The sequence below is a fragment of the Tauraco erythrolophus genome, chromosome 2 (genome assembly GCF_009769465.1).
Source record: "Tauraco erythrolophus isolate bTauEry1 chromosome 2, bTauEry1.pri, whole genome shotgun sequence".
Lineage (NCBI taxonomy): Eukaryota > Metazoa > Chordata > Aves > Musophagiformes > Musophagidae > Tauraco > Tauraco erythrolophus.
This window is the reverse complement of record NC_141466.1, coordinates 68,002,033-68,074,121: the sequence shown is the minus strand read 5'-3', so window position 1 is coordinate 68,074,121 and position 72,089 is coordinate 68,002,033. Positions and strand designations below refer to the sequence as shown.

Here is a 72,089-nt window from a genome sequence, read left to right as displayed (position 1 = left end):
GAATTCTCTGGGAGTAGAAACTGAAACACAGAAAAAACCATTATGAAAACTCCGTGCAATAACGTGCACATCTAAAACATACAAGTGATATAAACCGACATTTGTAGATCATTAATTATATATGGACTCTTGTGAAACATGGTATTCCTCCTAGAACTAGGCTGAATGCTCCTCAGCCATGCAGAGGACATGCAGTGTTGTTATAGGATAGGTTTTTGGTGGGAGAGGAAATGTCTGAGAATGGTCACTTGGGTTTCAGGGGCTGAAGAAAATCCAGTTTTGTTGTTGTTGTCATTTTTGAGAATGGGAATTTTGGGGAATCATGAAGGAATTGTAAAACAATAAATAACTTGAGCACTGCCCTGCAGTCTCTACCAATTTCCCATACTCTTATACTGACAGAACAGCTCCTGGCATGGTTTTGTCTTGGAGTAACTACCAGTCTCCCAAGCATGGGGGAAAAAGGCATAGCACAAGTCAAAGACCTTTCTTGTTATGCAGTCTGGATAAAACCACCCCTTTTGAAGGGAAAAAGTCATGCTGTATCATTTTGCAAATTTCACATTTGTGTGGAGTACAAGAAGAAGTCCTACAGAACATGGGGCAAAAATATTGCCAATAAACAGATTTGCCTGGAATCAATCCTGGTGTTACTGAAGTCCATGGGGATTTGGTTATTGACTCAAGTAAAGGCTGAATAGGGTCATTGAGACAGCCCCAAGGTACTGAGTACTAGAAGTCAAGGATGTAGTGTGATATTGGAAAACAAAAGGGATTATGTGTATTTTGGGATATTCTGTAACTAGGTGAAAGCAAAAAACTAGGAGATTCCATTTGAACTGGCATTTAGAGGAGATAAAAAAAAAGCACATTGTTCTCCATTGTAAGTATTAGACACACTTTACGTAATTATCTTTAAATATTATTTGGTGAATCAGACTCTTCTTTCTCATCCCAAACATTATTAGAGTGCAACTAAAATTGTAAGAAATCTTTAGAATTTTGGAATATAAACTCATTGTCTGTAGTATAAAAAAAAAAAAAAAAAAAAAAAAAAAAAAAATATTATTATTATTATTATTTTGTTAAGCAGATAAGCTTGCTTTGCAATCATCATAATCACTTGAATAATATGCATGTTCAGTTTGTCTAGAAAGTGGGACTCCTACCTTGATCTTGAGGTCATTCAGCAGCTGCAGTAGATGCAGCCTTTCACATGAATACCTTGGAGCCTGGGTATGTTCATCCCACTGAGTTTTTCTTTGATCCTGGCAAGAATCCCTGAAGTATAAGGCTGACAAATATGACATAGGACCTACGGGAGATCCACATAATAATTCTGTGATGCTTATTTTAACATTAAAAAATAAAAAAGATATGTGTAGCTTACTTCAAAAACTAATGAGTTATTGTCTTCTTCTGGCTTTGGTTTTATAATTGGCCCTCTTACCATATGGTTTTCACTGATAGTTGCAGTGGCTCATTTGTCTGATCTAAATTATATGCAGATATTTCAGGGAAAGTTTTTAATGGTCTTCCCCAGGGCAATCAGTCTTTACTGTACTTTGCACAAAGTTTGAGATTATCTATGTGTCAAAAGTGACTGGTAGAAACATTTTATGTAATAAAATATAATTAACTACTCTAAAGCAGTAGACAAGTGGTAAGAAGCTACTTAAGAAAGCTGAGATCACACGCTCCTGAGTAAGGCTACCCAGAAGATACAGCAGCGGAAACTGGACAGCCAAAATCCATCTCTTACCATCCTAATTCAATGAGTACTCAATAGAATCCAGGTAGTTTTGGCAAGCAATTAAAAAAAAATGTGCACAGAGCTGCATATATGTGCACAAATAAATACAGGCTGCTACATTCACTGCTCCAAATACCGATTTTGTTGCTTGAAACAGCTGAATGGACATCTAGATCATCTGGTCCTGCTGCCTGTGTGTCTTGCAGAAAAGTATCCAGTGTTGCTATGAAGACATCATGTAACAGGGAACCCATCACTTCCTTGGTTCCTTGATGGAAACGCTTTTTCAGCACAGGTTAGGGACGATTCCCTGTTTGGTGTGTGGCTACTGGTTTGAATGTGGCTGTTGTATTTTTGAATCTTTGAAAGTTCAGTTGTTCAGTTATGGTCAAACCATGGCAGTTGGCCTTAGGACCAGAGAACTGTCCAAGCACTGTTTATCAGCACTAAGGAAAAAAGTCAACTAACCAACCAACCAATCAAAAAAAATAATCAGAACTTCATCTGGGATTGCTTGTTTTCCCACTGATGTAGTTTTTACATGAGCTTGCTGGTTGTTATGAGGGTTATACTTCACGTGCGGATTCTTGCATGTGTTTGTGCAACAGCCATTTTTGAAGTGATCTGAATCTTTTTTTTCTCAAGACAACAACCTTGAGTCTAGATAAGAAGGTTAATAACAGTCAAGAGTCTGGAGTAGAAACTTTAATATCTGCTAACTAACTGCTATTCAAAACATCATCCAGTCTGTTGGATGAATTTAACCTGTAAAGCTGGAGGACAGGGTGGACTACAGATAAGATTGTTACAACTCTTTCTTCAGGGACACCAATTCAATTCTGAGCTGAACTAACGGTCATTAAAAGTTTCTCTCATTAAATTTTAACCAAAGATGTGTTAAATATTTTTTCTTTCTACTTAAAAGTTAGGTATTTAGCCAATCCAGGCTTCTTCTACAGTCAGTGAAGATGCTCTAAACAACCAGTCTGCTCTAAACAAACAGATATCCAAGTTCTATGCCTAAAATTAGAGACCTGTGCAAAGCTGTGATTTTGACGAGGGGCTCAGTGAAAGGCAAATTAAAGACAGTTAAAAACTAATGCTGTGGTAACAGTGAAAAGTAGGTGAAGGTCAGTTGCATCTCTCTTCATTCTGCTCCAAAATCACAAGACTGGATGCACAGAACCTTCTTCTGCTACTGTGGTGTACTTTGCTCATTAAGCAGATATAAAAGATTTTTCCGTACTCAAAACACTTGGTGCCACCGCAAACATTATATTCTTCTGATGTAGTTTTCAAAAGTGGATTCATCACATAGCATTTCTACTTTCAGTTTTAATCAGTGGGAGTAAAGGGAGAGAAATTTTGTCCTAATCCCTTTCAATTGGAATCAAAATCATTACGTTGATTTTTAAACAGTTTTCCTGATATATCTTTCCCTAGTTCATTGTGCAACATTTTATTCTGTTGAATACAGGGTTGTTTTATTGTCTTTAATTTTAATTGAATTTTTATTTTCACATTATGGGCAATTTTCAAGGAAACATTTTCCCACTTTTCTCCCAGATCCAAATTTGAAAAAAAGAGGTGATAATATCTTGGCATACTTCCAGCAGTTTATTCACAGAGCATCCAATTCCACTAATATGCTCTCTACTGACCATTCCTAATTTGCTGTGTAGCTTTATTACTGGCTTCACACAGTATATTAATTGGCAAAGACTCAATGCTTTGATAACTCCTTAATTTAGCTGGCCATAATAATGGCCCAGAGTGGTTCATTAATATTTGTGTTAAATGCATTAATTAATAAAAAAAAAACATGGAAGAACTAGATGGCTCTGGGTGGTAATAGTAATAGGACTTACCGTCTTGCCATTATATGACCAGTCCAAGGATTTAGACACAGAAGTTGAGTTTCACAAGGTGATGAAGCTGTTTGTGTATATACCACCAGTACATTGGCTTGTATTGGCACAGGTACCAATACTTAACTAAAATAGATGCAAGGCAGCTGATCTTTTCACAGTTTCATGCATTTATGGACTAGCAGTATTTCATGCATTTATGTATCTAAGGAGTCAGAGTGAGGCAGGAAAATGTGATATATGTCTTCTTTGCAAAAGTGCATACAGACTGGGCAGGATACCTTATTTATCTTGAAAGCTGATTGGTCCTGTGTGTGGTCAACTGATCTGAGCCCAAAGGGTTCACAGAAGAGATGATGTTGGAAAGGGCACCTCAAGACCTTTTACTCCACCTGGCCTGTTCAAAGTAAGGTCAGCTTGAGCATGTTGCTCTCGGACGTATCCTGTCAGTCTCTGAGTATCTTCAAGGATGGAGACTCCACAACGTCTCTGGGCAACCAGGATGGAGACTCCACAACATCTCTGGGCAACCTAGTCCAGAGTTCAAATAAATTCACAGTAAAAAAGTTTTTCTTATGTTTTAATGGAGCTTCCTGTATTTCATTTTGTGCCCATCATCTCTTGTGCTGTCACTGGACACTACTGAGCAGAGTCTGGTTCTGTCTTGTTTACACCCCCTATCAGGTATTTATATACATTGCTAAGATGGATCCATAGGAATCGGTGGGAAGCCCATTCTCTTCTGGAGTGGCAGATGAACACCAAGCAGAGTACTCCTGGGCTGCTGAAATGTCAGAAGACGGCTATGTGTTTGCAACAGAACAATACTTTTTACAAGGGCGTGTAGTAATAAGACAAGGGGGAATGGCTTTAAACTGAAAGAGGGGAGATTTAGATTAGATCTGAGGAAGAAATTCTTCCCTCTGAGGGTGGTGAGGCACTGGAACAGGGTGTCCAGAGAAGTTGTGGATGTCCCATCCCTGGGAGAGTTCAAGGCCAGGTTGGATGAGGCTTTGAGCAACCTGATCTAGTGGAAGATGTCCCTGCCAATGCAGGGGGGTTGGAAGTAGATGATCTTGAAAGTCCATTGCAATCCAAACCATTCTGTGATTCTATGGTTCTATGAAAATGGTACTCTGTGTGTAGACTGTACTGTACATGTATGTTTGCTGGAAGATGATGCTTAGTACTATTTCAGGTGTCCTTGAGTATCTAAGATATGCTCAAGGGATTGACAGGTACAGTGAAGATGTGAGAGACCTTCTGGAGAAGCAGTAGGAGATCAGGTAGGATAGGCAAGGCTGTCTAAAAATCATAGAATCATAGAATGGTCTGGGTTGGAGGGGACCTCAACGATCATCTACTTCCAACCCCCCTGCCATGGGCAGGCACATCCTTCACTACACCAGGTTACTCAAAGCCTCATCCAACCTGGCCTTGAACACTTCCAGGGATGGGGCAGTCACAACTTCTCTGGGCAACCTGTTCCAGTGCCTCACCATCCTCAGAGGGAAGAATTTCTTCATTAGATCTAATCAAAATCTACCCTCTTTCAGTTTAAATCAATTACCCCTTGTCTCATCACTATATACCATTGTAAAAAATCCCTCTCTAGCTTTCTTGTAGCCCCTTTAGGTACTGGAAGACTGCTATAAGATCACCTCGGAGCCTTCTCTTCTCCAGGCTGAATGACTCCAACTCTCTCAGCCTGTCTTCATAGCAGAGGTGCTCCAGCCCTTGGATGATCTTCGTGGCCCTCCTCTGGACTCACTCCAACAGCTCCATGTCCTTCTTGTGTTGGGGACTCCAGAGCTGAACACAGCACTGCAGGAGGGGTCTCATAAGAGCAGAGTAGAGGGGCAGAATCACCTCCCTTGACCTGCTGGCCACGCTGCTTTGGATGCAGCTCTGGAAGTGTCACTTGATGCTTATGTGTGGGTGATTGAATCATGCCCTCAATGTGTCTGTTGGTATAAAATGACAGCAAAGTATATCTTGATTGTCTTTGCGTAGGTCTGCCTACTGTACTAGATCCTGAATGTGCAGAACTTTGTCCCATGCTGTGGTATAATCCTAGTAGTGCTTTCTCCAAAAGCTTGACATTTTGAGTTGCTTCAGAAACTGCATTTATATATCACCAATTCAAATATCTTTGCATTCAACATAAACCTTTGCCCAGATAAACAGAAATTTCTGTTAAGGCTTGAAGCTCCCATTAATTTTTTGTTCATGTCTTTTCTACAGGATGGTGAAACTAAATAGCAGTTAAAAGGCTAGACATTTTGTTAGATTTGACTTTTGATGCTTACCTAGAAACTAGACTGTATTTTCCGGCAAAGTATAAATAAACACCCAGCCTCTCTAAAGTAAGTGGGAGTTCTGTTGTTGAGCATGTGGACAAATATCACCATACATACTTCATCACTTCTGCTAATTCTGGGAGTTCAGGACACTCAGCATGTTACGGATTTTGTCCCTTTTTTGCCTGGTCAGTTACTTTGAATGCAAATTTGCACAAGCTCCCTGAATGCAGTTCGCGTATGAAGTCTAACAGAGGTGGATCTTTTTCCTATTTCTTTTTCCTTTTCATCTTTTTGCATGTTGCATACAAATTAGAGGCTAGTTGTGCATATTGACATGTATTTTGGCACTGCACTTCTGCAAATCTCAGCAGGTTTGTCCTCTCTTTGTTTTAATGGAAGGAGTAGAAAATTTGCACACCAAAGTGAAGAGAGATGGGAGAGGCAACCTCTCATGTGACTGTGTTTAAAACACTAATGAATTTGTTGCAGTTGTGTTTCCTCTGACTTTGGAGAAGAGCACATACAGAACTGATCAGAGGAATCTACCACAGCACCTGGGAAATTGTACTTCCCAGAAGATTAGAGAGGTAATATTAATTATTGAGAGTTCATTTGTTAGACAACAGAGGTGGAGGTTGAATAAACCAAGTTTAAATATGTGGGAACTGCCTTCCAAACCATGTCCTTTTTCACCTGAAGTCCTTCTGAAGTTTCTACCATTGCAGCTTTGCCCTTGGTGTGTCATTGTCTAGAATGACTCATAAAGTCATTTCTGCAGGCACTGAAACAGCACAATAAGAAAGGTTGTCATCAGGTTCCCAAACAGTTTTGAAACTGAGTATGTCCAGGAAATTGCTTTAACAAAAACCTTCTTTTTGAAAATTATTTTAGTAAAACTCTTCAGATCCATTTGTTTTGGAAAGTTCGGCTAAGCATCTAAGCTAGAGTTGCTTGAAGTTGTACCTGAAAGAGAATGCTATTTACATCTAAAGACTTTTTTTTTTTTTTTTTACTCTCATTGTTTCTGCCTGGAAAGAGTCAAACCTTGTGCCACAGAACTGGGATCAAAATCTGGAGTGGGAGCATTGGCACTTAACTCAGACCGTTGGCTGAAGTGGGACTTGAAAATGAGCTGCTTGCAGGGAGAATATTAAAGATTTGGTTTAAGACTGTGAAGATATGAATTTATTTGCCAGCATTGTCACAGCCTTTCTGTGCAATTGTGTGTAAAGCAGTTCTGAGGGCACACATCTTAATTTAGTCTGGTCATCTAAATATTAAGTGTTCAGGGTTAGTTTTTTAGGTTGCATCCATTGTCAACGGATAGGGACTAAGATTCCTGCCACGTTTTCCCTGTGGTCAACTGAGAGAGATTAATCCAATGTAAATCATCCTATCTAGCTTTGATTCCTTCTTTAGGACAGTATAAATTGCCTTGCAGTTTATCTTTCTCTTCATACACCAAGAATGAAATCTGGTTAACGGATCGTAGATGAGATAACCATTCAATATATCTATAATTAGGTGAGATAAAATCCCACTTTTAATCTCTGTATAAACAAATCTGCTAGTTTTAATATGAGAATAGTATTATCAGTTTTCCTCTGTTTTGTATGTCTTATCTATTGGATATAATTTCTAGGTTCTGTAATGTCACAGATCCAGTTCCTAGCTAGGTTTGATTGTCTTTATTTACGCAGAGATGGAAATTATTTTCAAGCACCAGACAAATCAGGGTTAAATCAACATAGATTTTATTGCCGTGAAATGTTTGATCAAATGTGGTTGTTATCTTCATAGACTCATGTAAAACAGGTAGCTTGTATAGGAAATAGAAATATAAAAGATTATGTTTTTCACCACTGAATTATAAATTAAGTTAAATTAAATGGAAGGAAAAAACCCAAAACAAACCAAAAACCTAAACCAATAAATAGGACATTGTTTGTTGGTGACCAAGTGCGCACTCACATTTAAATACAATCACAACAGCTGCTGTACAGAACAGAATTAATTGTACAAATTAAAGAAAAGTAAAGAATAGCAATAAAAAAAGATCAGACCTCTCCAAACGACCTTCACCTGGCAAAGGAAAAATGACTTTATCTGCCTCCCCAGTTCCCCACACAGCTGTACTTGAAGTCACGTTGAATCTGTTATGAGGGCAGAGGCAGAGGATATTTTTATAAATACAATTCCTGTATAATTTTGTTTATTGATTCTTCCTTGTGTTGCAGGCTTGTGTCTTCTATTAATGCTGTTTTGTCTTGTCCTTAAAAATAAAGAATTAGAGCAGCAGAACTCTTTCTCCAAAGGATAAATGAAAGTCAAAAGATCTTGGAATTCACCAGCAGCCCTTTTGGATACCTAAGACATCTAAGACCAAAACCGCTTGTTGGTATTAGGAAACAAACAAACAAACAAAAAAGCAGTTGGAGAAATTGGCTCTTAGGACAATAAAGCAGTCCTTCTTGAGCCTTGCTGCAAAATTCTGAGCCGCAGCTGTGTCACTGAGTCACGTTCAAAGGAAGAGATGAGCTGGGGAAATATTTACACAGAGGTCCAGGATTTGGAAGGACTATACATTGTGCCTGCTTTGTAGCAGATTTGTTCTTGGATTTTTTTATTTTTTTTTTAGGAAAGGTTAAAGAGAAGCATCAAAGAGCAGTTTCCTTGTTGATTTGGAGAGCTGAAGTCTTTTCACAATGAATATTGGAGTTTATCTTTAAAAAAGAAGTAAATCAAAGGTCCAAATTCACCCCTTGTGCCAGTTCTCCAAGGCAACAGAAAGACACCTAGAAGGAGTTAGGGTTTAAGATGGCAGCATGAAGGACAAAATTCCTGACGGTCTTCAGTTGTAGGTGGCAGGGTCATCATTGCTGGTCTGTGGTTCACTGCCCTTACAGGTCAGCTGTTCCAGTTCTTATCATCTGCATAAAACTCTCCCTTTACTACACATCTCCGCCATGTAACGATACCAATGGAGGACTGTGTGAACAGAGATCCAAATCGGAGGTCGGAAGCAAGAACGTCACTCCTAGCTCTGCCAGAGACTTACCTTCTAAGCTTAGTCAACACATGAGCTGTTTGTACTCACAGTGAGTAACACTTTGCTCTAGAAAGAAAGGCATGTCATTAGTCAGTGTGTTTACTTCATAAGTAACTTGCTAATAAATTCAAGTTGGTCTTTGCGAGTCAAATGTGTCAGGGTTTAGTATAAGAAGTAAGTTCAGAGTCCTACTTAAAGTGTATTGAGATGCGTAGTGGGAAAGGTGTAATGCATAGAAAGCTGAGCAATGGCCCCAAGTACAACAGGATCCAAATACTCAGACAGCACTTGAGCTATGAATCTGTTTGCAGAGTTTCAAAGATCATAACCATTCATTGTCCTGGCCATGGAAGTTTGGGCACTTTTCTGCACTACTTTGACGTTTTTGACCTGAATGGAATAAACAATTCCATGATCTCTCAGAAGAACTTCTTGGGTTTTTTTGGATGAGATTAGTTTCAGAGTCAAAAAGGTACAAATATATTTGAATATGTTACTAGTGAGCCCACTAACTTCAAACCATGGCCTTCCTTCAGGATGATCTAATTCATGAATGTGGTTTGAGATGGCAACATTTCCACAGAGACAAGGATTAAGAAAATAAAAAAAAAGCGCTGACATGGAAACATTGTGCAGGTATAAGTGGGTGAGAACTTAGGCTGAAGTTTTAACAGGAAGATCAGTGAATTCATTGCTTAAAATCACACTGGAAGTTCTGATTTAAAAACACAAATGCATTTTGACACCAAACAGATCTGATAGCTAGTTCAGCAGAAAAGGCAGTAATAATCATTTTTTCTCTCAATAAAATTCTTAAGTACAGTTAAAAATAAATAACAGAGAGCCTGTGAATATCAACAAACCTCACAGATATCTTTTAAAGACAATTTTGCTTTTAAAATGTGCAAAAATACTAAAGGAAAAACCAGAAGGATGTGGATATAAATGCAGGTAGTCTTCTAATGGTAAGAATATATGGTAGTTCAATCAAGTTGAATCGGATCTGTATTGGACCTTACCAAAAATATATAGGGGTCATTAAGTGAAAAAGTGGAAGTTCTGGGGCTTTGAGAGTTCTCAGGTTTATTAATATTACTAGATCAAATAGTAATCCAGGTAAAAAATAATTTGTTGCCTGCAGAGCAGAAGCTCATAGTGATTATAAGTAGTAACAAAAGATGTAAGTCTTTAAATGAATTATTGTTGGGATCTTTGAACATATCCTGAACAGGTAAATATTTCAAATAATGCTGTATACATATTATTTCCGGTATCCGACATTTGAATTTGATGGTAACAAAATGCTGCTTTCTCAACAGTATTACAGAATAATCTACACAGCCAGTCATTCCTCCTTCTCCAGAAGACTGATATTGTAGTGAAAAAAAATGAAAACCATTAAAAATTTCTTTTCTTCTCTTTTTTCCCTCCATCAAAACCTAATTTAAAACTATTCACATCTTGAAGTAGAGGACCGCAATTAAATTCCTTTACAGTACATATTCGTGTGGCAAATCTGCATAACTGACACAGTCAAACTTTTATTTTTCTTCTCCTCTCCTTTTCTTTCCCTCAGCTTGGGTAGTAGAAAAAGCAGAGTTTCCTTTTCACTTTTAATCATGGTTCCTTGCTTTCACACGCAAGTATTTCATGTTCTAGAACAGTTCCACAATGTTTCTGTCAAAGACATCTCTGAGGATCATTCATTTGATTTTGGCACTTCTCTGGAGGCCCTGGAGTGAAAAATTTGTTCAGTAAAGTTTCAGTTATGTTAGGCACTTTACTGATCTTAGTGTGTTGAGGAGGTGAAATCCCATGGAGATACATCTATTTCCCTTTGTGTGTAGAGGGTGCCTAGATTGTACTTTAGTAGATATCTAAGTTATACAACCTACTGTAAGCAAGGACAAATGTGGGCATAATCATTGGATTTTTCTTTTTTTTTTGTTTGTTTTCTTTTTTTGGGTAGATTTCCTTATGCAAGCAAATAGGGACTCATTAATTCCTAGTGTATTTTCTCATCATGATGGCAATGTCCTTACTGACCTCAAGAGGAACAGCATCATACCATAAGTGCTCTATTTCTTTCTGTACATTTAGGCGGCGAAGCTGACCTTGTTAATTCAGTTTGACTGCCTACATCATAGCTGTGAAGGTCCTTGGCAAGTTTTCACAGTCCCTAGGTTTAGAAGTCTAAAGTTGGTCATCCAAGATGTAATGCATGCTAGCTAGTTCAAGAAAGCTCCAATGTAGACACATATGTATCAGAGCTTTTATCCTTGGCTTCCTTTATACCTAGTTGAGAAAAACACACACTTTCAGGACATGTTTCATCATTACTTAGAGGTGAGATGAAGTACATACTATAAGTGCCTTTTTCTCTCCATTGATTATAGGGAGAGAAGGGTGATTAATACAGTTGTAGTTGTGTACAATGCAAAATACCACTGTTACATTATCTGTGGAGAATGCCAGGCATTTCCAGATGATCCCTTCTACCTGTCCTAGACACTTGGTGTGCAAGTCAAGTGGCCATCCGTAGGTATCTGGTGCTGTCTTCTGGGATCCTCCAGCTCCTCCTCCAAAAGAGTTCAGTTCTCCTGTAAGTTTCATGTCATAGAATCATAGAATCATAGAATCATAGAATGATTTGGGTTGGAAGGGACACCAGAGATCATCTAGCTCCAACCTCCCTGTGTGGCTGTCTTAGGTACCCTGAAACATCTCAAATGGTTCTAAACACTTACACATGGACGGTTATATTATTTCCTACCATGGAAAGAGATGAATTGTCCCTTGGAAAAAAAGATCTAGTTCTGCTAATCTTAAAAGGTGTTTAGACAGCCGGCATAACCCCACCCTATATTACCAATCCTTCCTAACTTTCTCAATAAAGGGAAGTCAGAGAAGCAAGACAAGGAATGGAATAAAAGTCTTATTGAAGAAGTTAGAAAGTGGCTGGAAAAAGCCTCTTATCTCAAAGAGGCTTGAGCTCAAACTGTGCCTTCAATGTTTTCTGTGTGAAGATGGGTAGTATGTGGTAAAGTAATATTGCAAAAATACATTAGCAAGGTTATTACCACTCAGCTGCTGTGGACCAAGCCAATCCGTCTTATTTGTCATTTTGGTTTTCTTTTCTTTTCTTTTCAGTAAGTGAGTGGATTCTATTAGACCTCTGTACCTCAGCTGGATTTCTAAAGACAATAAAGCTGCAGAAACAAGCTGTTGAAGAAAAGAAAGCATCATAAAATCAAGGCAACACAAAAGGTGACTCCAATTGCCTGCATTGATATTGTTGAATGGAGACCCAAGGATGGCAGACTGCAGTGCTGTGGGACCAGGGGCTGAGAAATATAGGACAGAAGCCTGTGCTGTCATTTAATCTGAAGTTCACAGAGGAATCAGGGCTCTTATTGAAATGATTGAGTTTTTTTTCATTTTAGTCTGCCATGCTCTTTTCAGAAGAGACACTATGGCTGCTGCTTGAATGGTCAGAACAAATTCCCAACAGGTTCTGGCCTCGTTCCAGTGCAGCTTTATTGTATGTTCCCACTTGGGGACGAACATCCCCCAACAACAAATGGTTCCTTTGTCCCATGACCCTAGAATTCCTCATTTGCCAGGTTTCCATATCGTTTTCCCAATGATTAGTAAGTAGATCAGGCATTCTGATGGATCAGAGGAAGCCCTTCTTTCAATCTATCCAGCATGCAAGCAAAGCCAGGATGCTGGAACTGCTTCTTCCACAACCGATGCACTTGCCCTAACTGTGCTGCCGGAGAAGAAAGTGCTTCAAATTTCATGTGCCACCTCAGCCAAGTCCAGAAGTGCTTATAAAAAACAGTGTTAGTGTATCATTCAGAACAATCAAATACTACGTGCACGAAAAAGTAGTTTAGAGCAACATAAATTTTAAAAAAGTGACAATTTCATCACACCATTACTGTACACTGCTGTTCTTAGGGTTGAATACTTTCCTCTTTCATGCTCTCTCTTTCTCTCTGTTTTAATCTTTCTCTTTTTTATTTTCTTTTTTTGATTTTTTCCTTTTTTTTTTCTTTTTTCCCCCTTTTTTGGATTTGGTCCACTGGAGATAAATCGCCCTCAATGATATATATATTTAAAAAAAATATCAGCAGCAAGACTCTCTTGAAATAGATTCTGTTTGATGTAGCTAGTCTGTCTTTTCTGTTTTGCCCTCTTTCACAGCAGCCTCTGAAGTTTTCCGCAGGGGGGCCTTCTCCGAGTTGGCGTGTCCTTGGCCGGATTCCGCCGCTCCTCCGTTTTTGTGCGATGTATGCTTTTCCAAGTAGTTCAGCATTTCACTGAGAACAGTTTGGAAAGTGCTTAGGGCAGCACATATTGCAGGAGTTCCAAAACCATGAGTGATCAAACTACAAATGAGAAGGAGACAGAAAAAGAAATACACACACACACATAAATAAAAATGCAGTCACATACATGGAAGAGTTTACAGTACACTCGTTTTGCTACAGCGAAATTCAAGATTTGCTCCCTAAACTATTTATTACCTAGGGGAGAAACAGAAAAGAGCAGAGTGGAAGAGCAGACTACACACAGCTTCAAAGGGTGGTTTTAGTAAGAGCCTCAGTTCTGAAACACCATGGGACAGATCCTTGGCTCATGCAGATTGACACAGCATTGTTGACTTCATAGAGGCTGAGAGAGGCTCCATGCCCTAGGCTCTCCAGCATTGCTACTTTTCTAATCCTAGAAAGTCTGACTCCCCCCTTCTCAGGTAAATAAAGTCACTTCTGTGTGGTTTATTCACTCTTCTAGATTGGATTCTTGAACAAGACCTGATTATTCTATGTGGATGTACGACTGCATCTGTACTAGGAAATTCAGCAATGCCAAGGTGCAATCTCTCTCCAGCACAATTGGCATGGTTAGGACATATCCATGCTGCTAAGCCCCCTGAGCATCCAACAGGGTGGAATCCAGACTGCCTATTGAGAATCGTCCATGGCCAGTATTAATGCCCAAACAATGGCCAGGAAACATTTCACATAGGGCTAGTTCAGCCAGGCTAAATTCATGGACCATCCTAAACAGTTAATAGCAAAAATAACCAAGTTCCAACAGCGTTGTCCTGCTGGTGTTGAATTTACTAGTATAAATTTACCTGTTGCATCTTTCATCCAAATAAGGTGCTTTTCCAAGATAATACTGAATTTCTCTTGTTGTTTTTCTGCACTATAAAGTAGCTGAATTTCAGTGGTGTTTCTCATTTAACAGCTACAGAAATGATGTATTAATACAGTTGCCAGGCAGAGCTATAGTGGGTTAGTCTCATCTCAGTTTAGAGGAACATTTCAGTGCACACATATGTGTCTACAGTCACTCGGCTTCCACCTGCAGATCCAGAAGTGTGAAAGCTTCCCACTGGTCCTGCCTCTTAGATACCATTTCTGTGAGGATGCATCTTGGGATATCAGAAATGGTGCTAGGACCAGTTTTCAACAATCGACCTCAGCCCTATCTACCCAAATATTATGTGTACAGTGTAAGACTTTGTGATGGTTTGATGTGTGTGGGGGGGGTTCTGGTGGCAGGAGAGAGGATTTGCTCCATGTGACCTCCCGGTTCTGGCCACCAGATCGGACTCCCATCCCCCTCGGGGTTTGAGCCAATCGGCACCTCTGCGAATTGCCCTATTTAAGCTGGGACAAAGGAACAGGAAAAGGTGTTTTTGCCCAGAAGCAAGGAGAGGGGAGGAGGGCGCTGCCCCCACTTCCCGGCTCCTGGCCAGGGGCTGCCCACGCCGGGACGGCGCCACCCGCTGAGGATGGCGGCGGTGGAGCCGCTTGGGGAACTTGGGGAGAGCCCTGCTCCTGGGGTGCCTGCTGAGCCAAGTTCACCCAGAGAGGACTGAGATCTGAGAGAAACAGCTACACAGACACCAGGTCAGTGAGATGGAAGGGGATGAGGTGTGCTGGAGCTGAGTTTCCCCTGCGAGACAGCAGGCAGCCCCCCTGCAGCCAGGACAGACCCGGTGGAGCAGAGAGACTCGCAGCCCGTGGAGAGGAGATGCCTGAGCCTGAGGACGGTTGTGAAGCATGGTATGCATGACAAGGTAGAGACGCATCTAGAGTCCGTGTGATGACCCATGCCGGAGCGAGTGGTAGCAACTCCCTAAGAGTCTGAGACTGTGGTAAAGCCCACACTGCAGCGATCCGATGGGGAAGGATTGCATCCTGCGGGTAGGACTCACGCTGCAGAAGTTTTGTGGATTTTCCTCGTGAGTAGGGAATCCACTGGAGCAGGGAAAATGGTGTAAGGACTCCTCTTCCTTTAAGAAAGGAGCGGCAGTAACAACATGGAATGAACTGACCTGCACTCCCCCATTCCCTGCTCCCTGCGCCACTGTGGGAGGAGGTAGAGCTGGGAAGAAGAGGAAAAGGGGGTGGGGGGTTGTTGTTTTTAAGATCTGGCTTTGTTTCTTTTTATCCTCTCAAATAGCTGGTTTTGTGTCCTTTTGTCCTTTTAAGTAACCGTTAATAAATTACTTTGCTTTGAGAAAGCCTAGTCTGTTTTGCCCGGGACCATGGTTGGTGGGTGCTCCCTCTGTTCTTGTCTTCACCCTTAGTTCTTTTATTATATTTTTCTCCTCTCCGCTTTACTGGAGAAGGAGTGAGAGAGCAGCTGTGTGGAGTTTAGTTGCCGGATCGGCCTAAACCACGACAGACATTCACATAAGGGCCAGGGAAACTCAAGTTGTACTAGACACCTTATTATGAGGAAATTATTCGCATTTTTATAATGATGCATTTTGATAAGTGTTTAGTGAAAAAAAACAAACCCAAATAAACCCTCCAGATTTTTAATTTTAATTTAGAGACATAAATGAAAAAATATTTCAAAAGTTGAAATGTCATTGCAGTTTTTAAAGGACTGATTTCAGTTATCCTAATTCTGTTCAGGGCATAAAGAAGAGAAAGAGAGGAACAGAAGCTGATTTTTTGAGCTTGTGGACATTTTTGAGAAATAAATACTTCATATTGGTTTGAGTGAGGAAAAAAAAAAGCACATTACAGTCCTGACAAAATATTTCTGACAAAATAATAACTATTTCCCATCCCATGCTAGTTAGGATCTTGTTCCTTCAGTAACTCTCTGGGTGTCTTAGGCACCATATCAGCAAACCCTGATCTAATGCAGAGAACCACGTGTAGGTCAGAAATGGGAACATTTCACTGCAGTTAGAACCCCTCTCCTCTGTACTTTGGCATCTCAATCTTTCCAGTTGCTCTAGAGTAAAGTGAAAAAATAGGGACGAAGGAAAAAGAGGTTGTACAGGATATGGACAACTGCCAGGATGCTGGAATTATACACATATATATAAAAATCCATGGGAAGGCCTCTGAGATATCGTTCAGAGTGATCCTTCTGCCAGCTGGATATGGGAACCCTGTTTACTAGGAAAGCTGGTATCCTAGGGAAGACACCAAACATATGAGAGTCCTAACCAAAATGAGAGTTCAGCTTTGAAATATCTCTCCATTTCAGATCGGGAGTGGCCCAGTCTTTTATAAAAGGTCTCCCAAAGGCTGTTAACAAATAACTTGCTTTTAGAATGTTTATCTGTCAGTCTCCAGGCACCTTTCAAAGAAGGAATTCATGTTTATCCCCAGTTAGTAATGTGAGGAAAATGATAATTAAATATTTACAAGGACTATTTTGCAGATATCAATTAATAATACCACATGACTCTTGAACTTTGGACTCGCTTTTTTTTTTTTTCTCTTTAGAAATGCCTGGCATACCAGGAAAATAAAAATCATCATCATCATTGTCATCATTAAGTCATGTTTTTAATAGTAGTAAAAACAAGATCAGCAGTAGTATTTAGATAAGAGTATATTTAGCCCTTTGAAGTCCTTTTAGGAGTCAGGTGATTTCAGAATTTTTGTGTTGCATTTTTGTCATCATTTTTAGTCTTCATAAGTCCAGACAAATGAAAATATGATGGAGCTTACAATAACAGAAAGCAAAATGAATAGTACTGTGTTTGTATGATAGCTCAATACCCCCTGAAGAGTAAAGTGGGAATATCACAGTGAAAACTTACATAGGTCGTCACAGAAACAATCTGTAAGGCTAAGAACATGAATAGAAATACTTTCTTGTTCTCAAATGCTGAACAAGACTGTAGCAAATACTGGAATAGGACAAAATCTGATATTAAGGTGCATAAGAGTAGATGCCAACTTGTAGGTGTATACATCAACAATGCCTGAACGCCCATTACCATCAAAGGGGACTTAATGTAGTTTCCTGTGTAGAAGAGACTACAGTGATTTGAGATGCCCTGTTGCATCTGAGACATCTGCACAGTATTGCTAGATACGATATAGGATTTAACTCCAGGTAATGCAGAGGGCTTAGAGAAGAGCACCCTTTTAAATCAGCAGTGGACTGATGGCATACCTAACAGCATCTAAAAAGATGCTGCGTACTACTGTCTACTCAGTTATATCTTGTCCTAGATCTTCATTGACTACTTGGGAAGCTTAAACACCCAGCTTATATTGAAACACCTAGATATGGGTATTTTACCTTGAGCAGAATGTTAAACTTCCGGTCTGAAAACTAGTGTTCATAGGAAAAGGGTTTTGGGGGTGAGGTAGAGGATTTACAGTTTAGCCTCTTATATATCACTAATCATCAAATGCAGCAGATTTGGTTTTTTTTTTAAGATAGCATTGTATTTCTTTTAAAAAAAGTCAACTCTTTTTTAGTGAAATGGCACTGCAGCCTCTCATGACAACTCTGCTTTCAGTTCCTGATGAATATATTCTTCTCCACAGATGGGGATATGCAGAGCCTATTAATTTTCCCGTGAAGCTTATTGAGAGAAACTGCTTTATGGAAAATTTCTGACCAGCCTTCCTTGTCATGCACCTGTGAGGGTGTATTATTTTAGTCATATTTTATGTAATGATCATAAAAAGGCTGAGAGATTTTATCTTCTACTTTATCTTACGTTTTAATCAGTAATTCTCTTGCTCTAATTTTGGTGGACTTTATTTCTCTGCAAATTAAAGTCTTTGAAAAATCTAAGAAAGTTGGATAATTTCCCTTTGCTGATGGAAGTAAGTTTCAAGTTGGGGAGAAAAATTGTTTTTACATTTAAATCAGACATAACTGACAGAAGATTAACAGCAAAGCATTCAAATCTGTTTCCTGAGAGTCATATTTAGCCTGATTTTTCAGACTAACTGAGCTCCCACTGAAGTTAGTTCATTTTCGGTATGCAAAAATGCGTTCACACCTATGAAACGAGTCGCTTTCATTTTAATACTTTCATTTGAGTTTAAAAGCCTAAAATTAAACATGGTGGTTTCATAATGGAGTCTTCTGAGTATGCTCAGCTTTGTAGTGCACCTCATTGCAACTCCTGTAAACTAAATTTATTGTTCTAAAAGACAAAGCTAAAATCTCTGATTTTGGTACTGTGTGTGGAGAGTTGCAGAAAGAAGGCAATGAATATCAGGCCAACATGTTATAAATCCTTGTGCTTAAGGACATCCAGATCTGCCTGCAATTCTGCCCAGTGCTATGATGCAATTATGTCTGCTCATGTTTTAATGATGACCTTAGTTAAAAGTGAAAAAATCCAAGTGTGCCTGAGGCTTGGACTCTTGTTTGGCAACTACCTCAAGGACTCCTCCATACCCCAGGCTGGTGAAACTCTGACATGAAGAGAAAGAAACAGATTCCCTCTCGGTGGGAGGGAAGAGGCCATCTGCACTGAATGTTTACACCCTCATTTAAATTAAATAAATACTTTAAAACAATAATGATGAAGGAAATGCAAGCTTGAACTTATTGGTTGGACTTCCTCAGAACTTTGGATGTGAAAACTGCTTCATGATTATCTGAATTTAACAACACATGGTAGATGACAAATAATAAGATCCGATAAGACTTTTGATGGCTGTAAAGGAAATGGGAAAAGATTTGAATCTCCTCACTGATACAAGTAACATCCTGAATTAGAGATGTCCCTATTGACTTTCAGGTGCTTCTGTTGATTTCAAGGGCTGTCCTGTGAAGGTTATCTAGAGAATTAAATTGTGATAACTTTACTTTAGAAGTCAGTAGGCCTAATCATGACAAAAGTTAGAATGATTGTCAAGGTAAACATTGGAACATGACCAGCATATAGTTCAGAGATAAGTAGTCTATAGGATCAGAGTGACAAACAACACATACAAAAGTTGCCTTTCAAAGTAGGCCCTCATGCTTGTTTTCTGTTTATAACCAAGCAAGTGCATTAAGAACATGTTCTCCTAAGCAGATGGACCTCCTTTTACCATGTATAAAAGCAATGGAGAAATTAAGAAAAGAACGCTAGAGCTGATGCCTCATATTTCCAAAATATTCTGTTTCAGCTCTGTATATTTTAGAGCTTGGGACTGATTTTCCACATCAGGAGAATTGCCCAGGGAATACTTCTGAAACACTGAAGACTGTGGCTGTGGTTAAGCCACAGCATTGTGGTGGACATGGCGCTTACAGAGGCCCTTGGATGTCTGCCAAGAAATGTTTCCAGCATAGCACATTATATGCTCCAAATAAAACACTGGATAAAGCTGTGACTTGCTGGTTTGGAATGAGAAAAAAATGCACAAGCTTCTGTCTAACTGTGAAGGAGAATGGCCTTGCTGCCCATTACTGCCTGCGAAGCCAAATACACCAGTGAGACCACAGATCCAAGGTGACTGGATAATTTTGGAAAAGGAGTGAGCATGTCCCTCACACAGTCATCAGCTCCTTCAGTTTCTCCTTTCACTTAGTTAACAGTCATGTCTCTACCCTATGGAAAGGCAGAGAAACGAATGAGATTCATCCAGCTTTCAACCAGGCAAAGACTTTTTCCAGTGTGACAACTAATGTAGCTGAGAAACCCCACTGGCCTCCTCAAATGAGAAAGACCAAGAGGTAAGCATGATAAACATACTGATGACAAAGGACAATGCAACTTTGTAACCTAGTAATTTGGAAATGAGGGGATGGCATTTCTTTTTCTGGGAAACATGAGAATGCCTTAAATGCTTTAGGAGACCTTAAATGCTGGATTGAAAAACAAATCAAGCCTCTCAAGCATTTTCCATCTTTGATGAAGGTATATTTGCCTTTTCCTTGGTAATCATGGAAATTATTTGTTAATGAAGAGAATAAAGAAAAGGAAACAGATTCTCATCTGTTCTCTTGACTCTATAAATTGTGACTATAAAGGAATATAGTAACATAAGACTTATGATAAAAATTGTTTACAATATTAGAAATTCACACTGTAATCACAAAAATGTCTCTATACTTCCAAAAGGATTTTGGTCATAAGCAGAGCAGGAGAAGATGATCAAACCCCTGCTTATGGAAAGATCAAAGAGAGAATCCCTGGGAAAGGGAGAGAGGGAAAAAAATCCCAGAGGAAGGAACTGTAATGCCTTCGGTAAATAAAGAGCCAAGGAAAAGAAGGGGTGGAGGGAGGACAAATTAAAAAGAAAGGAATAATTTGTTGATTGATAGTACCTCAGCATTAGGAATCAGTGTTGTTCCTCTCAGGCTAACTGAATTTAAAGCGAGATTGAGAGAGATCATGGAAATCAGGGAACTCTAGAGGGCACCAGAGGTGTTCCGCCACGAACTTCATCGTGCACAAGGCTCCTTCCAGTCCATGCATTCAAACAGAAGGCTGGAGCTGCTAATCAAGATGACTGGGATTATAACAGCAGCTGCTCTACCTCCTGACCAGCAAAGAAGTGTGGAAAAGAGAGAACAATATATAAGGAGGGTAAGCACATCTGTAAAGGCAACCCACAAGTAAGGCTTTGGGCTTGGCTCTTTGTTACAATTTAAAAAACACGTTGAGCTTCAAAGCCCATTTCATTGCTCCTCTTTACCCTTCAAAAAGAAGGATGTTGCTTTCTCGCTGCTCCCAAAGCCTGAGCCTCTGGTTTCTTGCCTGTCGCTTTTCGTGTCACCTTGTCAGTGTGATGCCAGGCACTGGCAGGAGGCTGACAGCTCCAGGCTCAGAGACTAGCTAAACGACAAAACTCTTGTCTCAAACAGTTTCGTAGGAAGAGTGTCTCATATCAGCTGGATGGCTAGGCAAAACACAGAATAATTTGTGAGGATGTTGATTGCTTTCATTATCTAGCTTTAGTATTACGAGCTTATTATTTTTTTGTCTGTGTTTATAAGGTTTCTGCACTGAAAGAAGTGTCACTTGCAAGAAAGTAGTTTTCCCTTTGCTGTTTCGCTGTTTTTATCTTTTATATATAAAATAGATGATCTGAATGTGATTTTGCATCTTGATGAAATGCAACCTTGAAGTTGAAGGATCAAATCCAACTTCTGTAGTCAGTAGGTATTTGCCTTTCCCTGTACGATTGATAACATCAGTAGGACATCTGAACTTTCCAAACATTGCAGATTCTTACAGACACAAGTGTCCCAAAAGCAGACGTAGAAGGTATGTCTATACCCTATTTTACAAGTGAAGAAAGCGAGACTAAGAGGCTGGCTAATGAGGTCGGGGAGTCTGTATGTGTAAGCCAAGAAACAGACACAGCTCTCTCGAGTATAATCTCAACAAGTCTTCTCTTTGTGAGTTTTTTGTGTCATGTTTCTCAGCTTCCCAGCACAGAAGGTGGGTCATTTTTGGTGAATTTTCTGGTAACTGTAGTTTTCATGAGATTTTGGGGAGCTAAAAAAGATTTCTGCCAAAAATTTTTTAAAAAATCAAAGCTATTCTAATGCAAGGGCAGGTTGAAGCCAAAGACAAGAAGACACCTGTCAGTGTGACTTTCAGGTTCCCGACCGAGTCTGTGGGAAGCTCAGATGCAACAGTGGAACAGAAGAGAGAAGTACATACCAATTTAGTGGTTTGGACATTTGATCCAGTTGGAGGAATGCCCTAAAGTCTGATCCTTCGACTGAAGGATGGATTGATATTTTATCAACAGACCTAAGTGTGAAATGAATAAAGCAGGATCCTAGATCCAGAGCTCTAGCTTTGGCTTAGTGCAGAAGCCACTACATTAGGTAATGATTCTCATGGGCTCCCATTCTCAGTCCAGTCTTAAATTTTCCTCTACAAAAGGGAATAGCTTCAAGAGAAGGGAGGGAAAGTGAACATGCAGGTTCATCCATGCCACCAAAGATGCCATGGGACATCCAGAGTATCTGTAAGATTGATAGCTGTGATGCAGGGCTCACAAAAGACTCTTGAACTGAGGGAGAGGCAGGTGAATGTGAGACAGGATGTCCATTTACACCTAAAAAGACCCTAGATCGATAGGGTGCTTGTTTAAGCACATCAAGCTACTAAAACTGAAGGTAAAGGATGCATTTAGTCACCTATAACTCCATTAGTAAAGTAAGGAATGCCCAGGCTTCTCCTCTGGTCATGAGTGATCTAGCATAGCCTGGCCTTATCTCCATTATTCAAGCATTTTAACCTGCATAGTAGTGGCCATATCTAAGCTTCCAACTGGGAACACCCTCTTGACTGGGATAAGGCCGACTTGTGCCTGGGAATTGCTTGGAACAGGAAGAGTTGGTTTAGGCTGAATACACACAAGGAACCCCAGTAGCCATCAAACATTACAGACAATTGTGTTCCAGTGTCCAGGACCATACCCACACAGATTATTAGATTAGTTTGCATGTATCTTTTTTGTGATCTTGATTTCTACATGTCCTCATTTCTTCTCTGAAATATAACAGAAGTGTTTCACTTCTTCACAGCAGGGATCCAAACAACTGAAAATGATAGGTTCGTGTGGTTTGGTTCTCCACTCTGGAGAGGTTTGGATGCACTAAATGTCTGGGAAGTGCAAAAATATCAGAAAGATGTGTGATATGCAAGTTAATCCCAGCCATTTCCCATACTGACATGCAGAAGAACCTGTTGGCCTCCGATGTCACCATTCAGCTCTGCTGAGTTAGTGGCAGGATTATGGGTGCTAGGGGTTAACCAAGGCTTCGCTATTTCTCATCACAAACTGCCTGTGCCATGTAGTCTCTGAACGTGTGTCTCAGAGCTCTTGTGTCTCCAGGCAGGCTTGTATTCATCTGCTGTAGGTCACGATTGAGCTGCTTCACCATTTCCAGGCTTTTCTAAAGTGAATTATTCTCAAAGCCTTCTATATGTGTTTTGTTTACATTAATTTTCTTGCTTTCTCTAAATATCCCCACCTCCTTTTTTCCCTCTGTCATCTTGGATAATTGAGAGCTGTCTCTGTTTCACTGAGCATGAAACTAGTCTCTTTACCTGATCTAAATCCAAAAGCGATCAACTTACAATGCTAAAGAGAGATTTTTATGACCTTTCTGTCCTGAAAAAATAAAGAAAGATGAAATTTCAGCTTTATTGACATCAGTTTAAGTTCCAGGAGAAATTAAAACCCCAGATTTTTGCTCTTGCATACATAGATGCATGCACACATATACAAAAGTCTCACATGATTCTGTGGGGTTTTGGGGAGAATACCTCTGAATTGTAAGTGATAGAAGGTATTTTAAAAGAAACTAAGGTTTATCTAAATATTTCCTTTTTGTCTTTCTTTTTTCACTCTCTTTCTTTCGCTCTCACTCTCATGCTTTCCCTTTCCTCATGCTTACTTTATTTTGAAAGCAAAGAGTGGAAGAAATAGGTTCCTCTAGCTAAAACTGTAGAAACTTTTGAGTTCTTGTCTAGCAATGAAGTACTGGCTTTGCTTTTTAATATAGTAGACTCATAAATGCATTTACACAGATCAGCCTTTAGAGGACAACAAAGATACATTCATGTATACGGACAAAACACTTCAGCATTTAGTAATGGAAATGGATTTTTCCAGGGTTTTCGTGTTTGCCCTGTGGCTTAATGCAGATACAGTCTTCAGAAACTGGGGACAGAGTAGCTCAAGTGGTGGCTTTCAGACCAGATACAACCCACAGGATTATTCTACTTGCTCCTTTGCATTTTTCATAAAGAAATTAAAGAAAAGCTTTACAGCTTGGGTGGCCCTACAACATATCACCTCTTCTTGAAGCCACACTTACACATATACTTAGAAATCTGAGCTGCCAATATTTAGTCCATAAGGTCAGTGGCTTATGATCCAGCCCTGATAATGTTGGGCTTCTCTAAGTCTTAGTACGTTATTTATAACATAGGTAAGGCACTTAACTGGGCTGTAATAAGGGCTGGTGCTTCCCTGAATTCTCAGGCTATATATATATTAGTAATATATATTCACCACTCAGGAATAGTTTGGGGCAATGCTAGTTAGACAGGGAAAAAAAACAGGGATCCTGCTAAAAAGAAGTAGCCAACACCTGCGTGTGCCCTGGTACTTCTTTTATTTACTAATATCAACATAACTTCTCTGCAGTAAGATACTTCAAAATGCATTGAAAAGGGGGAAATCTTGAATAAAGCATATGTAATATTGCCCTGGCTTAGGCAGTACACAATAGTGGCTGCTATGAAAGTAAAGGTCTGCAGAATTTTCTGTTCATGGTCAAACAATATTGTGAAATCATTCTTTCCGTAGCACTGAGTTTTCTGTATTCAGGTCAGACGGGCATCTCAGAGAGCAGCTGCGTGAACATCGCTGTACCAGGGGTGTAGAAGAGCCTCTGGTTTTTGCGCACCTGGCAAAGTTGTGCAAAACTCAGCAGTTTTCAGGCTCACTGCAGCTTCTTTGAAGATTTCCCCTGTTTTACGCTTTGTAAGAACTTTGAGTTTGGAGTTTGAACAAACCCAGCAATTATGATCCCTTCACAGGGACTATCCTGTACTTCAGGTTGGACATATGTTTACAGATCTTGATGAGTTGGGACTTAGTGGAAACATTTCAGAGAGGAGTGTGAGCTTGAAGATTTTAAACAGAGGAGATGGGAAACACTGCTTCAATCTGACCTGTGCCAGTCTGTGGACCCTGGTCTTTATTATTAAGGTTGAGCAAGAAACATCATGAGCAATTGGAGCACATAACTCTACACTTAACCATCTGTAGGGTAATATATTCCTAAAGAAATCTCCCTTTTACCCCAAGGTAGCAGAGTCTGGATTCTGCTGTAGGTATCAGATATTATAGCTCTTCAAAAAGTCTTTCATTAACTTCAGACTTATTCTAATAATAGAGATTTGTGTGATTCCTCTGAATTTTTCTGATCATAAAAAAACTCTTTGACTTTCTGACATCATATGGCATAAACATATACATATATGTATAAAATACCAACCTTTTATCTTGTGGTTTCTTTGCTGCCTTGATTATGGTTTACAAGGCAGAATTTCTGAAGGTCTTCTTGTTATATTAAATCTAAATGAAACTTTATGAGATTTCCCATGGTCAAAAATCAGCTCATACTGGATAATGGTTGAAAAACGTGGTATATCTATGCTAAAAACATTCACAAAACCTTATCAGAGATTCCAGTGAAAGACTATGGCTTGTCCTTGCCAGACATAATATTTTGGCTCCGTCCCAGTCTAGAGATTTATATAGAATAGAGACAGAGAATTTATTGCGAGAAAGCTCACAGTTCTGGAATATAGATAGAAATGAAGATGAAAATTTCACTATTGAAAAAGTGTGTTATAAAATCTATGATGACTGTATGGAGTCACTGCTTCAGATTTATGTCTCCTCTGCAACACCTGTTTGTAGAGCACCAACAGCTCTTGGGCATTTTGGTCCTAAATAACATAAAATTTATATTTATAATCAGAACCAATCACTAATTAAGACAGTTCAATTTTAGACTCTGACTATTGTAGATGTAATCAGAGTATTTGACAATGACTGCGATATGAAGGTCAAATCCATCTCTGGCATACAGTTGCAAAGCTCTTTTTCTATAGACATAGATATATGATAATTGTATTCATTTTACTGTAATAAATAAGGACAACCTGCTTTTTTGGAAATTGAATTTTAGGTGGGACCTATGACCAGGGATGTGGCGGTCAATGTACTTTAAATATTTGAATTCTTAGTGTTATACATGTGTTTTATATTAGGCAGATGCTTTCAAAACCTTTTAATGAAATAACTGTCATCTGATGCATAGTGACGAGCAGCTATTTATGCTTGTGACCGGCAGGAGACTGTCCTATGCCTCAAACAGGAGTGAGCATGTTCCTGGGTTACAAGGACTTTCTCTGTGTGTTGAGGTACCAAGAATTTCTTCCTCTTCTCTCATCCCCAACTGATCAGGTGCAAATTTCCAGTGACAGAGGTTGGTTCAGTCTGAGGATCATTCCCCAGAATGAGAGAAAGCCAGAGGAACCAAATCATTGGTCAGAACTGGTCTTGTGTTGAAAACTTGTCTCAGAAAATACTTAATGCTCCTGGAAAACACAATGAGTTGCGCTTTTGCACATTTTCTGGCATTTGAGATAAACTTAAGTGCCTTCTGTGATATTTAATCTCAAGAAGGCAAGTAGTGGTAGGAGTGGTTCAGATGATCTAGCTGTGAAGTCTGCCAGATTCATGGGACAGGAATAACATTTTTTTTTTCCTACACTAGGTTTAGCTATTTACAATGCAAGCTTCTAGTGCATACTGGTTGGCTAAGCTCCCATTCAGCTGGAGATCTAGACCAAACTGTTCAGTCAATGGAGTTTAGAGAGAAATTCAAGTCACACTAATGTAGATGTCTATGTTAAACCTCCTTAATTGTAATGCAGATTTCATGGGCTATACAAATGAGATCGTTAGAGACTACAGCAGAAGATATACACCTGGCTGAAATGGAGGCACCTACATGTAGATGAGCAGAGTTAGATGTCTGGGTCAGAAGACGGATCTGACCTCAACTTCTCTACAATAGAGGAATATGGTCTCACTGCAGCCTCTGAGTCTGGCAGTACTCATCATTCCCCAAGCACAGACATCAGACAAGGCTGTCTGATTCAAGTCCAGGGAATCATCTGTGTAGGATCAAGACCTGTGTTCTTCTAGATGTCCATCTGCAATCCAACACTTATTGCCTACAGAAGGCATAAAAGAAAGCACTGAATGATCCAGGACCTGCCTACAGAAGCTTTGTACTCCAATCTACTGAAGTGAACCAGAGAAAGAAGGATGGGAGCTGTACCAGTTGACAGCTTTTGAAGCTGAAGTCTTCCGCATTTCATCCTGACTCGTATTCTTCTTTAAACATGGGAATCCTTGATGATTAGCTACCTTGTATCACATTTACTTTGTGTGCATGTAATGGGGAATTTTCAATTTTTCCGTAAGTCTGGGTAGCCGATTAAAATCCCTCTATGAGTATCTTGTATAAATAAATATGTCTTCCTCAGTGTATATGTGTAGTTAGGCATTATGGAGTGTGCATGTATAACAAAGTATACATAGATATAGGTGGTATGCATGTGTGTGTGTACATCACTGCATGAGAATAGCATGGGATTGTCTGGGTGTGTTTCTGCATGCATAAGATGCACACAGGTATATGTAAGCATAAACAGGAATATGTGTGTTTGTGGATCAGGCATTATCCTTGCCTCTCCCCATCCCCCAATAGACCGATGAAAGAGGTGGAATGGTGGATGTTTTGCATTCCATTCAAAGTCTGAGGGACTAAACATTAAGTACCACCCCACCATCTGGCTGGTAGGTGCTTCATGCTCTATCAGAATCTTCATAACTGAAAGATGTTGAGATATTGGAGCACAAAAGTTGCCTGCCCAGACAATGAACGAAGAGTGACTTAACTGTCTGTGCTAAAGAATACACAACATAACTCTAAGGCTTTATAGGCCTTACAAATCTGCTTGGTCTGTAACCAGTTCTTTGAAACAGTTCTTTACATGTTGATTTTTGGACATTTTTGGACCATCCACTTAGTTTGTTGGCTTGTTATTTGGCTCACATCTAGAGCAAGGCAACTTTCTAGCCAGATGGGAAGATCTGGCCAGCAGAAGTAGGAAATGACGTACTCAAACTCAGACTTTGGTCGTAGAAGCAGGGTGAATGCGTCTAGCCTGAACTACATTGCTGGGCAAACGTGCTTTTAATAGGTACAGATAACAGAAGGATTATGGACATTACAGTCTTCCAGGCAAGGGAACAAACATCATTATAACATCATATGTAGTCTTTATCAAAATTATGAATTTTAGTTAATTATTCCTCTTTCAAAATCATACCTGAAATGTGTTAAATGTCTCTGGATGTCAAGGTCTAATATTGGAGTCGGTCTGGAGGATCCGAGGGGTGATCTGTCTTGACTTAGAAGGTCTTGGAATTCTTTACATATTTGTCTAAAAGGAAAGTGGAAATCCTTAATAAGACAGGTGTAATTCTTTCCATAAAGCTGATTCGCATAACACTGTCACCTTATCCTGAGTGATCTCATTCATAACAGAAATGTTTGGCAGAGGCATTGTTAAAGAAATTAAAGGCAGATGAATCCCCTTCTTGCCTCCCTGCCCCAAATTCTCAGAGCGAGCAAGACACAGAATCTCTTGAACAGGAATCCTCTGGAACCATATTACCATTGACATTTTAAAATGTGATTTCTCTCCCAGATTGGATCCAGTTTGGCAATGTTAAGTCTGGCTTAGTTTACCTACGTTAGAAGCAAGGGTTATGGTTGCAATGCAATTGCATTCTACCAATGTACTTTTTAAAAAAGAAACCAAACCAGCTCCATTTGGTGCATGCCCTCAGAAGTGTACTATCTGGACCATGGATGGATAAAAATATTACTTACTTTCAATTGGTTTATGTTACAGTTAATTAAAAAAGAGAGGTGTCTGAATCTCTCTCTCAGGACTTCTCCAAATGAACATACCATTCTCCATTGACTGTACTGGAAATTTGGCACTTAAAGGGAGGTCAGGAGGGCATGATGTCCACCAGAGAATCAGGACACTCAGTTCGGTTGCCTGATACTAGCCTGACAGTCAGCTGGATTAACCTACTACTGGTCACAGTGACTACATGTAACCTAGTAAACACTGCCACCTAGTAAAGTAAGCAGTGCTAGGGGTCATTCTCATATCGTTGTGCAAATTGTCATCATCTGATAAGGTCCATATAGTTATGCTCGTCTAGCCTCCTAAACAGGATGTCTTTCAGAGAATGGACCCTGGTGTGGGCTATCTCCTAGAAAATGCCCAGAAGATATTTGGGAGAGTTCAAGGAGCCATTCTAACATTTTAATAATATGGACAATTGCAATATGATGACTCAGTGTATGCATGGCTTACTTTGTTAGAACAGATGCAATCACTGTGCCTGAGGCCAGTTTCTAATACTAAAAAGAATCTCTGTGGTCCATGATTTCTTCTAGAAGACGCTTTGCACATCTGGTCCTAGATAAAGTTCAAGTTCTTCATTATCACCTTGTAACCGTTGTTCTTTGGGACAGGGACATAATGGAAAATAACTTGGTAAACTTAGCTCCTTGGCCTTTAGAAGGTACCTGACTGCCCAGTTACAAGCAAGGAAGCTATACCAACCAGTTTTTACCCTTCATTATATCACAGTTGTTCTGCAAGTTTTGGACACAAACTTTGGATACCACAGCTCTCTCCTAAGAGGAGAGGAGATGCGGAAAGCTATATCCTGCTGTGCTGCTGGACTTCATCCAAGCCTGATTTCTGTAAACGCTTGTCATCTGTATGGACCTAGACACCAACTGCTTGAAAAGACAGCAGTCTTAGCCTTTCAGGCAAAGAGAGGTATTCAGCAGAAATGTATGTAAATGCAGCATACAGTTTTAATGATTCAGGTCCTTAGAGGAAAAACAGTTCCTTTCAACAACTGAAAACAGTCAGTCATTTTGGCTTCTAAACAATCTACTATCCCCAGTCGGCCCTGTCAGCACTGCTCTTCTCTCCTTCTTCCAACCTCTACTTTCTACCTGTTGAAAAAGTTCATCTTAAAAGTTCTTAGATTTTGACAAAGGAAAGTGTCAGAACCAAGTGTGCAATTAAGTTCCTTTCTATCTTCACATGTCAAAAGTCTTTGCTGAGTGTTGGCAGATTGAAAGAAAAAAAAACTTTTTTATTATACATGAAAACCTGTAAAAGGCAGTAACCTACTTTTTTCAAGGGGATTTCTAGGCAAAGTGGTGTCTCAGAGCCTCCACTACCAATGAAATATCACCTGAGGTAGTGACAGGGAGGGGGCTGACAGTTATTTGCTGAGTTGGACTGTGACTTTGAAAAAGCAAAGACAGACGGTTATGCTGTTTTAGGGGCCAGAGATTAATAAATTAAAAAAAAGCGTCCTGGTCACTCCTGCAAGGGAGACATCTAATGATTTGTGATAGATGGTCAGATGTTCCAGCATATGATCAAGAAAAGATAAAAAATTCTGTACTAGATCTGAACAAGAGCCCACCTAGCCCGTGATCCTATCCCTAGCAGTGGCCAAAGCAAATGCCTTGTGATGAGTACAAGACTGGGGGAAATGTGTGCCCATGAGTCTTATACATTCCAAGTGTGGCAGAGTTACCAAGCATCCAAAAATCAGATATCAGAGAGGTGGTCAGGAGGTCTGGTGAGTCCAATCTCAGAGCTACTTTTCAGAAAACTAGCAAATTGAGCGCATAATATCAAGAGCCAGATGTTATTCTGTACTAACTATAAGCAATCCCACAATAAAATTGTTATTCACACTATTCTTTTCTGGTCCGTGTAAATGTGTGTGTATCCATCCCTCTATCTCATGTGGAAGGCCTTGTGCTGTGATACTCTCTGATGTTTTCCATAGGACAGCGTGCCTCTCCATCAAGTGGAATTATCACACGGCCTTCAGCAGTTCTGTACCCGTCCTAGCTGCAACCTGATGAAGTTCTGTCCCCTGTTATAAAGCCATTCAGAGTCTTCCACATCTCTGGAAGGTGAACTAACCCATGCTTAAAGGCCCTCTAAAACCAGATCTAAACTTTTTCTTTTTTATTTTTTTTCCCTTCATTTCTGTGTGGACTGGATAGAAATGTTCTGAAGCCTTTCTAAAGAGTCTAGGCTTAACAGGTCAGAATCTGCACCCTTTGGCCAGAACCATGAAAATTCAATCTGTTTTTTGAAGCATCTTGCTCTGGAGTACCCAGACAATCATCTACTCAGTGAAAGGCAGTGAGCGCAGAGAAAGAGAATAGTAGGAGACTGACTTCTCTCATTGTTTACCCCTTTCTTATCCTTTCAGGTCTTAACCAAAGTTTGCTTCGCTACCATCCTGCCCTTGCTGTCACTTGTGATCAGTGCCATATACTGGCTACACAGCCCAATTATTTCTTCTTCTCATGATAATCATCTGATAAGATTCTGATTCTTCATTGTCTAGACCATCAAACTGTTAGAACAGGCCATGACACCATCTTCTTTAGGATAGTGTCCTAGGCAGATCTTGAGTTAGCAAATGTGACGGACTGTTTCCAAGAGGTACTTTTGGAAAATCAAGTAGTTTAACACAATGAATATGGTTTGTTCCACATCAGAAAGTGGTCCTGATTTAATTGACTGCACTACTATCAACATAGCCTCAAACCAGATAGGGCTGAGCAGGACAGCGTACGTTACTTCAAGCTTAGTGACCTCCATGTGTTAAAAGAGGGCTATTAGTACCTAAAGTAGCAGTCTTTAGTCTTCACTAGCCCATGAGCCACAGTTTTGTGCATGGCGGCTGAACTGCTTCCACTCAGGGGGAGTGGATTGCTTGATTGATTACAAGGTATAGAATCCCTTGATAACACTGGAAGCTTCTACTGGACACCAGAGACTTCTGCATTGTGGACATTAAGGGCTCTATTTAGTTACCTACACACAGACACGTGATACCCAAGATACTCATAATAACTGGCAGATACAACACAGTAACAAAAAGAGACTTGTGTGCTCTGGAGCAGCAGCTGGTGACCAAGCTGGATAACCCAGTTCATCTGAAATGGCAGTAGGTACCTATGTTTGCGCAACTGAATTAAGCAATTGAATCCAGAATGGAGTTTCATCTCTCTATATATATACTAGGAATTGTGGAAATAATTTTATTCTTTCCCCTTATTTTTTCTCAAGACCTAGCAGTGGAAGATCTCATCAGTTCTGCCAAAGGCACACTTCTATGGGCTTCTAACTCAGTCCCAGAGTGGATGGTGACAACATGCGCAGGCAAAGACACTCCCTTTCTTTCCATAGGCAAAGCTTGCAATGTGATCTTACCACCGTGGAATTTCAGTGTCAGTTTTGGTGGCAGCGTAGCAATCCACCACTTTTTCTGGTGTCCTAACTCTCAAGTGCATGGGGCAGGGCAGTTGTGAAATTACTGAAATTACAAACCTAGATCATATAAATGCCTAGGAATAATTGAAACTCCTGACAAATGACTAGAGTACCTAGTATCAGACACATGGAAGCATGACTGGGAAATACCATGCTAGCGTTACGATGTCGTGGACCCGTGTCTCCTGCAGAATGTGGTCCGGGCTGGTCTGTGAATCACTGTTCTCCTTCCAGGCAGGAGAGGGCAGCAGTAGCACAGACATTGACCCTTCAGTCCCTGTTACGGGCATTCTGACTGCAGTAGGACGTGGCCTGTCCTTGTATTATCGACGGACCTCTCTGATCAATTTGCTGCTGCTTTTAACTGATGGAAGGGGGGGAAAAATATATTTTTTTCCTTACAAGTGCAGGATAACAGCCTACAAGCCCAAAGTTCATGGCGGTTAGGAGTAATGCGTGCCCACGGCTCACCATCTCAGCAGTAAAGGAGGATGAGAAAGTAGGTATGGAGTGGTAAGAAAGGGTAGTGAGACCCTTACGTATCCCTCAGTGGGGCAGACTTTGGAGGTAGGACATAACAGTTGCCCACTGATTGTTATAACCCATAGAGCCAGAAAAGAAAGGGGAGATTTGCGTCATTATGATTGAGTAACATTTTATAGGTGGAGCAAATCCTCCAGCTGGGACAACTTATAGCCTTCAGTCTTGTTTAGGTTGTGCTGCCCATCAGTACAATCAGCTTTTCCATAGTTAGAGGGGGCAGATTGTTAGTGGGCTATGCAGCAATGGGGAGACACAACTTGCAGAGAGGAGCTGCTTCTTGACGTCTGGTTTATTCTCATGTTTCTGAAACCTCTTGGACCCTTAAAACAAGTGTGGATGTAGATAAGAATAAGATCGTATTCCACTTACAATGCTACTTTTAACCTACAAGGGATTCAGGAGCATGAAGCGTGAGGTCTCTTATCACCTTCACAACCAGTAAATGTCCCCTGGGCCACATTGTGCTCTGCTTAGCACCCCAGGGAAGGATCACAGGCTGTATTCATGGGATTCACAAGCCTGAGATGTTTCAATGCATGTCGACTCTGGGTCACCTTCAGAGTGGTGGTTACAAGAGCTCTGGATACAAGAGCGACGCTAAGACCAGGAATCCTGTGCCCCACAATAAACAAAGCAGAAGACGTTGGCATACAAAGGACAATCCTGTAGCTGGTCAGCCTACTCCCCTACTACAGTGCGATTCCTTTCTGTTGGATCTATCCCAGTCTGGACGATTCCCAAACATTTCCAGCACTGGGATGATGGTTTGAAAGACTGGGTTTCTGTCCTCAGCTCTGCTGCAGCCTCACTATGTAACACTGGAGTCAGCATAGGAAGTGTATGAGTATGTTTAAGGCTACCCCAGGCACACATACCACACACCAGGTGTAGGTCTACGTTGTTCCATGCAGACTATTTATTCCTGTTTCTCATGGCTCATGAAGGCTAATTCCTTCCTCGTCAAGGTTAATTAACTTAGAAGAAACATTATCTTAACATGATGTTACTGCTCCAGGTAGGTGAGTGTCTTGTTTAGAGCAAAGTCAGGCCTCTCTATGTGTCTTTAATGGTTTCAGCAAAGCTGGTGTACGTCATTCCAGCACCTTTGACTTCAGAGGGACTCTTGCAATTTCCATCCAGAGAGGATCTGTCCCTCTGCAAACCAGCTTTCCCCCAGCAGACTAGTGATAATCATCCCACAGTAACTAGTACTTAAGTATAAGCTTAGATCTCGTGCTCATGCACAAACAGGAGACAAAGACAGTTTCTGTCCTATAGATCTTATCATGTAATAATGTCCCCTCCTCTCATCTAAACTAAAACATCTGAGAAGATGTATGTGCTTCCTCAACCGCAGGCAATGAGAGCATAGCTACTAAAATCTCATTTCAGTAAATCAGGTTCCTCTTACAGCATCTCTGAAGAGGATTACTCTCACTTGCTGTCAGTGAGTACTGTTGTGAAAGCAGTCACCGCTCCATACTCCCACTCCTCCCTCCTTCAGCCCCCAGATCCAAAATGGAGAAGTGACAGACTGATTTCTTTTTTAGTTTCTCCTCCCTTCTTACTTTGTCGCTAGGATCATCTTTTTCCTCGCTGTCTGCTCTTTCTGTTCCATGTGCTGTCTGGCAATGTGCTCTCCTACTGCCTTGGCAGGGAACTCTGTTTCACAAGTGTAGCCGAAATCTCTGGCCAAATGTAATGCTTCCCCTGTGAGCAAACAAAACGTGTCAGTTAGTTTGTAGGGTTGTTGTTGTTGTTGTTATTATTATTATTATTATTATTATCATTATCATTATCATTACAGAATTTCTTCAACTCAGAAAAAAAAAAATACAATGATAAAATCACTTTTGTAGACATTCATTCCCGGTCTCAGTCACAGATTTCAGGCTGTTTGGCCTGCTCATGCACGGTCATCAGATGGTGCCAGCCAGAAGATAGGGAGGTTATTTGTCATGGTTTAGCCCAGCCAGCAACTAAACACCACACAGCCACTCCCTCACCCTGCCCCTCTCCCAGGGGATGGGAAGAGAGTTAAAGGGGGAAAGTGAGGGAGACCCATGGGTTGAGATAAGAACAGTTTATTACTATTATTATTTACAATAATAATACGATATAGATGTATAATGATAATAATATATACAATCAAGTGATGCACAGTATAATTGCTCACCACCCTATGACCAAGGCCTGTCCCATCCCAGCAAATGATCCTGAAACTTTTAAGCCCCAATACTGCAATCCTGGATGAGTGAGAGGCCCAAAAAGAGAGAGGTAGAACTCCAAGAGACCAAGAGTGAGAACACTCAGAAGAGCAAAAGTCCTTCTTTCCAGTCAACCCTTATATATATACTGGACATGATGTTGCATGATATGGAATACTTCATCGACCAAGTCGGTCCTCAATCCTAAATTCAAATCATAAGGGGAGTCGTGGACCCTTTGTCCCAGCCGTGCTCCCCCCCTCCTGTTGTGTTCCTGCACACTGGCAAAACATGAGAAGCTGAAAAGTCCTTGATGTCTCAGTACCAAACATAAACACCAGTGCGCTATCAAAACTCAGCGAATCCCAGACTAAAACCAAAACACAGAGCCCTTCTAGCTGCTAAAAAGAACAACTAACTCTGTCTCAGCCGAGAGCAGGACATCGTTCCTCTCATGAGAAAATACTAGTCAAGACACTTGAGTTTAGCTCCCTCCCCTGCTACCAGTAAATACTCGGTAGCTGATCAAATTTTGTATGCCCAGTTCATCAGTGACGTTTAAGGCATGGAAATTAGTAGAAGGTAGGACTAAATCACTCTGAAGAGCTGAGATTCAGCATTTGGTGCTTCACTTCTCTATCTCTAAAGGAAAAATAGCCTCCTACCCCAGGAGAGAGCTGTGAGGATAACATCTATTTTAGTGTATTTGCTTAGGGATTCATAGAATCATAGAATCATAGAATCATCTGGTTGGAAGAGACCTTCAAGATCATTGAGTCCAACCATTCACCTTGCACTGTCAGGGTCCCTAAACCATATTGCTCAACACCAAATCTACACGGTTTTTAAACACCTTCAGGGATGGGGACTCCACCACCTCCCTGGGCAGCCTGTTCCAATACTTCACAACCCTCTCTGTAAAGAAATTCTTCCGGATATCTAGCCTAAATTTCCCCTGTTGTAACTTGAGGCCATTCCCTCTCGTCCTGTCATTCATAACATGGGAAAAGAGACCAACCCCCATCTCCCTACAACTTCCTTTCAGGTAATTGTAGAAAGCGATAAGGTCCCCTCTGAGCCTCCTCTTCTCCAGACTAAACAGTCCCAGCTCCCTCAGCCGCTCCTCATAGGACAAGTTCTCTAAACCCTTCACTAGTTTTGTTGCCCTTCTCTGAATATGCTCCAGCACCTCAATGTCCTTCTTGAAGTGAGGGGCCCAAAACTGGACCCAGTACTCAAGGTGTGGCCTCACCAGTGCTGAGTACAGGGGGACAATCACTTCCCTGCTCCTGCTGGCCACACTGTTTCTGATACATGCCAGGATTCCATTGGCTTTCTTGGCTGCTTGGGCACACTGCTGATGAAGCCAGCAGGCACGAACAAATGCCCCACACTAGAGATGAGCAGATCTCGAAGTTGAGCACAAGAAACAATCCTGTTTCCAAAAAGATTGCAATCAAAATTAACCAGTTAAAATAAAAAGAGACAACAATGAAGATCGCAGTTACTGTTTTATAGGTGGGGAAATCAAGGCAAAGGGTGTACATTACTAGGCTTTATGAGAAGTCTGTGACAGAGGCAGGCACTGAGCACTTCTCTATCTCACTACAGAGGCTGGATGCCATAACCCAATTCCATGTTGGGTGTCAAATACCTCTGGAAGAACCTCGCCCTCTCCACCGGCTTAGAGAACTCAGGAATTTATTTTAGAGTTTACTGAACACTCTGGCCAATGTGCTGTGACTCTGACAACCTTGGTGTGGGATTTATCTGATCAAACACAGCTGCCTGGAGTGTGAACATCTGCGCCTAAGTTAGTCTTTCTCTGATGGGAAATAGGCACTTCCAGATGACACTTGCTCTCATCTCATCATAGAAGCTAGAAATAGGTCAGCTACCAGAAGTGTATACTGAAGCACAGCTGCATGAGTGACTGAGAGCTGTGCTCCAGAATAGTTTTGGGATTAGGGTGTTGTGGATTTTTTATTTAATTTTTCTTTTTTTCAGAGTTATATATTTGGCTGTCATCATGATAGGTAGCACTGGAGCCTGGCTTTTTGGAGTCCAGGCTGATGCTCCAAGTGAACAGTTAGGAGGGATTCAGGACCCTTTGAGAACATGTACAGTGGAATTCATCTGATTAAATGTCAATATTCATGCCTGATCTTATACTTTCAAGTCAATAGAGACAAATTAGCCCTTGAAGCATGTGTCATCTCATACTAAAGTAGAAGGCAAAAGTGCATCAGAGGAATTATAGAAAAGTCCGAGTTAGAAGGGAACTCAGAAGATCACCTTCTGTTAAAAGCATGGCCTTAGATCAGGTTATTCATGGCCTTTTCAAGCCTTGTCTTGAAGATTTCCATCCGTGGAGATTCCACAGCTTTTCTGAGCAATCTAATCAAATGTTTAATTATTAATTTAATTTTATTTAATTTGTTAATCACCCAGAAGTGCTGATTTCTCCCTGTTAACTGCAATAAGACCTGAGAGGACAGAAACAACTGTGATACAGACAATGAGATGAATCCTGTCCCCAGCAAGACTGAATCTGCTCTGCACAGACCTGGTGAAGCCAAGAAAGGTGAAAATTTCCATGGGAGGAGTGGTCCTGTACAAGGGGCAGCATGAGGCATAAGGGATCACAGACACTGACCTCTATTCCACTGACCTTTATTCCTCTACTCTCCACCTTTTCAGAGTTTATTTTTTCCCTTTCTATCATTGGAGTTTTTACCAGAAAAATATCTTTCTTTTCCACGAACAAATGCTTTGTTGTGTGTTTAGCTGACATAACTGGATTCAGGTAGCAGTAAAATATTTTCACCGCTCCCAGGGAATTTGTTTGCTGACATCAGGCAACAACAACCTTTGCAGCTGTAACCAATTTTACATGCAAAAATGGAAGATTATACTCAAAATAATCTGCATTATTTGGATTATTTAAAAGTGATTTCCAGTCTGCCTAAAAAGAATAAGAATTTAGCAAGCAACCACTATCTCTGAGTTGAAAGGAGAAATGATTTTCTCCTCATTTACAACTTCTGGAAGAGTAAAATAACTTTCAGTGAAATTAAAATCTATTTTAGTGTTATGTTAACAGTGAGTCAGAATGAACAAGCATATAGCTGACTGCCAGTTTGGTGTTTAAAATGTCTATCCTCATCATCATGGATGAGAAAGGGTACAAATTTAAACCATAATATCTAAATTTCGGTAGAGTTGCTTCAAAATTTCTATTTCAGCTAAATAAACACTAAGTCAACTGCAGAAGAGTACCAGGTTTTGCTCTTCAACTAAACTCCAGTAAAACATTTGATAGGTTTGTTTTCATGCCAGCATGGAAAGAAGATAAAAGTCAAACCCGTTGAAGCTGTCATCAGGTGGAATTGCTATTCTCCAGACAGCTCTATCCTGGTTCCAGTCAGATCCAAGTAACAAAGCAAGGAATGCAGTCAGCAAAGCATTTAAGCATTTAGCCATTGGAAAAGTCTTGGTTTCTTCAAGAATAAAACTTTATGTGATGAAATGGAGGCATTTATTTAACATGGTCAGCAACAAACTGACTGAAATTTGTATGTTTTCACTTAACATCAAAAAGAAAGGGAATGAAAATATGAATTATTATTAAAACTTTTCTTTCCAAAGATGGTGTATATGATTTATTAGAACTAAGATTATACTAAATGGTTTTGATGATCTGAGAAAATTATACAAAGGTATAAAACTTGTCCATTTTACATGGAGATGGGATTGTGATTGAATGCTAATGATATATAAAGTGAGAAAATCGTAAGCAAAGTGAAACAAAAGGATTTATCTGCTTGTGGATGTATATAGATAGGAATGAATGTACCTATTGTGAAAAAAGGAATCTACAGATTTTTAAAGTATGTTTTTACTGAAAAGCTGATATATATTAGGAATGCCCATTATAAGTAGGTGTATGTATTCATATAAACACACAATTCTATACGATATAAGGAATAGGAATTCTAAATTACAAAATCAAATTATAATTAAAAATAGAAAACTGGACATGAAAATGCTCTGCAGAACATGATTTCTTGTATCTCACTGTTGAGCAAAGATCTCATTTTGAACTGGGACCAAATGATGAGGTATTGAGAACTGAATCATGTAAACTTCTATGTGTATTATTTTTTGTTAATCTCAGTGAATAAAGGTCCCTAGTATTACTACACAGTAGGAAGTCAGTCTGCTTGGTGTGGAAAAGTAGTTTGCAAAAAATGTCATTAAAGATGTTCTTTCTTTTTCTGCATCATGATTTGGACCAATATTTATTCTAGGGGAAAATGGACATGTTGGAAATGTGGATGAACCGACCTCTTTTCTTTCACCTTAGATTTGCCTTCTTCTGCCTAGTTATTATTTATGTCAGGGAGGAGTCATACTAAAGGTAGAACCCCCTAAAATCTCTGCCTTTTATATCCAGTTGCCTTGTTTCAATCTCAGACCAAATTTCCCTATGTCCAATATCCCCAGCTCTTTCCTCCTGCAGAGACAAAGAATGGGTGCTGGGGACCGTTGACTCTTTCTCCTTCAACCCAGCACACGGCTTTGCAGCTATAAGCAGCACTGCCTTTCCTATATAATTTGACAATTGACCAGAGAGCTTTGCATGATGGAAAAGGACAGTCGCTGAAGCTGAATTGGCAGAGACAGCTCTGGAAAGCCTCAGTGGAGAGACCAGCCCTCGTACCTTGACAGGTTTCTGTGGGCAGGTGCAAGGAGAAGCGTGGGTGTCCCCTGGGTCTAGCAAGAGTGAGCGATGCTCCTATACAGAGTGAAGGCAGAAACTGTGTCCCAGGAGAGGGACACGCGGCATCTGAACCTCCTACACTCTCTCAGCTTCGCCTCCTCCAGATGCTCTACCCAGCAGAAATGCTACTCAGGGGGAGGAGGGACAGGCAGGAGGTGGGAGGAAAGGTTTTTTTCTATTTGTAGGGTGTGAAGGGAGGAGGAACAAGTGGAAACATATTTAAACAAAGGCTGGTGGGGGAGAGGCGTGACAGTTGATAGAAGGGTGAAAAAAAGTAACCACTGATCTATTTTTCTCAAGAATTTTGGTCTTCGAATGATGAATGCAGTCAATCCTATGTCTAGCAAAGTTCATGTCTTAGTTAAGTTTGACAGGAAAACAAATTATAGATTTTTTGTAAATGCTTTTTCTGATTTTTGTAAATAATCTGATGAGTTTAAATTAATTCATGCATTGCTTTTACGTGCATCTGCAACGATATTTACACTATGTCTCAGCTTTTAAGTGACCTGTCCAAACAGATGGGGATATCTGCTCTCTTCTCATATCCTTTTTTGCTCCTACTGGGGAAGCTTTTGACTCCTTTGAAACAGTAGATTTAGCCTTGGCAATGCTGCTATTTAATGGAGGAGCCTTTACTGTATTAGCTAACATGTAGGAATTTTCCTCTTCGAGCTGGTGCGATAAATGACCTTTCCCGTCATCTAATCTAGGCACTAGAGGGCATCCCTCACCTACAGGTTGCACGAAGCAGTCCCATACTGCCGTGGAGGGTCCTGCAATGCTGAGTTCATTCTCCCCCTCTGTCTTTCCATCTATTGTGTTGATTTATGTGGATAACAACGTAAAGAAAAGAACTGATCTGTCAAACGGTTCCTACTTTGAGCCCCAGAAGTCTCTACCAAAGATACTAAAGATGTAACCCGACCAAAAATAACAGTAAACACCCAGCAGACATGTTGAACCCCAAAAGAAGGAAGTTTTCAACACAGGAGTAAGTTCGTAGATTTTTCATAGAGTCTGGATTGTCACATGGCCACCACAGCCTAGAAATTAATTGCAGTTCCTCTGTTGAGCTTAGCAGTACTCCTCAAAATTCAATAGTCTATTTAGAGGAAGAGAAGTCTTAGTCACGCCAGAGACATTCGAAATGGTTTTGGTTAATACACCTAATCACCATACAACTAATTTTGCCTTTTCATACCTCAAAAAATATTAAAGAGGTTGACCATATCCCTACCTTACAGAGATGTTAAAAGCCTCAATACATTAAAGACTGTGAGGACCTTTAGTAATAATAAACTTAAAACCATCTAAAGTAATAAAGAGTGACACAATCCTTAGTTCTTATAAGAAGTCCACACAGTACACTTGATATTTAGGGATTTAATAAGACTAAAAAATCGTGATGTCAATTTATTTATTGACATCACACAGAAAAATCCAATGTTATATTCTTCATGTCCTCCAAAACCCAGAATAAGCCTGTGTTTTTCCATTTTTGCCTCCTCCAGCAGCAAGAGCCATGGAAGGATGGGTTTTCTTGCAGAAATCATGCTATGAGTTAGTACCACTGGGAAGTAATATCTGCATGTACAAAGGGAGGACAGCTTATACCACAAAGGATTCAATGAGCACTGCCAAGTTAGACCAAGAATTGGTTACACAGACAGAAAATGAGCTGCTTCTTGTTTTCTGTTGGAATATTAATGTGCATGGTGGTGCCTTCCCCAAAAATTCCAGTAGGCAAAATTCATGATTAGCATGTCTAGGCAAACAGGTCTCTGTTAAGTTAGCTCAGGCTCCTCAGTATATATCTTTAGGACTCACAGGAGGGCAGTCCAAGAACAAAAGCAATACCATAAGCTTGATACTAGGTTTGCTATTGGCTTTGAGTAAAGGGCAGGGATGCAAGCACAGCTCCATACCTGGAAAAAATGATCTAATTCTGACTTACAGTAAAGGTGCTTTGCCACCAGTCCCAGGCCAGCAGTTGAAAGGGGGCTTCCTCAATCTCAGTCTTTTGTAATGAATGAGTAGCTGGCCATATATCTCTGTTTGTTCATCCCTGCTAAGACCCAAGATCCATGAAGGTCTGTGAGTGTAGGAACAGCCCTTACTCCTCTAAACTGGTACCTTTTCGAAGACTGTATCTACATTACAACTTTCTCTTTACTACAAGTAGGTGTGATACAGAAACAGTTGTATTTCAGAGCAGCCTCATTGTAGTTCTGTGTGCTGAGTGGCCCCTGAGAACCTCAGTCCCTCCTCTTAGATACTGAAAAACCTCCATTGTTGAGGATTTAGCACTATTTCTGTCTTATGGAGTCTCCATCCTTTGAGATAATAAAAACCTCCGTAGACAAGTTCCTGAGCAACCTTTTCTAATTGACCCTGCTTTGAGCAGGTGGATTGGACTGAGATCACCAGGAGTCCCTTCCAGCCTCAACCTTTCTGTAATTCTATGATTAGAATGGTAACATGTGCTGAGACCTCAGTCTACTTGCCTAGATCTATATGGACCTTGCAGGTTATGATCCTAGAAGGTGCTGACCTTTAGGATGAGCAGAGCGCTCTCAACATCAAGGAGGAGGGATCTGAAATTCCCAGAGCTGCTACTCGCAGCCAGACAGCAAACCGAGTACTTAGTGGATTCACCCAGAATAGAAGAGATTCAGGTAGAGTTTCTTCCCTTTGCCTGAGGGGTTTGAACCTGCATCTCCCAGCTGAAGGCTTGAAGAGCCTGGCAGTACTTGGTGAATGATATTTAAACAACAAATAAAGGCCAAGAAAGTATCTCTTGGGCCTGTCTAGAGTTTATCTGAAAACAGATTTCATTCATTTATGTGTAGTGAGAAAAGGCTTGTCTAAATATTATGTCTTCTTATGGGGAAAAAAAATAATCACATTTTTGGATCAGCTCCAGGAAATTCACAAGTTAAAAAAAAAAAAGGAGGATAAACAAGCCTACTTATAGAGTTGGTATAAGACATTCATCTCTCTCACAAGAACACTTGGATCATCGATTTGTAAGTCAGATCCCAGCACAGAAAGCACAGATCAATGCTGAGGAAACTGCAGGACCAAAACACTTGCTGGGAGCCAAGACATCTCAGAGTGAACTTCCAGTTTTCTACTCCTTCTGTCTGTGGCTTTAGGCAGGTCAGTTCTCGTCTTTGAACAAAATACAGATTATGGTATTTAACACTGTGGCTGAAAAGTATTGTATGCAAGGAAACATTTTAATTGCGTTCATATTATATTGCAATATTATAAACCCTACCTTCTACCAAGGAAGTCAAGAGCGTGACATTTGCTGCTTTTCTTCTTCCTGCAGGCAAATTCAGTCCCAGTCTGTCTAATTTTTCTCGCAAGCAACGTCCCCCATTCTTGGATTTTGCTCTATTACAAGAGAACAGTAGGAGAGAGAAACTTGTCTTTATTCTGCACTTTTTTCCCCATGTTAATATAAATCCAGAAATTATACACACCTTATTGACAAATGCGTGGGGTGATGCCTGCACTAATGACATCAATGGAAAATCTTTCAGAACTCTATTCTTCATGTCCTGCTCGTACGGTGCAAGTCTTTCATGTGGGTCATTTGACAAAGTTAGATATTTTAATGCCTGTCATAGGGGTATAACAAATTCAGATAGCTTTCCACCTAGTGGAACCCATGGTCCTGATTTGGGCACAGAGCCTGGGATTGCAATGACTGAATATATGTATTGACAGTGCAGTCACTTGTATCTGATTTAACCACCCCAGGCTCCAAAGGCAATCGAGAGGGACGAATGCACATCTAGAACAATATTAAGCAGATGTCTAGAATGAGGGGACTTTAACCACCTCTCTCACCTGACTATAAAAGGAAGCCAGACAGCTAGTCAAATGTAGACCTCTATGTGGACACAGCTCCAGCTATCCCTCTAGAATTTATGTAGAGATCTGGGTACTAGGAAATGTGATCTACAAAGCCCAATATTCACAAGGAAGAAGGATAAGGCAATAGGAGATGCTGAAGCCAAAATCCCAGCTATTGTTGGCTATCTATGCCCCTATACCAAATGTAAACATCATTTTGTTCTCACAAAATGGTTCCTGGTGCGCCTCACACCTGCTTTTCTGCAGCATCTCAGTGTTTGAAGCATTTGGGACATATCCACTTATGCAGCAGACGTAGGTTCAATTTCTTCCTCTGCTTGAGGGAATTTTAACCTGTGTCTTTTAGACCAATGCAGCAGCCAGCTGGCAGCGAGTAACTAATGTTAAAATGCTTAAACACTGAATAGAGCAGTGACTGGAACCCAGATCTTTCCCATCCCGAATGAATGACCTGATCGTTAGACAGTGGAGTCATCACTACAGTTACACCTTTGCTTTTGTCCAACAAATATTTAATTAGCCCCAAATGAGACTGAGGGGCCCTCAGCTTAGAATAACTAATCAATGAGTATTAAGCGTGCCTAACTAGATGTTATGAAGTGCAGGTTCAAGTTCCTTCACGCAGATGAAGGAACCAGACTTGGAATACCACCCTTTGAATGGTCATTTTTGTGCACTGAGAGATACCATAACAACTGTGACCGTGTTGTATGTCAGGAAATGTCTTCTGAGAATTCTGAAGAAATAAATACTAAATTCTGAAGAAAAACTACCTAGGGAAATACCTAGATGGTGATTGCTGACAGGATGCAAAACCAGCCCTGCCAGGTCTCAGGCCAACCATGAATGAAATTTGGTTTTACTGTATCTCTGCTGGTCAACTACAGAGTGTTTGAGTCTGTTCTATAGTTGTGACATCTACAGGTATAACCTGACCAAATCTCCTAATTTACACTCTCTGCTTCGTAAAACAGAATTAGCACATCCAAACTGCTGGCAGGGACTAGTCCCTGGCTGTTTCTAACTGTCGAACTATGCCTAAGGTTGATTTGGAAGAGTGATATTTGTTCTGGGTCAAAAACTTATGAGGACCATTCTAATGTTTTAACAGAAGAGGGAAATGAGTCCTTGTGTTCAGGCTGATGCCTTTGCATTCTTAATAGCTTGTACTGGTATTGATGAAGTCTGAGGAATGAGTATTTAGAGTGAATATTCCTGCGACTATTAGCTGAAGGCCTCTCCAGGGTGAAGCAATAACAGAGAAAAAATTTTGTGGATGTAGATTTTGGATTTCAATGCCTACAGAGGCAGTTAAATAGGGCTACAGCCTTTACTCTGTGAGATGTCTCAAGACAGCTCTTGGACTGCTACATATCTTCGAATATTGCAGGTTGGGTAAAATGACTTCCAGTATAAATACGGGGATCAGTGTGGCCTTCAGTGACAGCAGTGATATAGCCTATGACTTTCCAGCTAGTTTTGATCAAAGGGCATTCAAGTAGTTATGCCATCTAAGTTGACACCTCAGGGACATGGCGACTTACATATGCCTGGCCGAATTACAGTTGTCTCCTTGTTTTCCACTTGCAGGGGGAGGCACAATCTGCCACTTTCCTCCTCTCTGCAAGTGTCTACTCTGTTCAGTGAAGGGTCAGAGGCAAAATTGTACCTCGTTACTTGCTTCTCCTCCAGTATCTCACAAAAAGAAAAATAAACCCAGTGTATTCTGACTTTTTTATACTCAAAAGACATAGAAGGGAGAAAGGAAGCAAAAGGCACCCCTGCATCTCCATGGTTTAGATTTTTGATGAGTGAGGGCTGTAACTACATGTGGTAAAAAAATTTACTTTGGAATAGTTTCTCAACAAGAAGTCAGATTTGTAGCTGGGATGAAGTTTTCTGCACACTGAGGGTCTTTTTTTTCTTCATTTAAAACGAGGCAAAACACCACCTATCTGCCTCTGATGAGTGATCCAAGAGGAACGGGTCAAGGATCTGCTCCTTCGGCTGGATGCCCACAAGTCTATGGGGCCTGATGGTATCCACCCAAGAGTCCTGAGAGAGCTGGCGGATGTCATTGCCAAACCCCTGTCCATTATCTTTGGGCAGTCTTGGCTCACTGGGGAAGTTCCGCTGGACTGGAGGCTGGCGGATGTTACCCCCATTTACAAAAAAGGGCGGAAGGAGGATCCGGGGAACTACAGGCCTGTCAGTCTGACCTCGGTGACGGGCAAAGTCATGGAACAGGTTATCTTGAGTGCTATTAATGAGCACATACAGGTTAACTGGGTGATCAGGCCCAGTCAACATGGGTTTATGAAAGGCAGGTCTTGCCAATCAAACCTGATCACCTTCTATGACAGGGTGACCCGCCTGGTTGACGAGGGAAGGGCTGTGGATGTAGTTTTCCTTGACCTCAGTAAAGCCTTTGATACGGTTTCTCATAGTGTTCTGGTTGAGAAACTGGTAACTACTGGCCTGGATAGGCACACCCTCCTTTGGGTTAAAAACTGGCTGGATGGCCGGGCCCAAAGAGTGGTGGTAAATGGGGCTAAATCCGGCTGGAGGCCGGTCACCAGTGGGGTTCCCCAGGGCTCAGTGCTGGGTCCGGTTCTGTATAACATCTTTATCAATGACCTGGATGAGGGGATTGAATGTACCCTCAGTAAATTTGCGGACGACACCAAGCTGGGAGGCTGTGTCGATCTGCTCGAGGGTAGGGAGGCCCTTCAGAGGGATTTGAACAGACTGGATCGTTGGGCTGAGGCCAATGGCATGAGTTTTAACAACGCCAAGTGCAGAGTCCTTCACTTGGGGTATAAAAACCCCAAGCATCGCTATAGGCTCGGGGAAGAGTGGCTGGAGAGCTGCCTGGTGAAGGACCTGGGGGTGTTGGTTGATTACCGGCTTGATATGAGCCAGCAGTGTGCCCAGGTGGCCAAAAAGGCCAATGGGATACTGGCGTGTATCAAGAATAGTGTGACCAGCAGGAGCAGGGAAGTGATCCTGCCCCTGTACTCGGCGCTGGTGAGGCTGCACCTGGAATATTGTGTCCAGTTTTGGGCCCCTCGCTTTAAGAGAGATATTGAGCTCCTGGAGCGAGTCCAAAGAAGGGCGACTAAACTGGTCAAGGGGTTGGAAAATAAAACTTATGAGGAGCGGCTGAGGGAGTTGGGGCTGTTTAGCCTGGAGAAGAGGAGGCTGAGGGGAGACCTGATTACAGCCTATAAATACTTGAGAAAAGATGGTGGGGAGGTGGGGGAAGGGCTCTTTACATTAGTGACGGGTGATAGAACAAGAGGAAATGGGTATAAGCTTAGTCAGGGGAGATTCAGGTTGGATGTTAGGAAGTATTTCTTCTCTGGAAGGGTTGTCAGCCACTGGAATAGGCTGCCCAGGGAGGTGGTTGAGTCCCCATCCCTGGATGTGTTTAAGAATAGGGTGGATGATCTACTTGAGGATATGGTTTAATGGGGATTAGGGATGGTTGGACTCGATGATCTCCAAGGTCTTTTCCAACCTAGAAATCTATGAATCTATGAGTAACTGAACTGAGGCTAAAAAAGGATCAGTTCACTGAAAAATGTCATCAGACTTCCATTTTTCTCATTTATTGCAAATTTCTCTAGAAACAGTGTTCACTCCCAAACAATTTCCATCTATTTTTGCAAATTGTGACCACCTATCCAAGGGGGGAAAGAGAACAAAACCTATCTGTAGAAAATAATAATACAGAAAATTACAGCACTACCGCCTAGCATTTGTTATTCTCACCTTCAACTTACCTTCTCAAAATACCTCCTAAGAGGGAAGCATTGAGGCATTCTGGTGGTGAAAGGCGCCTCTTCACCTCTGCGATGGTCACTTTGTACTTCGAAGTGGAGCTGAGTAGAGATAAGCGACCAGGAACAGAGCAGAACAGGTCTGTGGGGTTAACAACGCATGTACCACCTACAAAGCAAAATAAATATTACAGCCGGGGAAAACCTGGTATTCCATGTTTTGACAAATTCAATCATAAAAAACAGTTCTGTTGTTTACTTGTGGTTGCTTTTGTTAGTGGGTTTTGTTTGTGTTTTTGGAGTATTTGGAGGTTTATTTTTTAAATATTGCATCACACTGTTGCTTTGAGAAAGATGAATGGCTTGAAATTTCAGTCTGGGAAAAGTGAACTATTAGATCATATAAGATTTACAATCAAATTAAATCATTATGGCTACCTCATTCAATTTCATGCGCAGTAAAAATTACATATTAACAGGTTTTCAAGTCTTGAATCTACTATGATTAACAACGTAAGATTGAACCAGATTCAGGTATCATTCAGGATTTTAAAAAATGCATTTGGTGAAAAATTTAGGACATCGGTTCTAATGACAAATGTTCATTTTAACTCTCATAGCAGTGTTCAGGATAACAAAGATGCAATGGCACTATAGGTTTGCAGTGATTTGCAGCCGGAACAGCTTTCCAAGCCTTTGAACTCTCATACACTCCTTCTAAAGTTAGGTCAAATCCTCAGCTGATGTTAATGATTGAAATCTATTGAGCTACATCGGTTTATCTCAGGTTAGTTCTGGAATTGTTTATTTCTTGAAAGTGGCAATTTCTTAGCCTGGGTCTAAAACTGCTGAATGATCACCAAATCTTTCAATGAAGACTGTGATCAATAACTCCTCAGGCAAAATCGAGCTTTTAACTTAAAGTTAATATGTGAGACAGCAAGAGAGAAAACTTTCTCTGCAACTGATCCAAGAGGATAACACAAACTCCCAGGGAAAAAAAAAAAATAATCTTAACGACTAGCACATATTTTATCACCAACTGCAAAACACTTTTCTTTGACCTGCCTTCTCCAACCTAACTACAATAAAAAATTCAGTGGAAGAAATAAATCTTACCACTGCATGCACAATTCTTCCCTAGGGGAAAGATGAGAAAAAAAGAATGAGCTGCATGTGACAGTGATAGAAAATACCATATAATTCAATGCATTACTAGAAGGAGTTCAGATGGTTTCTGTGAGGACAATGATATAAAGACCTTCTTACAGCAGAATGAATCTGTGCTCATCATTCACATTTAAAGGAAAGATACTACATTTTTTAAGCTACCATGATAATTTCTTCTTTCCTGTTAACACCCTAATCTTTTTTGCACTGCAAGAGTTCACTTTATTATGCTTAAAAAAAATTTAGTTTGTAATCTAAATTCTGTGCTGTGAATGGAGTAGAATAGACTAGAAGAACAGAACAGGAGAGAATAGACTAGACTAGACTAGAAGTAGAATAGAATAGGAAAAAAAAAAAAGATAGCTTACTTTAGACAAGATCCTAAGACTTTTACTTTATCTTCTTCTGCATGTAATCTTTCTGAAAATTAAGGTGACTATGTATGCTTCAGTTTTAGCAGAGACAGAGGAATATAACTGAAGGATGAAACTTCATTAAAGGCAGACTATTGCTTGCTTACATAAGGCAAACAGAATTTCTTTCCAAATATTTCAGCTCTTGAAGGTATATTTAAACATTTGTGCTGACAGCAAAACCAGAAAAGAACATCTCTTGGTATAAATCCCAGATGGGTGAGATCCTGACTCAGTACAGCAGGGTATTTTATGACTTTTCTAATTATGCTACGGGATAAATATTGGTGTCCACTTCTCAGACAGACAAATCATGCATCACCAAATGTATAGACACATCGAGGACACTTACACGCATTTTTGCACAGCTCATAGCCACAGTTCATGAGCTCATATGCTCAAATACAGGAATCTGGTACCACATGCCTGAAATGTTTTTGTATTTTTGTTGTTTCAGTGTTTGGGTTTTGGTTTTTTTTTTTTGTATCTGAGGCAAGGCTGCACAGAAATCTATAAATATTTTCAATCAACATTTTCAAACTTCTGGTCTGTCAGGTGCATTTGTGAAGAGTGTTAACACTGAGTAGATGTGTTTGTTTTGCATCTCCAGCCACACAATACATATACATACGTGTACTTATATACGTGTCAAGAAAACAGTAGCAATATGTACATATTTATTTACCTCAATAAGTCTGTAAATTTTATAATGAGTGAGACTGTACTGAAATCAGTGTCATATTAAAATGTATCTTCTTGCCAGGTTAAGCCAGTATGTGTACCGTTTATGCCAGATAAATAATTGTTCCTTTAATCCAAAAACCTGTTACCCTTCAGCTGCTCCTACCCTAACCAGAATTTACTGGAATACTTGTCTCTACTGTCTAGTAGAAGGTTGTTTACAGTCTAAAATATTTAAAAATATCAGGTCTATGCAACATGATCTTAAACAAAGCAATTCCAGGTGAACAAGGTATGGATTAAAAATGAAAGAAAACAACAAGTCTAAATCATTTGCTTTTCAGAAACATGGAGAACAAGTTGCAAATTACAAGAAAGTAAAATCTGTTGCATATAATTATTTCACTATATTAATTATTCATTGACACAGCAACAAAAAGCAGTGTGGTGCTTTCTAGACGAAGCTATGTCTTTGTCACAAACTGCGTGCAGTTTTGAAGGCATGGATCTCCTACCACAAACACCACCTTGGAGAGAAGATGGATGAAGTCCTGGCCTTTACATTACGTGGCAAACAGAAAAAGAGATGACAGTAAACAAAAGGAGAGATGCTGGAAAGAGAAAAGAAAGGATAAGTGCAACCACACTGGAAGATGAAGAGTTAGGTCTCTTGCCAAACACATAGAATTTCGTGTATTCCTTTCCCCATGTTCTGATTATTCATTAGAGTGGAGAAATAATTTTGGGATCAAGTGGAGCTCAATGAGGAGAAGGCAAGGTATGTTTTGAGTTGCACCGAACAGAGGTGGCAACAACCAGCTTTTCCATCCTGTCAACACAGTGCAGCTGTAGGTGTTGTTGGAAAAGTCAGTCCTTGTTCAACTGTTGAGCTGGTCTTGTCATCACAGGGTATTTTAGAGGTGAGATGCTAACAGACACCAGCTGAAGAAGCAGAAGACAATGCCCTCGAAAATAGAATTGAAATAATACCTTTCGTGAGCCTAGCAGTTCAACCTGAATATCTATATTCCTCTTAGCAGCATCTACTTTCTTTAGAAATCTTTACAGACTGGCTTCTGGTGCCAGAATACCGAAGATGTTGTCAGGTCATCAGATGAAGAGCCCCCTACATAGCCACAGTGAAGTAATGTGCCCACCAGCGTACAGGAAGAAGGGAAAACTCTGGCCATTGCTCCCTGATTAGTTACCCACACTGTTGGTCCTCCTGCAAGGCTAGGAAAAGAAAATGAGAGCAGGCAGAAGGTGAGATAGCTGGTAGGATCGTCCTGTAGTTTGCCTCAGCAATTTTGTGCTCGAGTACCATGTGAAATGGGGCCTGTGAATGTTAAAAAGGTTCTTTTTAGGACAATTGTTTATACCAGCAGGGAAGTGATTATGTGGACAGGTCTGACATCATTTGTTGCCATAAGATACTGTGTTAGAGATGACTCTAAATGGTGGTAGTTGTGCTGTTACAACCACAGAGGTCTAAAGGCACAAGCGAGAAAAGATTTAGACGAAGGGGGAAATCTTTTGTACAGCAACTGATAGATTCAGGAAAAAAAGAAAGAAAGAAGGGAAGGTTTCAGGCACACAAACCCTTCTTCAGAACTCCTCTTTTATCCAACTCGATTCAATTACTTCTTCTTTCTTCATGACAGAGTTTTACCCTCTGATCTGTCATCTTCATATTGATTTCAACCAATATGATTGTTCGAAAGGAAAAAGCTGGGAGAGGAAGAGATGCGCTTTGTGCAGCAGATCACATTTGGGTAAAAGACCCAGGGCCCGACACTGCTGTGTACTGAATCGCCTCAGCTACCGAATTGCCTCAGGAGATTATATATAACCTAATCTATTTGAAGATGTCCCTGCTTCTTGCAAGAGGGTTGGACTAGATGACCTTTAAAGGTCCCTTCCAACCCAAACCGTTCTATGGTTCTATTCTAGGATTATTGTCAAGTGGTCTGAGGGAGAGGAATAACAAAAGACTACATTTATTTTTGCTTGCCTACTTTCAGGGCCCAATCCTTTTCCCTTACCTGACTGGTTCACGCTCAGCACAACATACTCCTTTATGTGAACTGCGCGTTTGCTTTGTTCGCCAAGCCTAGAATGAACAAATGTTAGGCTACGTGATACCGCAAAAGGTAGTCACAGCAAACATCGGGAGAGCATTTTCCCTTCCTTATTCCTGTCTCCCCATCAAATAGCACAAGTCAGTACAAAATGCCAACACAAGCTGGTGACAGGTTGTGTAGATGACAGCAGGGAGAACAACAGAGCCATACTCTAACCCAACAGTCTTGTCAACACAATGAAAATCCCAATAACGCATGGCGCAAAAAGAGCCTTGGTCTGTTTTGATAGCAGATTTCCCTTTGTATAGATGAAGCGGACAATAGCATGGCTGGAGTGCTGATATATTTTGATTTAGTTATGCACTTGGGCATCCGCTGAAGCGTAAGTCTCCCTGATGCCCGCAGAGTTAAGTATTTGTCCATCTTTTCATTGACAAAATCCATATTCTCACATGTTTTATGCTTTTCATAAGTAATGTTATTGCTTTATTAGGAATGAGAGAGAGAAAGATGATGTCACTGAATGATTTTTGCACTTCAGATACAAATGTTTTTTTTAAATGTGTGTCTATAATTTTGTAGACGTTCACACATCCCTACACTCTGCGAGGTCATTTCTTATTTGTTAGTTGTAACAGCTACAATGCAATAAGTATTTTATATTAATTCAAGAAGAGATAGTCCCTTTATCCAAGGTATTCACCCATAAATATCATGCAGTTATGGAAGGAAACATCATAATATACTGGTGACAACAGTGCAGAAGTACTGTGACAACAGTGCAGAAGTACAATATATTTTGTTTTTCCAGATATACACATGTTTGTGTGCTTGTGTACATTATTAAGTATAAGCACGCATGAGCACCTACAGATTAATCTTATATAAAATATTAATAACATGCTCTGCTTTTTATTAGTCTATTATTTATATCTACAGGTGCAGTTAGTGGGAGTCTCCAGCTTATAGTGTATTTTTTGCACTGTTCTGAAATTCTGGCAAGTTTACAGCATGTTAAAAAATGAAGACATTAAAATCTACCTCTCCATGGCTTTTTTTTCCTAGCAAGTAGCAAATTTGAGCAAGTAGTTAACTGTATAGAGTTTATCTGTATTATTTTATTCCATGTTCAGTTCCCAAAGGTCTATAAGCAATTTAAAATGTTATCCAAATTATCCTTACATGATCCGAGTCATTAATCTCAGGAAATAAATATGCAAAATTCTAAAACTGATCTGCATTTGTCAGGAAAAACAGTAAGTACTGCTTTTTTTCCCAGTTATTCTTTTGTTTTCACTTAGGTGTACAAACTTTGCATCATATAAGTAAACCAGCTCATTCCATGAGCATAAACAATTCTGAGATAACATCCCTCACTACAACATTCATACTAAGGAAAGACGGATGTGCCTACATGACATTTTTTTTAAAATATGAACCAGAAGATTCAGTAGGACTGAGGGGATGGTCAGCAGTTTTTAAGGCCAGCCTCTTATCTACACAGATTTTTAAGACTATAAAGACTGTTAGGAGTTTTAAGTTTAAACAACGTTAAAAAAAGTAGCTTGAGAGAAGCAAGGTGTTACAGTGGAGAAGAGAGTAACATAAATAAGGGAGATTGTTACAGGAACTCAACTTTAAAGATTGTAGGAACACACAACAGGATGTTTTAAATCTCAGGCACCCCAGACCAGCCCTCCATCAGTGCCACGTATCAGCACTGATCCAGGAGCACTCTTGCAGCTCCTGGGGTGAAGGATAGGACCCAAACCAGAGCCAAAAGAAAAGAAATCTACTCCATTCTGCTTTGTTTTATGGCACAAGCCATAAGAACTCATCAGCACTTTTCAGTGTCTCTTCGGGCCCAGTCTGCAATAGCGGTTTGGGAAAATAGCTGTGGGTTGCGAAACAGTGTGCGTGAGCCTGGGAGGCTGTTGGAGGAAGGTTTGGGTGAGCTATGTGGATTGGGGGGGGGGGTGCTGAGGGTGTGCTAAGCGTTTGAGGTTCTGCCCATGGTGACCCACGAGTGGGCTCTGCATGGGGCAGAGTGAGTGATGTTGGATGTGGGGGAGCTGTGCAGGTTGTGCGTGTTGTGTGCCGTATGTCCACACGTGTTGTGCTTTTACACTCTTTGTTCCCTGGGTGTGTGCTTGAGTTTGTGGGATGCTGAGGACTGCTCTGCGGTGTGTGCACCCGTGTGTGTGTGGGTCCAAAATCCCTGCTGGGGACTGCGATCACGACAGCCCACAGCTGTCAAAGGGGAGCAAAAGGAGACAGGAAACACAATATACAGCCTCTACCCTAGCAGGAGAGAGGAGCAGCACAGACCTGCCTCAAAGCAGGTGAGATCCCTACCCAGGAACTTTCCATCGCCCCTCTGTGCACAGCAGAAAAGACCCCTTGGCAGATCAGCAGGAAAAACAAGCAAACGAACGAACGAACAAAAACCCACAGAAAAATCCAAACAAACCCCCAAAACACCCAAATCCGTCACATCTCTTCCCCAGACTTCTCCCAAAGGTCTTGCTGGTGCCAAGAGCTACGGGTGCCGGCTGCCTTCCTTTCCTCGCCCGGCGAAGCGCTCGGTGTCCTGACAGAGCCCGCTTTGTCCCGCTGCTCAGCCCGCTCCGTCCCCTTCCCCAACTCGAAACTCCTAGGGAGCTGAAAAGTCGCCGACCGATTTGGCTTTAGTCGGCTGGAGATTATCTCAGCTGGAGCCACGAGAGCCATTAATTAAACCAGCTATTTAGGATTTTAATGCGATTTAAATTGGCCCTTGGAATAGAAAAGAAAGAGAAAAAGACAACAGTGCTAATGACAGTGCATTAGGATCTGAACACAATGACGGGCTATTACCGGAGTCCCGAGGCTCTTGTAAGGTTCAGAACAGCCGGGAAAAGAGAAAGAAAAGGACAACAAAGGGAAGACGAGGATCTGCCCTGCCCTCGGTGGGCTCCCGGCTGGGCGCGGGGAGACGGACCGTTCAGCCACGGGAACCCCCCGCCCCGTCTGCCCCACCGAGGCCACCTTCACCGCCCGGAGCTGCCAAGCGGGAGAGAAGACCGGCTCTGGCCGATCCTGCCTTCCCCTGGGGCGGGACACAGCAGGACTTTGGGGCGGAGGGTGTCGGGGGGAGATGAGGGGGTCCTTAAGGCACCCTTCGGCGGGAGTGGGGGCCGGCTAAGTAGCTCCAGTCGGTTTGGCAGAGCACGGGGGTAGCAAGGGGTAGGAGAATGTCCCCTCTGCCCGTTCCTGCATCCCGGGATGCCTGGATGAGACCGTAACACGGCAGCACCTTATTTTTTAACCTTTTAACAAAATAGGAGCGGAGAAGGTTGTCCCGGGCAGAGACGCAGAGCCCTCAGCCCCGGCCTTCACCCGCCTTCTCCAGTCTCTTGCCCAGTCTCGCCCTTAATGACTGAGTCATTAGGCGGGTAGTTTGGAGTGTCAAAAATTAAAATTAGAACGGGGGAGACGATCAAGGCTGAGCGAGTGCCTTTCAAATGAGAGGCGATATCACGATTAAGTACATAGAAGGCAGAGGCGAGAAAAGGGAGCGTCTTTCCCCGGATTTTATTGGCAGACTTGATGGTGACTGATGCTTCAGCTTTTAAGAAGAGGGTGGTTTTTTCTTTCTTTTTTCTTCTTCTTTTTCTTCTTTTTTTTTTTTTTTTTTTAATCAAATAAGATCTGAGGGTTGTTCCTAGCTAAGCACTAATGCATTCGGATGTCAGTCACCTCTAAGCGATTTGACAAACTCAAGATCTCTTAAAACGTGCAGAGTTCAGATCATATTAATTCCCTAAAAATGTTTTGATTCAAAGTAGTTTGTATTTTATGTTGCCAAGGGCAATCGAAAAAGAGCTATTGCCGATAGGTTGGCCCTTCTCTCTTCATGGCCCAGAGGCGATAGCAGTATTTAAGCTTCTGAAATTAGCCTGGGGCAGGAACGATGGATGATCACAAAGCGAAACAAGAGCTTTTTTTGGAGTTTGCCATCTCGATTTCATAAAACGATGCAGGCCAAATGTCACCGTGTTGTCTTTTTAATCCAAATATATGGAGGTGAGGACACCAAGCCTGCATACACTTCATGTCCGAGAGATGAGGAAGGGATGGGGTGTGGAAGGGGGCTTGGAGGGCATTTTAAAAGAAACCTTCACACACAAAAAAAAAAAAAAAAAAAAAAAAAAAAAAAAAAAGAAGAAAAAAGAGAGAAAAGGTAAAAAAGATTTTTTTTTTATATAAAAAAAAGAAAGAGAAAAGAGAAAAGAGAGAGAGAAATCAAACAGGAATCAGGTTATTCTGCTTTTAAAATGGCAACCTAGAGAGGAATTAAAAGGAATGGGTGCGCAATAAAAGCCTGAGACGATTAATAGGAAAGTATAAGAGGGGAGGGATTTTTTTAATGATTAAAAAACACAGACGACTCCTGTAAATAGAAGCTTCATTTCTTCAAGTGATTTCTTTTGAAACCAGCGATCTGAATATTCAACTTTAAGGCAAAGCTCCACTCTGTATGTACAACATTAATATGATCTCTGCAGAATTTGGTACTCAGAAATATTAACATATCAAAGCCGCTGCCTGAGGCTAGAGAAGCTATCGATACACGAGCAGTAGGAAAAGTAAAGATTATTGGTTCTGATGGTTAGAGCAGGGAAGCTCCGGGCTAAATCCTGCACACCATTAACTGAAAGTGATAGCATGGGGATCTCTGCCCTGGAATCGGTGGCAAATATTTTCTCTAGCTAGTAATTAGCTCGCCAGCACCTAAGCCTCGCAAAGATCTTTTACTTTCCGAGCCTCATTAAAAGCAAACACCAAATCACTGCACTAAACAATCTAGAAGGCAGTTGAGATGTGCCATGGCAGCCGGAGATGGAAGCAGGGAAGAGCCGTTTTTGTGATGTTTGTCATTCCTGTAAGTAATAACACCAGGACTGCAAACCATGGCACTTCCTTGAGATTGCTTTTTTTTTTTTTTTTTTTTGAGAGGACTAGGCAATGATGTGTTCCTCTAGCTAAGTATATTGGAAGTTTCCTTTCCTTTCCTCCCTTCCTTCCTTCCTTCCTTCCTTCCTTCCTTCCTTCCTTCCTTCCTTCCTTCCTTCCTTCCTTCCTTCCTTCCTTCCTTCCTTCCTTCCTTCCTTCCTTCCTTCCTTCCTTCCTTCCTTCCTCTTTTCTTTCTTTCTTTCTTTCTTTCTTTCTTTCTTTCTTTCTTTCTTTCTTTCTTCTTTCTTTCTTTCTTTCTTTCTTTCTTCTTTCTTTCTTTCTTTCTTCTTTCTTTCTTTCTTCTTTCTTTCTTTCTTTCTTTCTTTCTTTCTTTCTTCTTTCTTTCTTTCTTTCTTTCTTTCTTTCTTTCTTTCTTTCTTTCTTTCTTTCTTTCTTTCTTCTTTCCTTCTCTCTTTCTCTCTTTCTCCCCTTCTCTCTTTCTCTCTTTCTCTCTTCCTTTCTTTCTTTCTCCCTTTTACTCTTTCTCTTTCTCTCTTTCTCTCTTTCTCTCTTTCTCTCTTTCTCTCTTTCCCTCTTTCTCTCTTTCTTTTCCTTCCTTCCTTCCTTCCTTCCTTCCTTCCTTCCTTCCTTCCTTCCTTCCTTCCTTCCTTCCTTCCTTCCTTCCTTCCTTCCTTTTTCCCTTTTCTTCCTCTGTTGCATCTAAAACACTCGAAAACAACCTTTTAAAAATATATGTATACATAAGTGACAAAAATAAAATAAAAAATTTGACATGAGATGTTTAAAATATTAGGGAAGCCACTCTCGAGTTAATATATTCTTATTGATGTATTACTAGAAAAGAAGTGTGATTTATTTATATGGGATACTGTATAGCGCTTAGGCGCAGGATGTTTTTATTACTACTAACACCTATCGCTTTTTTTGAAGTCGGACAAAATATTTATTATGTATTTTTAATATACATTTGAAACTTATACTCTCGCCTTTGATATCTTCCCTGAATACGCCAAGAGATAGATAGCAGTGCAGTAGTAGTTCAGCACTTAGATCAGGGTAGAGAAAACCTTGCATTTTCATGCTGGATTTCCTTTACTATCAATCTTTAAATCCTTGAGTAATTTGATCGCTTTAAAAAGCGGGAGAGAGAGAGAGAGGAAGAGAGCGTCTTGACTACAATCATCTGCACAGGTAATTGGAATCTCCTTAGCAGGAGCTGGAGAGTTGAATAAACTGGAGTTGAGCTGAGCTGAGATTTGAGCCGCCCTTCAGCTGGGAAATGAGAACCGCAGTCAAACACCGCAGGCACAGACCCCAGCTGACGGGGACTCTTTATTTCAGCTAACGATCTCCTCTTCTCGGAGGTCAGCTCTCGGATCAAACCCGAAAGAATGACCCCTCTTCCTGGGGATAATTAGAATCCGCCAAAATCTGAGAGACCGGGACCTAGGCGGGCACAGGCACCAGTTGGGCAGGAGTTTGCAAGCCCACCGCGCTGCCAGCCCTCCCCGCAGCGTCCCGCCAGGGGTACCCAGGGAGGGGCCGGGACGTTTGGAGTGTGTCCCCAACACCCGCCTCCACCCCCTCCTTTCCCTGTTTCCTTCTCCCCGCCGCCAGCTCCGCCGCTCTCCCCCGGGCACCGGCTGCGGGCCCCGGGGGCCGCCCGCCGCGGCGAGGCGGGGCCGGGCGGAGCGGCCGAGGGGAGCTGTCCCTTCAGCACCACCGCGCCGCCGCCGCCGGCTCCGGGCCGCCCCGCCGCCGCCCGCCACTCCCCCCCGCGACTCCCGCCCGTCGCCCCGCGGAACGCCCCGGACAAAGCCTGGTCTGAGTCGATGTGGGGAGACGGTACCCCAAAACTTCCCTTCCTGTGGATGTAACCGCGTGTGCGCCTGCTCGCTGTCTTCACTCACCATCGTCGTGCGTGACCATCGTTTCAGCGTAAAGTTTGCATAGGAAGTGGTGGCTGAAGCCAACTCTGACACAATGGTATCGCATGGCCTAAAACATCTCCTAATTAGCTCTTTTTCATAGGGGATATAATGAATAAGGAAAGGCAATAAGAGGACAAGAAATGCACATTGCAAGAGGCTGAGTTGCGAAGTGTGTCCTCTCTCTGATTGCTTTATTCGTTTTATGCTGTGAATCAAAGTATGCGTTTAAGCTTGTAAGAATTGCTTTCCTACGCTAGGCCTTTAGGACTACTTTTGTTTCTCTTCACGGTAAATTACTGTAATACCTTCCCCCTAACCCGCTCCGAACACCCAGATTTCGCAAACGCTGAAGAAACGCGTATTTAACAAGAGTTCCAAATCTTTCCTCTAACTTTGACGTTGGATATTTACACTGACAGATGGGTATCAAACGAAGTTATACTCAAAAGCGAGTTCCACACCAGCCTGTAGCTCTGCTGAAAACACATTTCCCGAAAAAAAAAAACCTTTTTCCTTTCCCCACACGAGATCAAACTGCGAATTTAATAGCCCGGAGCCAGGGAACACGTTTCAAACTATCAGGGATCAACCCCGTTAAACAGAGAATGAGAAAACGAGTCAAGAAAGCTCTGGATTCAGCAGGAGTATCCAAGAGCTGCCGATCACTTGTAAGGTGCAAATGGCCTGTGAAATGTGAAGAGCTCTAAGCGAGTTTGAACGTACTTTTTGTCTAAACGTCAAATTATCACCATTACGGCAGTAAATCCAAACTACGTAAAACAGTGGCGGAGAGAAAGAGAGAGAGAAACGGAGAGGGTGTTATGTTTACAAAAATTGACAGACTCGAGTATTTGTAACCTCTTACCTCTTCTTATCACACCTCCTTGCCCGTTCAGTACAAGTCCACACTGGGCCTCCACTGAGCTCTTAAGTAATGAGGGGGGAGGGGGGGGGGGAAGGAAAGAAAGGAAAGAAAGGAATCAGATACAGAAACGCACACCGAGATCACATAGCTTTTGCTTTGTTACATGACTGGCACGGAAACAACAGATAAGGTGAACTGGAAAAACACAGTTACTCTCAGTCTGCCTCTATCTCACTAAATGCAGAATAAATATCGTTTTCACTTCCATTTAAATACGAGTTTCTCCTGAACTGGAGAGTTCGATCGGCATTTGATGTGGCAGGATAGAGAGATAAACAAGTAGTCTTGAGACAAGTGTGTTCGCGCTCTAGAGTTTCACGCACAAAGATAATAATAAAAATATACACTTTTATATTGTTAATTTTGTATGATTAGCTGTGTATTTATACATACATACAGCTAAATTCAGATATATGTTTCGTCACACATATCGACTTACAAAGTGTGCACAGAAGTAGACAAAGAGCACAAACAACAGACGACCTATTGGGCTTTGCCCGCTACACGGAGTCGTAAGGGTGTTGTAACAATGCTTGTGTCCGCACACAGGTAGGGATGAATACGCATCTGCGTGCACGAACACACAGGCACCCATGTGTGAGTGTGGGGTGAAGAACCATCCAAAAACCTGCCTAGGGCTTCTGGTGCACCTCCGAAGAGATCTCACTTCTTTATTCTCCTCTTACAAGGCTGATTATTTGGGGATCTTCGCCCTCCTTAATAAATATTTTTGTTGGAATGATAAAAGACTTGAAAGGGTTGGGTTTTCTTTGGGTTTTTCCTTATGTTGGGGTTAAAAAAACACAACAAAACCAAACCTAAATCTTTGCCCGGTGGAAATGTGTTAAAGACGCATTTTCCTCTACAAACAAACGAGGTATTGGACATGAAAGAGGCCTTTAAGGGTGTTAACCTACTCAACAGCCCGTGAAGAGTTAAGTAAATGCGGAGAGAGTCGGTGCATAATAAAAACCCCACTTTACAAAACAACCTTTACAGTCCTGGCTCTCTCCCCCACTTTCACCATATTGGCCCTGGCCCTGTAAGACTTTCCTTTTCAAGGCTCTTTTTTATTTTAAGTGTTCTGCCTTAAAGTGATTATGAAATCAATATGAAAAAAACTTGGCGACTGAGCATAAATTAAAGCGGTGATGGGAAAAGGTGTGACAGTTTTCTTTGTTGCCCATGGAAAATCTTTTTAGGGCACTGAAAGATGCCACTCCAGCTCCAAGACTGTTTGCATCTGTTAGGCTGACTTAAACCGCCCTCGAAACTATTGGACATTCACTTAAAATTCTGTGCAGGGAAAAGTATATTTACATTTGTTGCATTTGAAATGAGGCATATGCTGATGAACGTTTTAAAAAGAAAGACTAAGGAGAAAGGAGAAGACTGGTTAGACCGCATTTTTTGTTTAAAAGTATTTGTGGACGGTCCTGTTTCTGTTCGCCACCAAAACGCTCCCCTCTAAGCCCAAGGTGGTATTCGCGAGAGTCTAAGTTTGTTCTGAATCATCTAAATCATAACGACAAATATTCATATTTTCAACTTCCCACAGCTCAGGTTTTTCGATATCTCATTGCTCTTCAGTGCGGGAAAAGAGAGAAGAGGGAAAATAAAGAAAAGATTAGCTACAAAGACGTTAAGCCTTTTACTTTTGAATAAAGTATGATCGAAAAATTAATATTTTCCAAAGGAAAGTTATTAATTTTTTTCTTCTTTAAATAAATAATAAAAAGAATGTGCCTCTAGCAGCTTAACCAATCCTTTTTTTTTTTTTTTTTTTTAAAAGGGAAACATGTTGTTTGGTCGGATGACATTGCATAAATGACCAGTTGAATGGCACTAAGTCGAAAATTGGATAAACTATGGTGCTTTTTTACCCGGGATTTAGGCATTGTCTGCTGTCTTGCAAACGTTCCTAATCCCCTCTTTTGAAAAATACAAGTCTTTGTGCCTGCCAAAGAAAAAAAATTTGTACAGATACAAAAAAATCAGCAGCAGACGTGGTTATAAAAAGGAGTAAATAGGTTTTAGTTGGGCTGAGCAGTGAATGGCGGATTTTTTTTTTTTTTTTGAGGGGGGTAACATAAGGAGATCCTTGTGAAAAATGTAAACAAAAAATGGCCACAGAGGATAAAATTATATAGTGAATTTTAATGGAGAAAGCTAGGTTTAAATAGTTAGGGTTTCCTCCTCAGAGATCTAAAAGATAACATTCATTCTTATTGGGTTATTAGGTTATTTATGTCCTTTAAAAAGAAAACAAGGGGAAAAAAAATCTCTTATCCGATATAAACAGAGTTTTTTGGGGGGAGTTTGTTTTGTTTTGTTTGTAAAAAGAAGAACATAAACCTTCTTAGTTTTACGAACTTCGGGTTTGGTTTTTTTTTTCCGAGCCTTTGACCGCTACATATTTTTGGAAAGACCAATGTAGGCAGCTTTGTATGACCGGGAGCAAGATCTGGGGGAAAAGTAAGTACGGTTAATACGGTCCTATTTGTCTCTCCCCGCCGAACGCGAAGCTTTTACTCAGCTCGTCGGGAGAAGGAAGGTTTGGTTTTGATTTGAGGGACATTTCGAAATGGATATTAGATACAGGAGGGCGTTGTTTGCAATTCTGGAAACAAATTTCATTTAAGAAACCGGCTCAATTGACCGGAGATGTATTTTTAGGGAGGAGGAAAAGATTTCTGAGCGGATAAAGCTGAGGTTTGCATACACAGAAATAGATTTTTTTTTTTTTTTTTTGTGGATCCAGATGCCGGTTAGGAGGGGAATAGATGCATGATTAGACCCACACATAGATAAATCCAGCTTTATCTGCTTGTATCTCTCTCCCTATTAACATCTAGATGGGATATTGCGAGGGATTTTTAGCATACTGAATATTTCTGACCAACGTTTGCTCCCGTTTACTTCTTCTCTGCCTCATGCGTCGGAGTTCAACGGAAGGTTTGCCTTTGTATGTATGTCGGGAAGCAGATTTATTTCCTACTCTGCCTTTTTTCTCTTTCCCTACTCCATCCCTTCCTTAACACATTTTCCTACTTTGTCGGTGCGGGTTGTTTAAACGGTTCCGTTCGCCGAAAGAAAAGAAAAGTTTAGAAAAGCTCGAATGGTTTGGTTTGATTTAGTTTCTGGGTGACTTTGGTAAGGGCTGGGACACGCACACACGGACCCGCACAGGAAAACGCACCCCGAGATCTCCGAATGGGTCCCACGGTCTCAGCCATCACAGAGACACAACACACGCGGGGAAATAAAGGGCGAATTTTGGGGGGTTTTGGCCAAGAAAGACGACTTTTTTTTTTTTTTTTCCCCTCCACATTTTTTGTTGCTGTTATTCTGAAGGGGACAGACTCTGGATTGGATTTGGGATGAATCTTCCATCCTGTGTATGAGCAGAGGAAAATGGGGAGGGTGGGGGGGTTGGGGTGGGGGGGATGGGGTGGGGGAACCAGGGAAGGGGGAGGGGAGAAGAAGGTGCCTCGAAAGGGGATCGCATGCTATTTACCTGCAAATCGTCTGCTCCCGAGGCTGCAAGCCCGAGGCTTGGTCCTGGCAGGAGTCTTTGATCTGGATGCATCCCATATTGGGATCCATGGCTCATAAGAGACAGGTCGTGGCGGCGGTAAGCATCTAAGCACCCCAGCTCTCTCCTCTGCTCGTCCAAGCAAGAGGACTTGAGCGCCCGCGCATTGTGCAGGTTGATAAAATCGGTGGGTTCCCCATGGTGGATCTGCTGGTAGTACTGCTGAGAGTGATGGAGAGAGTTCAAGGAGTAAGCGTCGGGGTTGACTGCCGGGTGGCTGTGTTGGAACTCGTAGTGGAAGGACTGGTGGTGCAGTGGGGTGTACTGATGGTTGGTGGAGAAGTACGGGGAGGCGAACTCGGTGCCCGTGGTAGAGTAAGTGAGAGGAGATGAGGAAGAATAGGCGACGGTCGAGTTGGCCACAGACTCCAAGCATCCAAGCTGCATCAAACGGTAACTGTTTGATCCGTCATGACGTATCTGAAAGGAAGAAGTGAAAAGAAGACCCCAAAACTGAAGGTTTGTCATGGAAAACCCCGGCTGCGGTTCTTCCAAGCCCTCCGTCCTGCATAGCTTCTCCCCTTGCAGAAGCGTCTAAGTCTGCGAGCGGCAACCCCAGCAACAAAAGCTCCTTTCCTACCTTGGGCTGGTGCCATAAAGGTCTGCTCAAAAAAAAAAAAAAAAAAAAAATCATAAACAACCCAGCCTGCCCTTAATACCGTCAAGCGAAAAGGAATCCAGGCACTGAAATAAAAACTTTTCTATCTGTCCATCCATCTATCCATCCACCGCCTGCTCACAGCTGTAATAGCTGGGGCTGACACACACACACGAAAGTCCTCAAACAGAGGAAACTACCGAGAAAACACACAAGTCCCATCCCTATGTTACAGCCTTACACATCGAGAAAGCTTTGCCGCCTGCTTGCCTCCCTTTCTTCTTTCCTTCCCTTCCTTTTTCTCCCCCCCCCCCGAACTCGTATTTTTCTTTCTTTTTAAAATAACGAATCAGATCCAAAATTCTCTTCCCCCCCCCTCCTTTTCCCTCGTTTCGAAAGAAAAGGGGAGTCCTGCTTTTTAGTGAGAACTCCCCATTCCTGGCGAGCTGGTGGTGATTTCTCTCCACTTCATTATATTATTAGGGGTATTATTCTGATTTTCGTTCTGGCAACGGTTTTAACGTGGTAATGAGTTGCCCTTTCTGGCGACAGATGTCATAACGAATTTTCTCTCTATACTTCTTTAAGTTATCTCTGAAGCCGGATTATAATTAAATGTAACGGTCCAATATGGATTTAAAAAAAAAAAAAAGGAAACAACCACACAGGCACATACACACACACATATGCACACACACACGCACACACACATCCACACACACGCGCGCACACACGCGCGCACACACACACACACGCTCACACACACAAAATACCTCTGCATCGTGGACGAGACCTGGAAAGGTAGTTGACATTTTTTGGTTCTCCGTAAAAAAAAAAAAAAAAAATTAAAAAAAAAGAGAGAGGGAGAAAAAAACCACCTCTGGATAAAAATTCTCTCTCCAAATCTAAAAAAAAAAAAAATAAAAGGAAAAAATTAAAAAATCCAAAGTTCACGTATTTCCCCAATTTTTTTTTTTTTTTGAAAAAATCTCTACAGACAGAGAGAATTTGCAATGTATCTGCATAGATCAGATCTCTCGCTTTTCCATGCACCTCCTTAAAAACCTGTAGGAACAAAATTTTCCCTCTGCACAAAAGCTGCTCCCTGGATCAGATTTTGTACTTGCTGGGTATTTCTTTGGCTGATGTCGTAGGTCCCTTGGTAATATAGAAGTTTTGAAAATTAAGCATCAGCACTGAGAACTGGGAGGACAATAGATAGAGGAGCTTCATCCCAGGAGACAAGGAATAAATATTGTATCTTCGCCTAATAAGGAGCTGTAGGTTCTTTCAACATTTTTATACATTTTTTCCTCCACTCTTTAGAATGCTTTTTCTTACCCAGGCTATTATGGGAGCTAATCTGATCGAAGGGGGTATTTTGTGTACATTTTATTGGGACGACATAAAGCTAATATATATTAATATATATTATTAAACCATCCTTTTCAATAGGTAAGTGCTCCTTCCTGTTGATTATACTGCTTTTAAATACTGACCAGAATCTAAGGTCGCACATTTGTACGTGTGTCTGTTTAACTGTATTGTTTTTTTTCCTAAATGAAAACTATGTGGTTTGTTTTGGTTTGGATTTTTTTTTTACTCTTGCATTTACATCGAATTTAAGTCCACCCCACACTCCAACCTGCTTTTAAAGCTTCCTAATATGCTATCTTACAGGCTTCTTTAAATAGCATTTTCCAACATAAAACTAGGGTGAGACCATAAAGTACCACTGCAGTGACATTATTAGGTGGAATTAATACATAAAACACATACATATCTATGGAATTACGTCTATAATGGAAGAAAGAAAAATAGGGAAGGGAACGTATGAGCTCAAGACCACCGAGAGCTGTTTTCTCTTCGACATTTCTAAGTGTCGATATATTTCGGTGATGGAAAGGCACGGAGGCTGCGTAGCCCTAGGTTGCAAAGCTGGAGGGGTACGTTCTTTCTTTATTTAATGACACCGGTCCGAGGAGTTACTACTCGAGGAGTAAGTCCTCTCTGCCTGCTCACATCGCCCCCACTCCCCCACCCCGGTCCCTCTGCCTCTGCCCCCAGGTAGTGGCTCTTCCAGCCCCCGAAGCGACTGCGGGCTCGGCACGGGGAGCGCCCGGGGGGGAAGAGTGGGGTGGGGTGGGGTGGGGTGGTGTTGGGGGGGGAACACACGACGACGGGAGAGTCACACACCCTCCAAGACGCCAGCCCAAATGGCATTTCCCGCCGGGGTGGCTCTGCTGATGGGCAGCTTCTTTCACAAACGCTAAGCCTGGAGATCGGAGAGGGTGTAACTTGCTTGTAATTGCCGTTTGATTTGGGATGCTTTTGAGCGTTTAAAGCTGCGAAGGTGTCTTAATAATAAGCCGCAGGCAAAAAGGCATGTGGCTCTCTCCCTCACTCTCTTTCCTCCTGGTTTTTTTTCACTTTTTTTTTTTTTTTTTTTTTTTTTTTTTTAAGGTCCGGATTTGGGGAGGGTTTATTAGTATCTGCTCAGGCAGCCTCCCAGGAGCTGCCACTCAGCCCCTTCTTTTCTTTCTCCAACTGGACAAAGACACCCGGCTGGGATGGAAACGCGGTGGATGAAATGGGAAAGGGCGATTAGCCCAGAGAGGGGGGGGAGGAGAGAAGCGAAACACCACTACCCTCTCCAGCGAGCTGCTGGGGGGCAGCGGTCCGTGTGTGCCCCCCACCCGGGCACCCCGCCCCGCCTTTCCTAATGGGACAAGGGAAGTGGGAGGAAGAAGGGAGGCAGGGAGGGAGGGAGGAAGGAAGGAAGGAAGGAAGGAAGGAAGGAAGGAAGGAAGGAAGGAAGGAAGGAAGGAAGGAAGGAAGGAAGGAAGGAAGGAAGGAAGGAAGGAAGGAAGGAAGGAAGGAAGGAAGGAAGGAAGGAAGGAAGGAAGGAAAAAGGAAGGAAAAAGGAAGGAAAAAGGAAGGAAAAGGAAGGAAGGAAGGAAGGAAGGAAGGAAGGAAGGAAGGAAGGAAGAAGGAAGGAAGGAAGGAAGGAAGGAAGGAAGGAAGGAAGGAAGGAAGGAAGGAAGGAAGGAAGGAAGGAAGGAAGGAAGGAAGGGAGGGAAGGAGGGAGGGAGGGAGGGACAAATCTGAGAAAATTCTAAGGACTCTTGCAAGTTCAGATTTTGTTTGGACTCTTCAAGATTTTGGTAGTTGAGAGAATTAAAAAAAAAGAAGTAGAAATGAGCAAACTCTGCTCCTTTCCAAGGCCCAGTGGGAGCCTGCTGAGAACAGCACGAGCAGCCACAGCCGCCTTGGGCAGGACGGCTTAGACCTAACAAAAAAGAGACAAGACACCTTGAGCACACCCTCCTGACGGAGGAAGAAGCTTCTCTTCCGTTCGAGGAGGAAGGCAAACCCCCTCTCACAGCCACTCCCCCCAGCATTTCCCCCAGCCAGTTATTTGCACCGTGTCTTTTAGTCCTGTCAAGGACTTTTTAGAGTTTTTTTGTTTGTTTTTTTTTTTTTTTTTTTTGAGGCAGTGGTGATATTTTCCTCCACCTTACCAAGGCAAACCTAGCTCCGTGAATAAACGGGGGGGACACGGTGAGGGGACACGACCGGGGCCGCCCGGGCAGGGGGCGCGGAACGCAGCCCCAGTCCCTGCCGTGATTTACCGCGCTCCTGGGCGGCCGCGCCCCGCCCCCTCCAGCTCACTTCCACGGGACACTTTGGCCGTCTAAGCACTTTTTTTTTCCCCATTAAACGACGGATGGAGAAAGGATTAGGGCTCAGGTTCCCTTCTTTTGAATCCTATGGGCACCGTGGTGCGGTTGTCACCCCGCAGCTGAGCGCTGCATCGGGGAGGGGGCTGCCCAGCCCCTGGCAGGACACGCACGGTGCAAGGGCCGCTTTTCCAACTCGTTTCCCGAGCTACCAGGAGATCACTCCGCTGCAAGAGATCCTTGTTGCCAGAGATCTTCCCCCCCTCACCCGCGTCTCCGACCCCTACCCCTTCCATCCCCCCTCCCCACGCCCAAACCCTGAGCCACACCAGCAGCCAGTTCGGAGCCCAACTTCACTTCGAACAACAACAAAGCCACCAAAATGGTTTTGTTTGGAGGAAAGCTGATAAGAAACCCGGCTTGCCAGATGCACGTTACTGGTCAGTTCCATCTGTTAGCTTCGCTTACAGACCCTAAAAAAAATCATATAGACCGTTTGTGCTTTTAACTCCTCCCGCCCCCCCCCCCCCCCCCCCCCCCCCCCCCCCCAATCCAATTAATAACGGGAGTCAAACTGCAAAGCACTTATTAATTGCTCTCAAAGAAATTCTTTCAGGAAAGTTAATTGGAAGCTTTCTGGTTTTCCAACCAGCGCCATAAGCTAATGGTCAGGACAGACAGACTTGGCGTTGGGTTTCGTTGTGGCCGGTCACATCGTTTAACCCCTCCTTAAAGTTTGCTTCTGCTCCCAGGCTACAGACAGGGGTTTTCAGGTCTGATTTTTTTTTTTTTTTTTTTTTTTTAAAGGGAGCTGGAAAAAACTCACTAGGCTGCTAGAAGAGGTAGGGATGTGAAGGGAAAAAAAAAACAAACTAAAAGCTTCCTTTCTGGGATCGTCTCGGTGTCCCTGGTAGTCCACTGAAGTGTGCAAATAGGCTGCTGCTGCTGCAGGGACAGTCTGGGCTTGACGTCTGGCTGCTATATGAGAGCAGCTTCCCAGACTCACAGAGCTCTCTCTCACCTCGTGTTTGACTACAAATGTTTCCTAGCATTTAGGAACCCGAAATTAGAATTTTTGCCTTAGCTCCTGCGTTTTGCTGGTTGCCCGATAATTGTTATTTCGTAATTAAAAGCCGCCTTTTCCACTGAGAGTCATCAAAGCTTGACCTAAGCTTCTGACGACTTTTCCTGCTGTTTCTTGTGTCTGAATGAAACCAGAGAGTGGTTGAAGCCATCACAGGCAGCTGGGATCAGCAGTGCCAGGACATTCCTGGAGCAGGATCCATCCTCTTCGATGATCTTTTCTGCAAAGGACGCAAAGACAAGACCCCCTTCAGCAGCCAGGAAAGGCTCTGTGCTTAATACTCTTTTCCATTCTGTTTGTCCTCTGCAGTTCCTAAACTTAAAGGCTGTGAGCTTTGGGGACACTTGCCTGACGTAAACAAAAACAGCTCTGGAGTCTCTTTTGTGCATCACTGGGTCTTGCCCATTGTTTGCAGATCTGTTGCTGTCTATCCTTTGTCTTATCCTCCCTTTCCTCTCCTGCAAGGTTTTTTCTCCCTCTCCTGCTCTCCTGGTCCATTGAACTCTACCCTCTTGTCTGAGAGGGGGTGAACCTGAACATGGGCCCCCTCTGTGCTGAGCATCATTACCCCATTTCCTTTCCCTGAACTTCTTATGTAGGGAAAACCCTGGGAGAAGCCCAGAACTCAGTGGGTTGGAGAGAAGAAGCTGATAGCATCCCTCTCCCAGCACACACAGAATATCCACCTTCATTTTCTGGCAAATCTGTCTGTAAACCCACCTTTCCACTCATCCAGCCCCTGTCTGGTAAATAAATAAACTCTATACACTCTCAAGGGGAAATGAAAAGAGACTCCAGTAAGAATTTTTTGGGGTTTGAAGTATGGATTTTTTTCTCTTGTTTCCCTTTAAGAATCATTATTTTGAAAGTACAAGTTACAGTGTGTTGCTTTTTCTTTTCCAAGGAGGAAAAAAAGGAGAGAGCAAGATTTAACACTGGAGTTCAGACTTCAGTTATGGGCCATAAGCATGGGGAGTTTTGGAGGGGATTTCTTCAAGCTACATCATTAGAGATGTCCAACCTTGGGCTACAGCAAAAACCTACCCATTCTGAACATAGCTCCTTGCAAATTTATATTCTGTCTCATTGCAACACCCAAAAGGCAACATAATGGGACAGAAAAAATGCATTTGCAAGCAATTAAAATGGTGTGAATATATTAGTTGAAAACTAAAGGGGATAACTGATGTCTCCAGTCATTTCTTTGATGGCAGTAAGACTTCCTTCTTGCTGAGGCTTTCATGAAGACTCAAGGGCAGCTGTATTTCAACCCAGGTGCCTGGCATCACTCAGAGTCAAAGCAAAAGGGAGGGGCGAGATGGCTTCAAAAGCGTCAATAGTGATCAATATTGCCTTGCAAAAAGCCAGACCAGTGCTCACTGGGAGTGAATGCCATTCATGCCATTCTGTGCAAGGACTGGGAGAACAGAGTTTGTGGCCACTGCATTGCAATGTGATTTTCCAGACATTTGGTAAGAGTGATCCACTAACTGCCTGTCAATGAAATACCCTCTTCCCCTCTTTTTTCTGGTTCACTTCCCTCTGTCCTCATCTTCCTAAGTCTCTCTTCCCTGCTGGCTGTTGCTTATTGCTGACCAAAGAGGCCAGTGAGCCCCACAGTCCCTGTCTCTGCTCTGTTATTTCTTGTGATAAGTGTCTTGGTGATGTGACTTCTTTGCTTTCTCCTTTAAGCACCATGTCTCACAGCCACTGGTTTACTCCTTACATGAAGCTGCTCCTATTTATCCTCTCTGCTCAGTTCATCTTGCAGCCATCTCATTTCTCCCTCTCCTGACTGTTTCCCCACAGCTCCCTGAGCTATCACTGAGTACCCCATCCCATCTGTCTTTGCTCTCCAGCCAGATCCCAAGAAAAGAGCTTCTCTTGGCTCAGGCTTGTAGAGATGTAGAGATCCTACTGGGGAAGCTGCCTAGGGCCCCTTCTTCCATGGCTCCTAGGGCTGTACCTGCTCCGTGGAGGCCTCTCCACCTGGTCCTCCTCAACAATAGCCTTTGGTGTATCTTGGTGTTTCACACAGTCCTGCTTTAAGGCATTTATTTCATTGCCACTGTTGTGTTTTCAAGCTGTCTAACCGCCTTTTCTCTCTCCTTTAGGCACCTGCATCAAGAAAAAACAGGCTGCCTCCACTCTTCCCCTTTTGGGATTTCCCCTCTTCCAATCTTCACACAACACTGTGGTTTTGCCAGTGCCTTTTACTGCCACGTTCCTAATTTCTTTCAGCATCTCTTCCACATCCCTTAAGGGGGGACAACACGATGATTGTCTATGGCAGCTGGCCTCTCTCCAGTTCCACAAACACCGAGACAATGACAAACTTCCCTCCCTCCTTCCAGCTTCCTCTTGAAGGCAAAGCTACTTCTTATATCAATTGCTTCTGCCACCTCTTAGAGGCCACTTTTATTTTCCATCGACCTCTTCTGTACTTGAAAAATGTCCTATTACTTTATTTTACTGTTCTCTTGTGCGGTCCTTTCATTCCTCAATGTGTCTCCTCTCACATATCTTACACCTACTTCATTAGGTAACCCTCCAGACCTCTTTTCTCTTTACGTGATATGTCTGACTCGTAAAGGTCACCTTTTTTACCCCTAAATGTTTTTCTGATTCCGTGGCTATCTGAAGGTATTTACTGCTGTGGGCAATAGATTCACAGAACTTTGGAGAATCCTTTAATAATCTCTTTCTTTTTCCTCTCTATGTAACGATTTGCCGGATTTCTCATACTCTGTGTGTTTTGCTGTTCTGAAAGGGAATGTCAGGTTATAATCACAGACTTAGCTAGGCTCTAATTACTCTTGTATGTGAGAGCCTTGTCTTCCTTCACATCAATAGCTCTTCAGTCACTTTCTCTTTGCTTGTAAATGACTGATACTTCTAAATTTTGGAAGCAGCCACAGATACTTCAGCAATGTTTTGTGCCCTCAAGTTTATATCAAGGAAGAAGCCAGAAATTCTCCCTTCAAGAATCTTTCTCTATTATAGCTTTTTTTTTTTTTTTTCCAAATTGTGGTCACTTATTTTCTTGCTCTGACCATAATTTCTAACTTATGGTCAGGATTCGTCTAGGATTTCTCTAGCAATGTTACTGCTGCAAGCTATTTCCACTATTAATGCCACATTGGGAAACTGTTAAATGGAAACACAGACATAACCATCTCTGTTCATGAAATGGGATGAAGTTAGAGATTTAGTGGTAGAGCAGAATGAAACCTGGTTCTGGAAAAACACATGATGATGCAAAGTCTCAAATATGACTGGAGTTCTGGTTCAAATTCCTGTTCCATTTCTTGTAATATGGACATTTGAACCTAGTCCTTCTAGACCTAATAATTTGTGGAAAAGCTTGGCTTATCGGTTTCAACAGGCACAATCTTCAGGACCAGAATGGAACTGCGGAAAAATTTTGAGTTAAAAGAGAACTATTTTCTGACATTTTCACCTGGCTGTGTGAACTGTGAAGTCAGTACTTTTCTTAAAATAATCTGATTTCAATAGAATTTGTAAGACGCTAT

The 72,089-nt window shown here is 41.6% G+C and overlaps 1 protein-coding gene across 2 annotated transcripts; it reads right to left on the bottom strand.

The window, feature by feature from the left end:
• Positions 1–13,147: 13,147 nt before the first annotated feature.
• Positions 13,148–64,604, bottom strand: TFAP2D (transcription factor AP-2 delta). Of its 2 annotated transcripts, XM_086623926.1 has the most exons (8): positions 64,566–64,604; positions 63,117–63,614; positions 59,540–59,600; positions 47,446–47,611; positions 43,056–43,174; positions 34,351–34,492; positions 28,160–28,273; positions 13,148–13,367 (listed from the first exon to the last, which is right to left on the bottom strand). In XM_086623926.1, exons 1-8 carry the CDS (start codon positions 64,602–64,604, stop codon positions 13,148–13,150), a joined length of 1,359 nt encoding a protein of 452 aa, XP_086480052.1. The 2 variants fall into 2 exon arrangements, with proteins under 2 accessions (XP_086480052.1, XP_086480044.1); XM_086623918.1 differs by lacking the exon at positions 64,566–64,604 and having other exon boundaries at positions 63,117–63,662.
• Positions 64,605–72,089: the final 7,485 nt, after the last annotated feature.

Coding starts and splice junctions, on each gene's coding strand:
- TFAP2D (XM_086623918.1), bottom strand. CDS start 63,662: ATGACAAACCTTCAGTTTTGGGGTCTTCTTTTCACTTCTTCCTTTCAG. Junction 34,493..43,055: donor CTTGACTTCCTTGGTAGAAG/GTAGGGTTTATA, acceptor GTTTGCTCACAG/GGGAAGCATTACATTTGGCC. Junction 13,368..28,159: donor AGACATTTAACACATTTCAG/GTATGATTTTGA, acceptor TCTCATTTGTAG/TTTGATCACTCATGGTTTTG.